Source organism: Nicotiana tomentosiformis, chromosome 5 (assembly GCF_000390325.3).
Source record: "Nicotiana tomentosiformis chromosome 5, ASM39032v3, whole genome shotgun sequence".
NCBI classification, from domain to species: Eukaryota; Viridiplantae; Streptophyta; class Magnoliopsida; order Solanales; family Solanaceae; genus Nicotiana; species Nicotiana tomentosiformis.
The window spans coordinates 116,913,928-116,986,016 of NC_090816.1; the positions used below are offsets into that span (position 1 = coordinate 116,913,928).

Genomic DNA, 72,089 nt, shown 5'->3' on the forward strand with positions numbered 1-72,089 from the left:
CTGGAACTCCAGTATATTATGCTGGAAATTCACATGTAAAAAATTCAAACTCCAGCATATTATGCTGGAATATTTTTTGGATTTTGAACAGTATTTTTGTTCAAATTTATCTTTACGTAAAAATTGGTTAAATTTGAATTATTTTTGAAATTATGGTTATTTTTCAATTAACACTTGTAAATCTGATTATTTTTGAATTTCGTCCACAATTCTCCTGTATCATTAAATGCAATCTATTTTGAGATTAAGCGAAAGTGGAATGAATAAGCACAAAAGAAAAAAAGTTTATGGGAAACAAAATTCAAACGGTAATTGGAGAAAATTTTATGCATTATCCGGAAATTATTTTTTACAAAGTTTTTAAAGTTTGGTCTTCACACGGTCTTCACCCGGTAAACTTTGAGCCCGTTTGGACATAATGTTTTTTTTTCAAAAAAGTTCCACCGGAAAATCAGGATTTGTTTGTAAAATTTTCAATTTTCGAAGATCCATTTTAAAAAATTTCGAAAAATTGAAAAACTTCAAAAAACTGTTTTTTAAAATTTTCACTTAAATCACTCTCAAAACTTCAAAAACAATCAAAACTAAATTTTATGTCCAAACACAACTCTAAATTTCAAATATAAAGTTGAACAAACTAGAAACTAATGTTTGAACTTTGAATAGTGATGAATTTGAATTTCTAAAGTCAGCAATTAGCAAAAGTTGTATAGAACTGAAATATGGAAAAAGAGAATTTATTTTGTGCCTCACACAATCGGCATTAATTCAATTTATACCTTCGGCGAGGAGATCGTGAATAATCACTTGCAAAAAAAAAAAAAATTCACCACTTTTTTGAATTTTACCATTCTTATGTCCAAACGCCTACTTTGTATTCCACATTTCCCCGGTAAAAGGAAAGCTGAAAATTTTACTCACCACCGGTTGAAAGACTGGTAACAGAATTGACAAGAGTCTCTGCCCGCAAAAGAAGCTCCACCGTCACGTACTCCGTTAATTCCTTCCCACTCCTACCCATCCAACTGAACTAATTCTCGCGTTTTAAATCCTTCCCTTCATTCCCTCCTCTCCCCCTATCCCGACACTTCTCTCTCTTTCTTTTTCTTTTGGCCTCCGTTTGGTACGTTTTTCCTTAACATTCATTTCATCTCTCCTTTTCCCCACCTTTAATTTCATCTCTCTCTCTAGAAATTTCATATGTGCGTACATTATAATAAGCTCAGATTTATTAAGCTAAAACTAATAATTCCATTTTTATTTTTCTCCTCGTGCATGTGGTGATTAATTTTCAGCCAGAGGCTGCTTCTTATCTTCATTGTCAAGCTTCGTAAGTTTCCTTAGTCGTTTCGGTCTTCACGAATTGTATAAACGTATGCGTTTTTGTGTATTTAGTTGATTGATAATATACGGAAATACTTTTGTGAATATATTATGGTGGAATTTGTGTTAATTAGTGTGTGTTTGTGTCAACGATTGTGTCCATGTGTGTGTTCATGAATATAGATGTATATGTACGTTAATTAATTTCGGAAACGAGAGCCTGTTTATGCGTCGTATTATGATTACGGATTTACGAAAAATATTATGCATATATTTGACTATCATGATCAAAGCTGATCTTCATTTTTATACTGGTTTAATTGTAAATTCAGTTGGTTAAGACTAGTAAATCAGTATATATACCTGAATATACATGTGTGTGTGTCCAATGCATATGCATAATGCATGATTGTGAATGTACGTACTATAACGTGTATGTATGTGTTTATTGATGAATTAACTGGATCTGTGTTCAATAATGACTGTGAATGTATGATAATATGTGTGTATGTATTTAATCATATATATGGATGTATAAGCGTTAATTTTCGTGAATTTTGATCGTGAATATTGATAAATATATGAGTGAATATGTATATATTTTGAACAGAAATTGAACGGAAGAGAGGGAGAAAGGAAAAGCGGAGCTGGAGGAGCTGGAAGGGAGCGGTGGTGTCGAAGCCTAAGCTACATTCAGTTAGCTAAGCTACCGACAACACTGACTTAGGAGAGAAAAAAAAATCAAAAGATGACGAATCCGGCGAGACCGGCGGAGGGAATGGATCCCCAAACACCGGTAGCGGGTGGAGCGGGGCCGTCGTCACTGACTCGGCGGCCGTCACGCAGCGCCGCCACCACTACCTTCTCTATGGAGGTGTTTGACAACGAGGTTGTTCCCTCTTCTCTCCAGTCCATTGCCCCAATCCTTCGCGTCGCTAGAGAGATCCAAAATGAACGCCCTCGTGTCGCCTATCTATGTATGTCTCTCTTCACCTGCTATATTACATTCAACCTATATACCACTCCTATCAAATACACGAATCTCTGCAATTAATTTCTCTATTTTTTTCTGTTGTTATAGGTCGGTTCTATGCGTTTGAGAAGGCGCATAGATTAGACCCCACCTCAAGTGGACGTGGTGTTCGGCAGTTCAAAACCAATCTCTTCCAACGTTTAGAGCGTGTACGTATGATTCCATTTATTTATTTTAAGAGTTTAACTAGTATTGAATTTTAAAAAAATTATTTCTTTACATACGTGTATATAAGATAAACTCTTATTTTAATACCCTCTTTATTGTTTTTTTTCTTACTTGAGGGAGAAAATCAAGTGGTTATACATTGGAAAATGTTACTTTCTCTGTTATATAGGGGCAAAGAGAGGCATTTTACCGGTTCGGTTCTGTTGTTTAACAAGTTCCTCAGTTTAATGGGGGGATAATATATACAGGCAGCTATTTTTTTATGGAAATTTTCAGAATGTAAAGACGGGTTCATGCAAAGTCGTCTCCAAATGCTTGGACAATGTGCATAAATTTTCATATTGTACTCTGGGTATTTTAATTTTTAGGGGGTTATAAGGATTAATTACCGGTAGGGCATTGTTGCGTCAATTGTCTAGGTCCTCAATATTCCCAGCAAATTCCTTTTGTTTCCAATTGTTAAGTATAGGGTTTAGCTAAAGGAATTTCTTTCATTCAGGACAATGCGTCGAGTCTTGCTTCTCGGGTGAAAAAGACTGATGCACGGGAGATTGAGAGCTTTTACAAGCAATACTATGAGCAATATGTCGTGTCTCTTAACAAGGGAGAACAAGCAGACAGGTAACTGTAACTATCTTTGTTTCGTAAACATCCTTTTTATAGATTTGTTGCGAGGCCTGGCACTAATTTGTTTTGGTTTTATAATCTTTTGAAAACAGAGCTCAGCTTGGCAAAGCATATCAGACTGCTGGAGTGCTTTTTGAAGTTCTTTGTGCTGTTAATAAGTCTGAAAAAGTTGAAGAAGTTGCTCCTGAGGTCAGTACTAATATTAAAAAAATTATTTGTGCAATTATGAAGGTTCCACTTAAATGTTCACAACTTTTCTGGCATTCACTGGAGGATTCTATGCAAGAGCTGAATGACATGAATTATTGAACAGATCATTGCCGCAGCAAATGATGTTCAGGCCAAAAAGGAAATATATGCCCCCTATAATATTCTTCCCCTGGATTCAGCTGGAGCGTCCCAGTCCATTATGCAACTTGAAGAGGTACTACAGAAACACATACAGACAGAAAAAATAGGCACATATAGTTTGGAATAGTATGTAAAGATTCTTAGCTTTCTCTTTAAAACTCCTCACCAGGTTAAAGCGGCAGTTTCTGCTCTCTCGAATACACGTGGCTTGAATTGGCCAGCTTCATTTGAACAACAAAGGCAAAAAGCAGGGGAACTGGATGTTCTAGATTGGCTAAGGGCCATGTTCGGGTTTCAGGTAATAGTTTCTAATTCGAAGAATAAGATTAGAATTGCTTGAAATTCTACTCAGGTCTTTGGTCAGAATGAAAAATTGTTAACACGTTTGTGTTGTCTGCAGAGGGATAACGTAAGAAACCAGCGGGAGAATTTGATTTTGCTTCTTGCAAATATTCATATAAGGCTAATTCCCAAGGCTGAGCCACTTAACAAGGCATGTATCACATATAGCTAAATAATGGTGTTTTCTGTTCACCATTATATTCAATATCTTGAATCGGTGCTCTTAAGATTTCTTATTCATTTTACCTTGGATATAAACTAGACCTTTTAGTCTAGCTCTTAAGCACGTGCTTCGTATTAGTTAATCTTCTTATCAGTCTCGTCTGATTGATTAGTATAAACTCTAGAGTAAATGCATTTCTTTATCTGTCTGGATTTGTTATAGCAATAAAGGTATACAAGAAAGTAACAAAATCATAATCTATTCTTATAAACTATTGTTTCCTATGTAGCTTGACGATCGAGCTGTGGACGCACTAATGAACAAGTTGTTCAAAAACTACAAAACATGGTGTAAATACTTGGGAAAAAAACACAGTTTACGGTAAGATATTGGAAATACATATACTTTCTTTCAAGTGGACTCTCTCATATGCTTATGCTGTTTTAGGATTTTAGAAGTGTATAAACCATAAATAATGAGTACCATTTCATGCAACAAATCTGATTTCTTTTAGGCTTCCTCAAGCCCCACAAGAAGCGCAACAGAGAAAAATACTTTACATGGGCCTTTACCTTCTAATCTGGGGTGAAGCAGCTAATATTCGCTTTATGCCGGAGTGTCTATGTTACATCTTCCATAATGTGAGTGGTTCATTAATCTCCTTTTATACCACCACTTTGAGTCTATAGATGTCAAAATACACTATACACCTACAGTCACACACATCTGCAGTGGAAGCTTTCCTTAAATGCGAAAATAACTTCTGAAAATTATTGATTTAGATGGCATACGAACTCCATGGCCTCTTAGCTGGAAATGTCAGCATTGTCACTGGAGAAAATATCAAGCCTTCTTACGGTGGAGATGATGAATCTTTTCTACGAAAGGTCATTACTCCCATTTATCGAGTGATTGATAAGGTAATGTGTCTCAAATATCTGCATTTTCTTACACTTCAAGTTTCCTTTTCAAGATGATCTAACGACGATTTTCCCTTCCAGGAAGCCAAGAAAAGCAAAAATGGAAAAGCACCATACTCAACTTGGTGCAATTATGATGACCTCAATGAATTTTTCTGGTACTTGAAGTTTAATTAGAACAATAAATTCTACTGTGATAATGGGAGTAACAAAATGACAAATGGTTTCTTATGTAAGCATTGGATTTGATATACGTTGTTCAGGTCGCAAGATTGCTTTTCTTTAGGTTGGCCTATGCGTGATGACGGTGATTTCTTCAAATCAACACGTGACACCACACAAGTATGCCTTGTACTTTCATCAGAAGTTTCCTCTTCTATCCGCAGAAGAGTTGTTTACCTAATGACTGCTACTACAGGGAAAAGGAGCTTCTGCTAAAAAGCCTGGAAAAATGGGAAAGTCCTATTTTGTTGAGACCCGATCATTTTGGCATATCTTCCGAAGCTTTGACCGTTTTTGGACCTTCTTTGTCCTGGCTTTGCAGGTGGAAAATTCAAACTGTTAAGATTATTAAATACTGTTTCTTTTCTTCTTACTATATACTTACTTGTTCCATTTTTGGGACATTTTGGTAATGTACTCTTGCAGGCCATGGTCATATTTGCGTGGAGTGATATCTCTGTGTTGGATATATTTCGGAAGGATTCTTTATACAACTTGTCCAGTATTTTCATCACAGCAGCGTTTCTTCGCTTTCTCCAAAGTATGTAATTAATTATGAATTTCTTTGAAATAGCATTTTTATCTTGTGTAATTTTCTGCTCTTATTATTTCCAATTTTACATGTTAATTTGTAGCGGTTTAGTAGAAAAATAACCATCCCTTGTGTTTTATGCTAGGCATCCTGGACCTTGTTCTGAACTTTCCGGGCTATCATAGATGGAAGTTCACAGATGTACTGAGGAATGTTCTGAAGATAATCGTCAGCCTTGCATGGTCTGTCATCCTACCACTGTTTTATGTCCAAGAAAGCAACTCAGAGCTATTTACGAAGATTCGAAATTCCCTGACATTTCTGGACAAGATGAAGGGCATTCCTCCTTTGTACCTAATGGCTGTGGCTGTATACCTACTACCCAATTTACTCACTGCAGTTTTGTTTATATTCCCAATGCTCCGTCGATGGATTGAGAACTCGGATTGGCTTGTTGTAAGGTTTCTACTGTGGTGGTCACAGGTAATAACAAAAAACCTTCTGACCAATAAAAGTGCATATTTAATTTCTTAAGAACAGTTTATTCTCCTCTGTAGTCAGTCACGAAAGCTTACGTGCTATCTGCAGTTAATCAATCTTTTGAGCTGAAACCAAATTCTTTACTAATACTATCTATTCTTCTGCTTCTTCTTTCACCACGTCTGAACATTATTGTATTTTCCTTTAGTTAACCACCAATATCACTTTTTGGTCTGAGTCCCTATACGAAGCGTGAAGATCTTCTACAGATGAAATAATAGACAGTGTTTTACCAGAATTTTAAATTGAAATACTGCCGGCTCCCATGCCTTTTCAAAATGATGGCTGAAAGAACTTAAATCCTGGGGAAAAGGGAAAAAATTTAGATATCAATGGTGCAACTTGAATGAATCTATGTGAAACTTAATATGTTTCAAATTTTAGTTGAATTTGTTTGATGTGAATTTCCTTGCACTCTGATCATATGGTTTAGCGTTTGCAAAAATAGGATATATCTATTTCCATAAGACACAATAGCTCATACATTCTGTCCGCTCATCTCACTACTTTGTAGTTTGTATGTATATGTCAATATTTTATTTTCTAAAGCTAACATTATTTAACTGTCTTCCTTCTTGTTTTTCTGCAGCCAAGAATTTATGTTGGGAGGGGAATGCATGAAAGTCAATTTGCACTAATAAAGTATGCTAACAAGTCTTTTACTTCCATCTTCCTCTGATTTATGTTTACACTTGCTCTATTGTTGCTTCACTTCTTGCATCAGGTATACTCTTTTCTGGGTGCTACTTCTTTGTGCAAAATTTGCCTTCAGCTATTTTATTCAGGTAATTGGATGCCTATTCAGTTGCTCTTATTTGGAATAGGACTGGTAGATGTGTTTGCCTTCTAATTGTGGTATATATGTGACTCCAGATAAAACCTCTTATAAAACCCACGAAAATGATAATGGACATCAATCGCGTTCAGTATGCTTGGCATGAGTTCTTCCCTGATGGTATATATTCCAAAATTCACTTCCTTTTTTTCACATTCAGTATCTTCAAATTGATGCTTATGAATATATCCTATCCGTACAGCTAGGAGCAACTATGGGGCTGTGCTTTCCCTGTGGGCACCAGTTATCTTGGTATGTCTTGCTTTTGTTTTCATTTTTACATGTTTCATGTTTATTTCTTACTAGTAAATATTGTATCCAAATTTATACAGGTTTACTTTATGGATGCTCAAATTTGGTATGCTATTTTCTCAACTTTGTGTGGTGGTGTTATAGGGGCCTTTGATCGTCTTGGTGAGGTAATGACTTTCAGAATGTATCTTGATTGACATTTATTTTTCTGTCTATTTTGTATGGTTAATGTCTGGTCACTTTCAATGGATCTTAGTGGAATTTAGTTTAGAGATAACTTGATTATTGCTGCTCATTAATCATTATGATATCTGGGGTAGAGCACTGCATAGTGGTGATGGTCCTTGGCAAATATTAGAAGTTGGAAACCTATGTGTGCTGCAGAAATTCAATCTCCTTATTGCAATCCAACATCAGGTTTGGGGTAACAGAAGTGAGCATTGTTGAAACTGGGACAACCTTAGATTATTTGTTAACCTATTTATTCAATGTGCTTCTTTTCATTCGGGAAATATTCCAAGATTAAGAAGGTTGTTATAGAGCATTCGGATGAGTGATCATCAGTAGATTGCAGAAGGCATATCTGAAGTGTATCTTCTTTTATGTACAGCAACGAGATTTAGGCCAAACTTAAATGTTTGTGGACAGTGATAAAGGCTGTATTGACAAAAAAAGATGAAGGCTGGTTAGGAAGTCAGTGGACTGCATTGCTATAATGATTGTTGCAACTAATTATCCATCTATAATAAAAATAAATTGAAAGTAGTAGTTCCTTTTCTGGTTGAAAAACTGTGGTTATATCTCTCAAATTGTCACTACTGGGTTCTGCTGCATCAAATATCAGGGGTGGGTTGAGTTATTTTAGGCCTGAAGCAACTTTTATGCTTTCCTGAAAAGCTAGACTTTCATCGTATAAAATTGTCATTTTTACTTTGTTGAGGTTGCTGATCTTTATTAATATATGGTTCTGCTCTTGTTGTTGCTTTTCCTTTACACAGATACGAACTCTAGACATGTTAAGGTCAAGATTTCAGTCTCTGCCTGGTGCATTCAACTCTTACTTGGTGCCTTCTGACAAAACTGACAAAAAGGGATTTTCCCTCTCCAAGAGTTTTAATGAGGTTTCTCTTTCCTCACCTTTAACGTGTGTTATGCTTTTAATTCTTCTTCCATGAAGATTAATAGATTGCCCAAAGACTTGGAAAATATGAAAGTCTTATTAAACACATTCTTTTTGGATGTCTAGGTTTCACCCAGTAAGAGAAGTGAAGCTGCAAAATTCGCTCAGCTATGGAATGAATTTATATGCAGTTTCCGTGAAGAAGATCTTATAAGTGATAGGAAAAGTCCCTTAACTCATCTTTTCGTTTTCTAGTTGGTTGTTCTTCTTACATTGAGAATTGAATTGTGTGCACATTATTTCAGGGAGATGGACCTATTACTTGTTCCTTATTCCTCGGACCCCAGTCTGAAAGTTATTCAATGGCCACCCTTTTTGCTTGCTAGCAAGGTAAAGACTGTCGGCTGGTGCACCTCTGTTTAAATTTCTTCTACATGGATTGACTGTATTCCTTTGCAGATCCCAATTGCATTGGACATGGCTTCACAATTTCGTTCTAGAGATGCTGACCTTTGGAAGCGCATATGTGCGGATGAATACATGAAGTGTGCTGTCATTGAATGTTATGAATCTTTTAAACTTGTTCTTAATGCCCTGGTTGTTGGAGAAACTGAGAAAAGGTTGCTTTTTCAGCTGATTCATAGATCTGAGAATCATTATTTTAGCTTTGTCATCATTCAACTTCACGACAGCATGCATCTTAGTTCAAGTATATTCCTGAATATCCATCAGGATCATTTGGAATTGTTTCTTTCCTCTCTCCTAACTCCTTCTTTTGTTCATTAAGCCAAACAACACTTTCTCTAGCTGTAGTATGTCGTAATGCTTGGTTTTCAGATACAGTGATAGCACTGTTGTATTAAAAGCTCGCTAGGTACTTTTGTTTCATAACACTAGTCCCTTTTCTTTTACATTTATCGCTTCATTTAGGTCCTAATGTGAGTTCTAATTCTTCTGTCATTTATTGAATTTTTCTTTTTATCCTGTAAACTGTCCGGTTTAACTTGTGTTTTATGTCTTTGAAAGATCAGTTGCATTCTCTCCAACTAAATTTTCTTCCATTCAACTTTTTTTATCTGACCATTGTTTTGTTACCTCTGTGAATGCTCATATCTGCGACATTATATAATGTGGTGATGCAACATATCTAAATGTACTTTGCAACCTTCATGCATTATTTCTGCTATTTTCTGTGATCCTTCCAATTTTTGCATCAATTGACACTTAATACTTCTTCATTAGATGCATATCTTCTTAATCTGTCTAATTTGTGTGTCTAGGATCATAGGAATCATCATAAAAGAAGTTGAAAACAGCATTTCAAAGAGCACATTCCTTGCGAATTTCAGAACAGGTCCTTTGCAAAACCTTTGCAAGAAATTTGTTGACCTACTTGAGATACTGGTAAGTAATTCGCTGACTGGTGTCTCTGTAGCAGTGGAACTTCATATGCTAGATATTTCACTTTCTTTCTTGTTGCAGAGAGATGGAGATCCATCTAAAAGGAACAACGTTGTCATAGCGCTGCAGGATATGTTAGAAATAGTGACCCGAGACATGATGGTGAATGAAATCGGGTTGGTGAATTCTGCTCATTTTAGGATGAATATTTTTGATAAATAGATGCATATCAATAGTGTTATTTAAGATACTCAATTTGATATTTTTTTAATGGTCTGTAAATTATTTCAGGGAACTAGTAGAACTTGGTCATAATGGAAGGGATTCAGGGAAACAACTCTTTGCTAATACTGACTCGAGAACAGCTATTGCATTCCCTCCTCCAGTGACAGCACAGTGGGAAGAACAGGTCTTTTGATATGTGTATGATCAGATGAATTGTCTTCAATTAATGGATACATGGAAACAGAAACATCATCTTGATTTATTTCTCAGATTCGGCGTCTTTATCTTCTCTTAACTGTAAGAGAATCAGCAGTTGAAGTTCCAACAAACCTTGAGGCACGCAGAAGGGTTCACTTTTTCACAAATTCATTGTTCATGGAAATGCCACGTGCACCTCGAGTGCGCAAAATGCTTTCATTCAGGTGGTGCTCATAATCCACGAAGGCATACATCCTTATGTTTATAGATCGATTGTCCGATAATTTTGAGGTTCTCCTTTGAGAATTTGACTATCCTATGACATGCATTTAATATTTGGAGTGAGCATAAGGTTTCTATTCAGTCTACATTCAATGATATGAAGTTAGCAAGCAACATTGCATTATTATAGTCATGAAAATACGCTATTAATATGTGGATAGTGGAAAAAATACCAACGGATTTGTTGATGATTAATATTCAAAAGATTAAAAATATCTCATTTGTCAAATGTGGAAGCGCATCGATCCATTGTACTATCATCCAAAATTCAGAAGTTCAATTATATGCTTTAATGTGCAGTGTCATGACGCCATACTACAGTGAGGAAACTGTCTACTCAAAGGGTGATCTTGAGATGGAAAATGAAGACGGTGTATCAATCATTTACTACCTCCAAAAGATTTATCCAGGTTTCATTCTATTATCAACTACTTGAAGACGAACTTTCTTTCAATATGATGTTCCTCTTCCTACTTCATTGGTATATTTTCTTGTCTATTTGACATCGCTTTATTTCCTTCTAGATGAATGGAATAACTTCATGGAACGTCTTGGGTGTAAAAAGGAATCAGAGGTCTGGGAAAATGATGAAAACATCTTGCAGCTACGTCATTGGGCCTCCTTAAGGGGACAGACACTTTGCAGAACAGGCACCTTCAAAGACTTTTTCTTATCACATACTTTTTGACTTAACAGTTTCCTATTGATTGTTTATCGTTACTGTATATTCTATCCAGTTAGAGGAATGATGTACTACAGGAGAGCTTTGAAGCTTCAAGCATTTCTCGACATGGCTTCAGAAGGAGGTAAACCATAATATTCTTAAAGCCACTTTCCTGTAAAGAGATTTTATCTTTGGGCTAAGAACCTCGACTGTTCTTGTTAATAAAAGAAATAATGAGCTAGATTTGCAAAAATCTCTTTAGTAAGAAATAGTTGTTATCTGCTCTAAATATTTTCCTTTCCAAATGATATGTGCTCGATATAATTGGTAGTTTCAGGCGAGCTATGTTCTACAAGTAGCCATTTGAATCAACAGTAGGACCCGCGAAAATCACCCCTACATGTATACCACAACAACAACAACAACCCAGTATAATCCCACTAGTGGGGTCTCGGGAGGGTAGTGTGTATGCAGACCTTACCCCTACCTGGGGTAGAGAGGCTGTTTCCGATAGACCCTCGGTTCCCTCCCTCCGAGAACTCCCCACCTTGCTCTTGGGGTGACTCGAACTCACAACCTCTTGGTTGGAAGTGGAGGGTGCTCACCCTACATGTATATACCTTCTAATACATGTGTGGTCTCAGAGCTCGGAGTTCTTAAGGATTTAAGGTTCCTTTGAGGTGGAAAAGCTCTGTATACTTTTCATGCAAACACTAATAAATTCCCTGTTCTGTACTAGTCTTACATGTCAAGTATCCCTTAATTTTTCATAATCAGAATTTCTTCTGGCTGCTCGTTCTGTTACATGGTAACAGGAGCTATAAATGAAGGAATGCAAAAGAACTTTTTCATTCTAAGACTCTCACTCTGTTATATCTAAGATTGTAGCGAGTGCTTATATGATGCAACAAGAAGAGAAAATATACTGTTGAATAGCTAACAGTTTTTTATGCTTAGTCTGTTTTACCAATACTTTGCCTAGGTGCTTGAAATAGGGCACCAAGTTCTAAATTTCTTTCTGGAAACTCACTGCATTTTGACTATTTATTTGCAGAGATTCTTGAAGGATACAAAGCTGTTACAGTACCATCTGAGGAGGATAAGAAAAGTCAAAGATCATTGTATGCTCAATTAGAAGCTGTAGCTGACATGAAATTCACTTATGTCGCTACCTGCCAGAATTATGGAAATCAGAAGCGAAATGGAGACCGGCGTGCAACTGATATTCTGAACTTGATGGTCAAGTAAGTTTTTATTCTTCCAAATAAACAAGAAAAACTACAAAGAGTTGAATTCACCTATACTCAACTGTATTTACTGTTGAAAACTGCTTTCTCCTTTACCTTTGCAGTAACCCCTCTCTCCGTGTAGCATATATTGATGAAGTCGAAGAACGGGAAGGTGGAAAAGCTCAGAAAGTTTACTATTCAGTGTTGGTGAAAGCAGTTGATAATCTCGATCAGGTTATCATTGTTTTTTATCTTAAATATTGATTGTAATTTATTCTGTGCACTACAAGGCCTGATTTCTTCTATTATCTCTGTTTGAAGGAAATATACCGTATAAAGTTGCCTGGTGCAGCAAAGATAGGAGAAGGAAAGCCTGAAAATCAGAATCATGCAATTATCTTCTCTCGTGGGGAAGCTCTTCAAACAATTGACATGAATCAGGTGAAGTTAGACTGAGTTGAAATACTTGCTGGTAAGTAATCAGAAAATAGTCGCTTAATGCTTTCTCTTGCAGGACAATTACTTGGAGGAAGCTTTAAAGATGCGTAACCTTCTTGAGGAGTTTAATGAAGATCACGGAGTGCGTCCACCTACAATATTGGGTGTTCGTGAGCATATCTTCACTGGAAGGTTGCATAATAATTTCTTATAGAGCCTGCTTAGTTTCTTTAAATCCAGGTTTTGACATGTCTAATAAGGCATCGCATCTTCCAAATTGCAGTGTTTCTTCTTTGGCTTGGTTTATGTCTAATCAAGAGACAAGTTTTGTCACCATTGGTCAGAGAGTTCTCGCAAGGCCCTTGAAGTATGTTCTTCGATTCCTTGATGAATTAAATTACTCAACAGACAGTCCTATATTTCCATATCAATGCATCAACTTTTGGCAAAAACATTTGCTGTAGTGCTGTTCAACTTTTATTCTTCTTTTGCTGAAGACTGCCATTATGTCACGACTTGAATAACTAAAGCTATGTGTCGTTGGGTGAAAAGAGGAGGAGTTGGACGATTAGATGTAAAGGTGTAGGGATATAGATCATTTCCCTTATTTGGCAGAGAAGTAAATAAATATGTCAAATAAAAATGGACGAATTGGATAACTCTCCAGGTCAGCTTTCTCAATCTATCCAAACTGGACAGAAAGAGGGAGTATATCTGTTTTACTTCTTTTCTAATTGTAACAAACAACTGGAAGTAATTCACCAATATCTAAGGGCAAGGAAACCAGTTAGTTTCTCATTATTTTCCCCTTCCCTTAACCTTCTAAGAACTAAACATATTGTAAGTAGCTTTTTCTCTTTCTCCAAATGGAGAGGAAGAAACTTAGTATACTGGATTGTTTATGTGAAGTAGAGCAAGATCCTTTCCTGGACAAATGCACAGTTTTCTTCTGTTAGAAACTAAATCAGGAGCAGTGGGGATTTTCTTTCGCTGGTTTGCTTGCGGTTAAGAGTTCACTTGGTTTATATCCAAATAATTTACATTTATGCTATTTTCTGACTTCTGACAAGGCCATGAGATTTTTATATTCTACTTTGATGATTTTAGGGTCCGCTTCCACTATGGACATCCAGATGTATTTGACAGAATTTTCCACATCACTCGCGGTGGCATTAGCAAAGCTTCAAGGGGTATCAATCTTAGTGAGGACATATTTGCAGGTAATTTTCAGAAATATGTTTATTGATGCATAAAAAGATCACCTTATTGTCTCACAAAGTTTGGCTCTGTAGGCTTCAACTCAACATTGCGACGTGGAAATGTTACTCACCATGAATACATTCAAGTTGGAAAGGGACGAGATGTTGGTCTTAACCAAATCTCTCTCTTTGAGGCAAAAGTGGCATGTGGTAATGGAGAGCAGACCCTTAGCCGTGATCTGTACAGATTAGGGCATCGCTTTGACTTTTTCCGTATGCTGTCCTGTTATTTCACAACTACTGGATTTTATATCAGCTCAATGGTAAGTCCTGTAACATTTGATGTCATTAATCTACAAAGTTTTATCTCAGCTGGTATGGGCTACATGACTTCAAAATCATAATACATTGCAATTACTTCCATTTTGAAGCATGTGCGGCAATCACTTTTGTTTCCGCGAGATGATGTAAAGGAAGATATACTTATGATATCATTTTGTTTATTCCTTGCAGCTGGTAGTCCTCACAGTTTATGCATTTTTATATGGTAAACTCTACCTTGCATTGAGTGGACTGGAACAGTCCATTGTCAAAGTTGCAAGATCCAAGGGTGATGATGCTCTCAAAGCTGCAATGGCCTCACAATCTGTTGTTCAACTTGGTTTATTAATGGCCCTGCCAATGGTTATGGAGATTGGGCTGGAAAGAGGCTTCAGAACTGCTGCAGGTGATATCATCATCATGAACCTGCAGTTGGCTGCTGTCTTCTTTACATTCTCTCTTGGAACAAAGCTCCATTACTTTGGCCGCACAATTTTACATGGTGGAGCGAAATACAGAGCAACTGGGCGTGGTTTTGTCGTGAGACACGAAAAGTTTGCTGAGAACTACAGAATGTACTCAAGGAGCCATTTCACCAAAGCACTGGAAATTTTGATTTTGCTCGTAGCTTATCAAATTTATGGCACAGCTGTTACTGATTCTGTAGCTTTCTTGCTTCTCAGTGGCTCAATGTGGTTCCTTGTGGTTTCATGGCTGTTTGCTCCTTTCCTCTTTAATCCTTCAGGCTTTGAATGGCAAAAGATAGTGGATGATTGGGAGGATTGGGCCAAGTGGATCAGCAATCATGGAGGTATTGGTGTTCCGGCAACCAAGAGTTGGGAGTCTTGGTGGGATGAGGAACAAGAGCATCTGCAGTATTCTGGTTTGATTGGCCGCTTCTGTGAAATTCTTCTTGCTCTGCGCTTCTTACTTTTCCAATATGGAATTGTTTATGAGCTAAATGTGGCCAATAATGATAAGGGTATCATTGTAAGTACATCTCGAACTCTCTTGAGAATAGAACTCCCTTGAATTTTCAGCTTTCAATACAATATCTGGAGTGAATTGGCATCCCACCTATATGATAATCCTCATCTCGACGATTGCAGGTTTATGGTTTGTCGTGGTTGGTCATTGTGTTCGTCATGGTCGTCTTGAAGGTCAGCATTCAGACCTTTCTTGCATTGTAAACCATTCTTTAGAAAGACACTCTAAATTCTCGTCACATAAAGGTTGTCTTTCTGTAGCAAGTTCTGAAACTGTACTTTCACTCTGCAGATCGTGTCCATGGGTAGGAAGAAGTTCAGTGCTGATTTCCAGCTGATGTTCAGGCTTCTGAAATTGTTCCTGTTCATTGGCTTCATAGTCACACTTGTCGTGCTATTCAAATTCCTAAGTCTTACTGTTGGAGACATTTTTGCCAGCTTATTGGCCTTCTTGCCAACTGGATGGGCTCTTCTTCAGGTGACTATTTCTTATCTTCAATGTTATTCACTGAGAGGTTTTTGTCTCAGCGTTATTGCTACTAATAGCAGTGGAATTGAGGCTGTGTCAGTGAAAGGGATTCTTTACAATTTTGACAACTTCATCGCATTTAAAAAACACAATTACCTGCCTTTGATATATAGAACACTAAAGAAGAGTGTGTGTGTGTGTGTGTATCTGAAGTCTTATCGTGTGCCCTGCAGATAGCACAGGCATGTAGGCCAGTAGTGAAGGGCATAGGAATGTGGGGATCTGTGAAGGCTCTAGCCAGAGGATACGAGTACCTAATGGGGCTCGTGATCTTTGCACCTGTGGCTGTTCTAGCTTGGTTCCCATTTGTCTCCGAGTTCCAGACAAGGCTGCTTTTCAACCAGGCTTTCAGCAGAGGGCTTCAGATTCAACGTATTCTTGCTGGTGGGAAGAAGCACAAATGAGCTTAATTATCAATCACACACCAAACGTTCTGTATCTTTGGTAAAGCAGAAGTATGACTTCCACACCATTGTTCAAAATTCCACATCAAGCCTTCTGCTCCCTGGTCCAGGACACATTGTAGAGCATAAAAATTCTTAGCATATTATAGTTTCAGAATACTACAGCACAAGATGTGTACTCCTTTGTTATAAATGCAAATAATTGCTCATATATGCAATATATTTTTGGTTTATATTGAAGATAAATGAGAATTCAAGAGTTTTAAGTTCTATCTTTTGATGCTCTAAATAATTTCTGTGTATTCAGTCAGTTAGACAAATGTTACACTAAAAGTTGGTAATCTGAGAAACATGGTGCATGAGCAGTTGTAAGTTGTAACATGTCAAATTACACCGACTGTTCATTCGTCGGTGGATAATAACATATTGAAGGTGAAGGTAAGAAGTCCTAGTTTGGGTAGTTTGTTGGTTTGGTTGAGGTGTTTGATAATTGAAAGTGAAGATATCCTAAATGTCAATAATGGTCGTGGTCTTAGTTTAGGAAAACGACTAAAAATAGTTTATGTTAAAATTTTAAGTTTCTCATTTATAATCGCATAAAAAAATAATAATATGAACTTAAAGATGAAGTTTTTGTGGTCAGTTAATACGCTCCTCAAGTGGGATTGGGCGAGGAGGTCAAAAGATGTTTCTGGGATGAGTTGGACGAGGTTGTACGTGGTATCCCGCTTAACGAGAAGTTGTTTATAGGAGGGGACTTCAATGGCCACATCAGGTTGACTTCCGAGTGTTATGATGGTGTGCATGGCGGCTTCGGTTTTGGGGTTAGAAACGGAGGTGATACTTCGTTATTGGATTTTGCAAAGACTTTTGATTTGGTGATAGCTAACTCGGTTTTTTGGAAGGAGGAGTACTTGGTGACATTTCAGAGCACGGTGGCCAAGACCCAAATTGACTACCTACTCCTTCGGAAGTGCGATAGAGGTCTTTGCACGGATTGCAAGGTTATTCCAAACGGGAATCTCTCGACCCAACATAAACTCTTGGTGATGGATTTGGAGATCAGGAGGAAGAGGAAGAAGAGGGTTGTGTTCGGTCTACCCAAGATTAAGTGGGGAGCCTTGACTAAGGACAAAGCTTGAGAGATAGGGGAGAAGCCGGAGACTATGGGGTATGGAGGAGTATTGGGGACGTAAATGGTATGTGGACCTTGGTAGCGAACTGTATTAGGGAAGCTGCTAGAGTGGTGCTAGGGGTCTCGAAAGGTTATTTTGGAGGTCACAAGGGAGATTGGTGGAGGAATGGAGAGGTCCAAGGAAAGGTAAAAGCCAAGAAAACGGCATACTTGAAGCTGGTGGAGAGTAAGGACGAAGAGGAGAAGAGTACGAATAGGGAGTGGTACAAGAGGGCCAAGAAAGAGACGAAGTTAGCTGTCACGGCGGCTAAAACGACAACATTTGGACGTTTGTACGAAGAACTTAGTGACAAGAGTGGAGACAAGAAGCTATACAAGCTAGCCAAGGTGAGAGAAATGAAGGCCCGTAATCTGGATCAGGTGAAGTGCATCAAAGATGAGGATGACAAATTATTAATGGATGAGGCACATATTAGACGTAGATGGCAGACATACTTCCATAAACTTCTAAATAAATAAAGGGATATAGGTATTGTGTTGGATGATTTGGAGCACTCCGAGAGTCATCGTGACTTTGGTTTTTGTAGGCGGACTAAAATGGGGGAGGTCGAGGGGGCTATGCATAAGATGTGCAGGGAAAAAGCAACTGGGCCAGATAAGATTCCGATAGAATTTTGGAAAAGCGTGGATAGAGCTGGCTTGGAATGGATCACTGGATTATTTAACATCATCGTTAGGACAAAGAAAATGCCTGGAATGGATGTGGAATACGATGATTCCGATATATAAGAATAAGGGAAATATCCAAAATTTTAACAATTATAGGGGTATCAAGCTGCTGAGCCACACTATGAAAGTTTGGGAAAGAGTGGTGGAAACGAGGGTGAGGAAGAGCGTGTCTATTTCTGAAAATCAATTCGGATTTATACCGGTACGTTCGACTACGGAAGCAATTCACCTTGTAAGGAGGTTGGTAGAGCAGTATAGGGAGAGGAAGAATGATTTAGATATGGTATTCATTGATCTAGAGAAAGCATATGACAAAGTTCCGAGTTCTATGGAGGTGTTTGGAGGCTAGGGATGTTCTGGTGGCTTACACTAGGGTGATTAAGGACATGTATGATGGAGCTAAAACACGAGTGAAGACCGTGGGGGAGAGGAATTTGGACCACTTTTCAATTGTGATAAGGTTGCATCAGGGGTCGGCTCTTAGCCTATTCTTATTTGCCTTGGCGTTGGACACGCTGACGCGCCACATTCAAGAGGAGGTGCCATGGTGTATGTTATTTACAGATGATATTATTCTGATTGACGAGACACGAGGCGGTGTTGGTAGTAAAAATAGGGGCCTGCGCACCGATTATAGCATGATGGTGGTGAAAATACTGTAATACTGTATATATATATAGACCCTCTGCTCTCTTGACTGGAAGAAGACAATACTCAATTGAATATAAAATCCTGATAAGGAAGAATACTATAACTTATGAGAATAGGATAATGTATATAAATTCGAGAGTGTGAACTTCTCTTTATGCCTCGTTATCAAACATATGTAGTTACGAGATCATGCCAAAATGAAGGAAGGGCTTAGCCTTAACATACCTTATCACAATCTTTTTAATCACCAAGTTGAACTCACCTCTTCGCAACCTTAATCTACAATAACGATAATAATACTATCATTAAGTTACGAAAGGTACAACTATCGCACAATGAACGACAAGCTTATTTTGTATTAAAACGGGCAGCATCTCCCCTATAATTTTTAATTCCTCCAAATTTAAGATAACACCAACAACACAAGAACGCAACAATAACAACATATATACATTATTTTCCAACTTTATATACACCACAAAATACTATAAAATAGCCCAATACACCCCAATCTCTTCATACACAAAATGACTACCGTAGTAGTGTCAAACAACCCGAAAATATTACGACGAACGACCAGCCCACCATCCTGCATTTATGTGGTATTTCTCCACACACTTTCTCCTCCAACACTCTACAAAATAGTAGTAAAACACGCAGCCCAACAGCAACACAAAACAGCACAAAATATTCCGCTACAAGTGAATAACTCGAACTCACGGCTTTCGATCACCGTCTCGTGAGTTTATTCAAATATAGAATGACTTACCATGCATTTACAACAGAACAAAATGGATGAAAGAGAGCAATAAACTTACCTTATTTGTTGGATAACTCAACTCATATCTTGGTTCTTCAAACTCTAGGTTTTACCTCCAATTAGAACTTGAAAGGGAGAGAAAACCAATTAGGGTTTGTGGGCAATTGTTGGGAGAATTTTTTCAGAGTTTATATCTGGTTATTATACCCTATTATCAGTCTAATATGTGAAGGAAATAGGCCTTTAAAAGGCCTATTTGGACGACCCGAACTGGACAATATTTGGACTCTCATTTAAGCAAGTAGGTGACACACCTACTTGTCACCTAGTAGTCTGCGCAGTCTCGCATAAACGCTCATATCTCTCTACTTCGATATCGTATTGATAAACGGTTTAATGCATTACAAAATAGACACATAGATATTCAATTTGATTGGTGGAACACCCCATAAATCTAAGTATATTGAGAGAAAATTGCAGTTACATTTGACCCAAAGTTTCAGTAAAACTTATGAGCATAACTTGTGATGACTTTCATCGACTTTTGTTCCACAACTCGCTTGACTTCAAAACATAACATACGACTATCATACGACTAACGTAACTCATAACATAACCTCCTTATCATGTTAAGAACCCCAGTCTCACCCCAAAAGTATATGTTATAACATTCCCAACTTGTCGACTTTCGACGAAATATTATTTTCTTCAATTCCTTTAGCTTCTGAACCTTCCAACCCTCTTTGTACTTGTTGTTCATGATCTTAAATATTTGTAACCTCCGAGGTAACATGATTATCTTACTTTATATATTTTCAAAGATGATCTCATTTTTGGTCCTATATTAGTTTGCTCACGACACACTTTTACGTAAGAAAATATAGGGTGTAACACAAAGAGACATTCAGTTGATCAAGATAAACAATTACATATTTTGTGGACGAATTGGTACGCTTTCATTTTATTTTATTGTAAGTTGGAAGGGGTGTGATTCCCCTACTATATTATGAATTTTCAAGTATTCGTGATTCGTGATTCTCTTATATTTGAATGCAAAAGGGGTTGAATGTGTGATTCCCTTATTGAATAATGAATTCTAAAGGGGTGTGATTCCCCTTTTCGTGAATTCTTTGTTATTAAGATTGATTTAAATTTATAAAATGGATATGGTATAAGATTGAATAAATGCGAGTATTTGATTTTGTAGGAATAATTTTTCCGAACATCAAAATGGATAGATACCTGATCAAGTTAAACAATGGCCAACCAAGTTCTAGTTCAACCATCTGCTAATTCACATATAGTTGCAGAAGTTCAAAGAGAAGCAATTTCTTCCCCTCCTTCAAATGTTAATAGTGTTCTTAGGTTGGGATCTCTTGAAACAGATCATAATGAAGCTCATAAAGAATGATCTACGTAATAGCATTTAGTTTGCAATATAGAGCATAAGGTATTTGCAATTGTAAGTAATGATGCTATTATGGATCGCTTTCAAAATATGAAAGCTCGTCGAGTACAAATGTAAATTGATGATGTATTTTTGAGATAATGGAATTGGATAAATTTTGCTAGCCAAGTTATTGTTTTTGTAAAATTTTATATCATGAAACTGAATGTTTATCTTTAAAGCATATTTGTCTTTGAAGTAATGGTGTACCCATCTTCTCGAATTCCTGGATTCACCTTGACAAGGCTACTTTTCAACCAGTCCTTCAACAGAGGGTTTCAGATTCAACGCATTCTTGCAGGTGGGAAGAAAGCACAACTGAGTTTAGTTATAATCACACAACAAACGTACTGTACCTTTGGCAAAGCTGAAGCATGACTTCTACAGACTACAGCAGTGCTCAAAATTCCACATCCAGTTGATGTGTATCTAGCAGAAGTAAAATTATGAATGTTTATTATGTCGAAGAACAAATAGGTTTTGCAGCAGTGACCCACAAAAAAGTTTTAGACAAGTGATTTGAATGAGACAGTTTTATACCTCGAATGTTTCGTGAAAAACGTTTCATTTAAACCACTTCATTGTTTAAAACTCTTTAACTTAAAATATTTAAGATAATGAGAATTCAAGAGTTTTAAGGTTGTACATAATTTGGTAAATACTAAATTACCGTATCGAAATCGAAAATTTTGGTATTCGGTATTCGATATTTTAGTATTCGGTATGATATTTGGTTTAAGTTTTTTTTAAAATTGGTATTAGGTATGGTATTAAGTATTTTAAAATGAAATATCGAAATATTGATACCGTACCGAAATATATATTATATTACACAATACATATTTTATTAATTATAACATAAGTATAAAAAATCTAAAATTTTACTTTCATTTATTCTCTAAGTTCATCAATTAACTCTAAACAAGCAACAAGATATTTCTCTAAGTTTTCTCTCTATATGTTGGTATATGCTGGTTTTGGACAAAATTTTTGTCAACAAACGTTTTTAGTTTTGTACTTTTGAGTACTTTAATTAAGAATATTACCGTCTATGACTCTATGCACCAGTTAGTATTCAAACCGAATAAACCGAAGTTACCGAACCGAATAAACCGAAACCGAAAGCAGAAAAATCGAACCATACCGAATTTAATTAGGTACAGTATTAATATAGCATTTTATGAAACCAAATACCGAATCGAAATATCTAAATACCGTACCGTAACCGGCTACGAACACCCCCGGTTTTAAGTTCTTTCTTTTGACTAATGGAAAGATTTTTGCGCAATCATGTTACTTGGACAAATGTTTACATTAAAATTACATTCTTTGGATGATTTTGCCATGTCACTGCGCGTGAAGTTCATATTTTTTATTTGTTTTATTGGTTAGAGAGCAGGTGTTTACTAGGCACATTCGGATATATCCTGGGGTGTATAATTGGAACAACCCCTAATAAAAGTGTTAAAATAAAAATTCACGACAACTTTAAAGGGCCGGTTATATATTTGAAGAATGCTTAAAAGTGTAAAAAAGAAATAAGTCTCACCATATATCATGATCAACAAGTCTCATATTATTGAAGACGGGAACCTTTTCTCGATAACTCAAAATCCTAATACTTTATTTGTGATCTTTTACCATTCTATAGGTCACTCAACCCTAATAAAATCTTCACAATAAATTCCAATCTAAGTTGGAATTTTTTTTAATAAAAAAATAGGATTGACTCATTCAGCATCGTATACACTATAGATATTTTAGTTTTAAGAAGAATTTACCACTTCATTTGAATTTTACTTTATGTTAGGTATTTTGGGTTGTTCAGATGTTTTAGGAAGGACCTCGTATGGTTAATAAAATTTCCAAATTCCAATTGAAATTTCTCAATCATACTTTCAACCTCTTTGCTATTTAAATCTAGGATTAATGAAAATTTTCAATTATACTTTCAAACTCCTTGTTACTTCATCTTATAAAAAAAACTAACAGTTGTCAGATCATTATATATTGTAAATAGAACTATATAAAAACCAACTTCTTAGTGCTTGGTACAAAGATAACCATGACATCTCACACACTCACATATTTATATATATATATATATATATATTAAAAGAACAGATGAAACTAGTGCTTGGTAAAAGTTCCTATTTGCAGTCTGTTTCAAGCACAAGCAGTTATAGTATAGAAACAAGGGAAGAAAAAAGATCTCCTTTTAACACAAAACCAGTAAAATTTATAGGAAAAAAGGAAACTTGCTTGATTAAAGTATCTAAACATGCAACTGCTACTGATCAGAAAAACAATGTTATCTTGAAATAATATTTCAGTCGAACTGAATATCATCGATAGGGTCCATTTCTCCGTTCCAATAAAGCAATTTGTCATTGGATTGCTGGTTGTTGCTATGAGTATCATTCACCATTAACGTGCCGTTCAAATGAGATCCAATGTGAATTCCAGAGAAAAGACTTACACCATTCAAGTTGTCTGATTCTAACTGATCCATGTAATAGCTTTTCTCAACCATTCCATCAGTTTCAAAGCCATAGCAGTACTTACCTTTATCATCAGCCTTCTTCTCCTTCTGTTTCAGAACGTCGTTATCATCAATCGCATCTTCAGCAGCAGCAGCAGCTATGTTTTGAGAAGTGACAACATCTTCTTTAACCTTCACTCTATCAGCTGACGCAGCATTTGAGATGACGACTCTATCAGTAGAAGATGGTTGAACTAGAAATGACCTAATGGAAGAAAAAGGAGGAGTTGTGGTGATTGGCTGATTCATCACAGGCTCAGTCGAACCAAGCAGAAGAGATGTCTCCCCTGAGTTTGTCATTTGTTTCTTTCTTTTAGGTTCGACAATGTCTACTAAGTGAACCGGCCTTTTGGATGTAGCAGTAGAGGCAGTTGGCGATGTAGCACGATGGGATAAACTCGAACTTTCTGTTTCTTCATTAGATGACAAAGGAGTATAACTTATTACAGAAGAGTCCTCATCTTTTGCGTCGTCATATAAGTATGATTGCTCTTGCACTGGATGTTGTTGAGGTTCTTCTTTTACACCTGAATTATTATGTGTCACACATGATGCAAGAGATTGACGATATAACCTGGCCATAGCTTCTGAAAAATTATAAAAGAGTTAGTTGCAATTATCTCTCAACAAATGAGTTTATATTCATTTTACCTCTCCTTCTAAAATTTAAAACATGATATGCAAAGAGTGCCTTGGCACAATAAGGTTAAGTTATTTCATTACCTGCAGGTCCGATCCCATATTTCTTGCTGTAGTCCATTAGATCTTTCATGCTGTTGACTATTTCTGCTGTCTACAACTCATCAAAAAAGAGTAAATATGTAATTCGGCACGGTCAAGAAGTTCACAGATTAGGATGTCTAACCTATTGATAACAAACATTCACAAAAGAGTGAGTCCCCCAAGCATGTCAAAGACAAACACAAACGGTAGCCAGGCAAAAGGTTAAAAAAGCCCCTTCTCTAATTTAATGAGACCTTTCCTATTTCTCACTTGTGGTTTCTTCTCGAAATTCTTTTAACGTGTCAATAGAATCTTGAGATCTTTTTCGTTTTCCCTTTCTTAAAGTTCATCGAAAGGGAGCCTTGAAGCAACGGTCAAGTTGTCTCCGTGTGACCTATAGGTCACGGGTTTGTAGGCTGTCTATACCACACCCCCTTAGAGTCCGGCCCTTCCCGGACGCATGACCGCGGGATGCTTTGTGCACCGGGCTACCGTGTCATAATGTTAGTTTACATGTTAAAACAACTATCAGCTTACAGCAGAGATTTTTTCAATTGAATGTCAGTACTTTAAAACAATAGAATTCCCTTAAACATCTTGTTAACGAACTGTTACATTTTGCATCTGCAATCTCAAGTAATTGAAATGACAGCAGAGATGAAACTATCGTGCCTGCTTTTATTATTGAATCACAATAAACAAGTCTTTTCTATTGAGAATTTTAATATAAAATCCTCGTCGCCTTTTTTTTAATCCAAAATTTCAATTCCACATAGCATTCTGATATGCACATAATCCAATGACAGGATGATTAGACTGCATAAATGCCTAATACCTGGAGGCAACGGACATAGCGCTTGTTATAACCAAGGTCATTGATCAAAGACTTGTCCAAAACTCTTGCTAATTGTCTTATTGATAAAGTAAACCTGCAGCCGTCCGACAGATACAGTTCACAAAGGGTCAAAACTAGAACAACATGGTTTCACTAAAGTGTGAAGAATAACCTAAATGCATATAACGATCACCACAAATATGAAATATTATACAGGACCGGTGTCCGAATAATGTCATCAAAGACAAGTATAAAAGAAAAGATACGTGGGGTTTATCACCTAAATGTGAACATGAAACAGTTGGATAGACAACTTACTTGTTGGAGTTTCTTTTAAATTCTTCTGAAGCAATCCCTGAGCAACTCTTAACAAAAGCTTGGTATTTCTGGATTGCTTCCCTGAGTTGATGAACCTGGATAAATTATGTTTTACAATTTTCAATGAAGTCTGTTCTTTTCAAACTCACAAAAAAGCAACCTTAATAAGGACAACAACAAGAATGATGATCTAATACCATATATATCAAACGTTCAAGCATTCAAGTATTTAGAACTAGTTAAAAATCTTATTCCGATAAGAGATTTTTAAAAAAGAAGGGACAATTACCTCACTGGGCTGCCTCCAAAATAAAAGCCGGTAAATATATATGTTTTGTATATATATAGTATACGTACTATATACAAAATCAGTGTATATGTTGGCTAGTTCATGTAAATTAATTTGGCCGACGAGCCAAAAAGGATAAAAGTCCTTTAAAGAATCTTCCTTATAACCATCAGTCGTAACCATCAACTTCGAGGTGATGAGTTGCATGAAGTTTAAGGTTAGAAAGTAGTCAAGATCACGAGCTCATACGAAGGAAAAACTGGCGTAATGCTATGTAAGACTCGTTAAGCACTCAAGTACCTAAGACTAATTAAAATCAAATTATTCCAATAAGATATTTAAAAAAGAAGGGATAATTATCTTACTGGGCAGCCCTCCAAAATAATAGCCAGTAAATGTATATGTTTTGTATATTGAGTATAAATATACATATAATATAGTTACTATATACATAATCAATGTGTATGTTTTGTATATGTTGCTAGCGCCAGCAATTAGAGGCGATGAGTTGCAAGAAGTTTAAGCTTAGAAAGTAGTCAAGATCACTAGCTCCTACGAAGGAAAAGCTGGTGTAGTGTTATGTACCTGGGGAGTAACTGATCTTCGATTAATAAGCACCTCGTGAGATGAACAGCAGAATTCCCAGATACAAACCTATCACAGTAAAACAGAAGAAAGGATGTTCTTTCATCAATCATTTTGGAACAAGTTCAAGTACTTTACAAAAGATAAACTAAGGACTATATCTTATCAACATTTAACCTTTAGATCTGAAGAAAACACAATCTTGAGCCGGCCTTCACGGACCACTCGTGCTGCCTCATATACACTTTCTTCTATTACTTTTGTGTAGTTCAAAACAATGTGACCAGACGGCGTATAATACTCTTCAGGAATATCAACATAAAGAAGCTCGTCCAGTATACCTGTATCATACTTAATTTTGCATACCCTAGGTTGAACTTCTGCACTGAGCTCTAAAATTCACAAAAACAAATCAGTATTTCAGACAGTGAGCAGCAAATTTTCAACGTAATCATCTTGACCCAGCGTAGCTAGGATTTGAAGCTTGTGGGTTCGGAATTCTAGTCCTTTTAAGCTAATAAGTTCTAAATGAATAATTTTTATATATAGTTCGCTAGATTTCTTAAGACAAATACAGGGCTTGGACCAAACCTACTGGATTCGGATGAATCCACAACCGAAAGGCTATGTCCGCCCCTGCCTTGTATATATAGCATTTTCCATCTACTTTATGACAATTCTCACTACTTAATAGTTAATACTATGATATAAACTCCCAAGTCAAAACTTCCATAACTAGTGCTGCCACCTTAAATAAGGCAGCCCGGTGTACAAGGCAGCCTGAATTCACGCAAGATTCGGGGAAGGGCCGTATCGCAAGGGATGTAACGTAGACAGCCTACTCTAATGCAAGAGTTAGTAGTTGCTTACACGGCTCGAACCCGTGGCCTATTGGTCACGGAGACAACTTTATCGTTGCTCCAAGGCTTCCCTTCTGCTGCCTTCTTAAATATTTATTATAAAAGTAAATACAGATCTACCATAGTAAGAAACCAAAAGGAGCCTATGTTAGCTAACAACTTGTAGGACTCAAAATTATCCAACCATCACCAATTTAATAAAGAGTACATACCAAAACCAGCAGTAGGCCTCACTTTGCAGATCTCACAGTACCATGCCTCCTGCAGTTAATCTAATTAGAATCTGAAAGGAAAACCAGCATTCCAAAGACGATATTCATGCTAGATAGGATACTTAAATACTTTATAAACCATATAGAAAATGATGTCAAATCTTGAGATCACATATGTCGGTGTAAAAACTCTTTAGTCATTTTTGAATATTCCAAATACCAGATGGTTAAATAAAGGGACAACAATTTCTCACAAGGACAAAATACTCCTATGGAAGAAAACTTGATAATGATTGAATCACAGTGTTTGCCACTAGGCGTAGGCGGAATCCAGGCCCCAAAAAATTGACTAGAAGATTAGGCTACAAACCTGAGGGAAAAGACAACTTATCCGTTGCCTATTTTTATTCAATGAAAAGCACGTTCTTATCTTGGCATTGGGAGCAAAAAATTCTGCAACTAAATTCCTCCAAAACTCGATATCATTGTCCTGCATTTTCAGGTACCATAAGATCATATAATGAATTAGCAAAACAACAGTCTATATAAAAAGAACTCATGTTTCTTTTACTTGGAATATCTTACTCTTGGTCTTTGATTCTGAAGGTACATGTATTGTTTCAAACGTTGAGCACACATTCCTGGCTTATATACTGATCTTCCATCAGCGACAATTTCTGAACGTTTCTCATGAGCTGTCCTCTCTAGTTGCATTTGCTGCTGTAAAAGCCACATCAATGCTTTTGGAGGCTGAGATGCTAAGTTCATTTGAGGAAAAGTAGGCGGAAATGCGTCTTGGATGAGCGGCTGTTTGTCCTTCCTCAAAGAATGTTCTGGAATCATCGGTGGAACTGAACATTCACGTTTTATTATGACCGTAGTTTTTTGTTGCTTTGGTGACTGAAGCACACTCGTACTTGGACGAGACTTGCTCGTCACCTTATCCAAGTCCTCCAATAATTTTGGATTCTCCTCATGAAATGGTTTTGCACTCATTGAGCTGTCCTGAATCTGTTGGAATTTCTGCGATCTGCGCCGTGACTTTGGCTCATGCTGCTGCCGAGCTACCAGTTTCTGCTCGTCGAACAACGGGGTGGAAGGAGCAAGTTTGCTGTTATCAGAGCTCATTTTGATTCCTTCCAATTACCACAAACTTCATGAATCAGACAAACATCATTTAGTCAATCATTTAAGAATAATAATTTAACCATAAATGGTATGATTAGATGAATATTAATCGACAAGCAACTTCTAACCTCTATTTTAAAGTTCAGGTGAGTAAAGTGTAACTTGTTGGATTGATATGAGAACTTCTAGTTGATGAAATGATGTACATTTTTTTGCATAAGATAGTGTCCTAAAGCAAATAAAGCTTACTCTAGGTGTGCGGAACAAAGTCCCACACTAGACGTTAATAAGAAAAAGAAGCTACTTATAAGGTGGCGTGAGGCCTTTTGGGAAAACCCCTGCGAGCTTGGCCCAAGACAGAGAATATCATGTCATGTTATAAGTATTTTTAAGCTGGCTTAGCCCAAACCCAAAATTAACATGTATACTCATTGATTTTAGTATTTAGCTAAACTCTTGCTTCGTAAACATGAAACAATTTATTCTACTCTTCCACCTAAAAGTTTTTAACGCTTCAGTGACTTATTCACAAATCTAGACCTAGCAGATTTTTCCACTCTCCTTTTTGAGAGAATGTATCTTAGTTAAACTCTCCCCTCGATCTTCTTCAAATGAAATGCGAATTGTCATAAGAATTATTTTTCATGTAAGTCTAATGAATTAAGCAATGTACTAGCATTAACACCAAAACCTTTTTCAATGAACTAATGATCTACTCATCTGAAATAACATTAATAAAGAAGTTGGCGGTCTAAAATGTATGAATATCAAACTATGGAATTTAGATGGTATCATCACAAAGTTAGCGAGTTAGCAAAATTTCATTAATTCCATTTAATTTTTTAAGATTACTTACCACTATCAAACGAAGTTTAGGCATCAACGCCATGAAATAAGAAGTCAACATTGATATAAACACCTTACACTTAGCTTATATGCCAAATTTGGGAAATCTACACTTGGATTTAGAGCGAACAAACTTAATCTAGTTCGGTAATCCTACTTTGCCAAAAGTTCAAAGTCTATTTTTAAAGATGAATGTCGATCTATAATGACCAAAAATCTAGAATTAATTCTAGATTAAGTTTGTTCGACAACTATACATGCCTATATTAAATATAGGCATGTATTTTGCCAAACAAGGATTCATCATAATCATAATTAACTCCCAACGTTTTAGCAAACAAAAAATCAAACTTACATTGAATCGAACTAGATGTAGCCCCGTTAATCTTCAAACGTGGATTTTAATCCCATAAATGCTAGGTGAGTGCAGTAGTTCACTAACTATCACTAGATTGTTAAAACAAGGTAAAAATAAAAATCAAAAGACAAAAGAAAGGAATAAAAGGACAAAACTCCACAACTTTTTTTTCCTTTTCTGCCTTAGGGTATCTGAAGCCCACTGGGCCGACTAATTCAGACTCGCGTCTTCCTACCAAAAAGTTATCGAACTGAGAGCACTAGTGATAAACATCATTACGATTGAGTTTAATAACAGGGTTAGAGCTGAGCATTCAAAACCCCGACCTTCCCTCTCCAAACAAGATTTCACGGTCCGCTAATCAGCGACTTGACTAATATAGATTTAATAAGGATAACATGGAATAAACTCTCATTTTCAACTCTCTATACCATTAACAATAAATAAATTTAAAAAAAAAAAAAAACAAGTGCTAAGTTTCAAAAGCTCCAGATTTCATCACAAAGATTAATTAGAAAATATGAAAAGAAAACAATGTACCTTTAAAATGCAGAGTTCACCACCTTCAAATGCTGCAGAATTCAAGTAACACCAAAATCATTCATCTTACTAAAACAAAACAGAAACTGATTTATTTTTCTTTTTTCCTGAACGAGCTATTAACAACTAATTACTACTACACCACAATCCCAAACTTAAGTTGGGGTACACTATGATATAAATTGGCTAGTTTTACGCTGGCTGTCTTACCACAACCCTCCTCTTTTAAACGAGCTATTAAACAACACATAAAAGAATTTCAACCAGATTTAATCAATTTTTTTAAAACGAATGTGTATAAACACAGAATTCACCACCTCAACTGTTGCAAAAATTTCAAGAAGCAGCAAAATCATGCATTAAACTTAAACAAAGCACAAACTAAAAAAAATTTCACGAACATTCAAAATAAACAGAAAGAAAACTTTACCAGGAAATTAAATAAAACTCGCTAATGGATTTGCATGTAACAACAACTCTTTCTTCCTTCGATCATTACTAGGAATAAAGAAAAAGGAGCAGTGAAATGCTTTAAAAAGAAGTTTGCTGTGTGTTGTTCTCTTTTTGTACGTAGTATTTTGCAACGTGGACTAAGTGAAGCATCCATTTGAGCGTTACGTTTCACACTCATAATTTTGACTTATAGAGAGTAATGCCAAATTAGTGAAAAGTTTGCTTTACTGGTTTCGGTTAGCATTTATAAACTGTGGTGGATTTATTATCATAATTCACAATATAGATGTATTTAATAATTTTAACTCGAATTATCTATATGAGAAAATGTTCAAATTTAGCCATCGACTATTGAATATGTTTTATATATACTCTCTATTACACTACTAAAAAAACAAGAGTTAACGACCGACAAGTCTAATCTTATTAGCGACTATCAAAAATTATGTTAGCTATGAGCGATTTAGCGATAAATTAGCGACGAAGTTCGCAGCTAATTCTAGTTATTTTTGTTGTGTTATACTTTATGGTATTATAAGACTATTGTCGTTAACAAATTATCTATATTTGATTTTGACTTTGAACATGAAATATATAGTCAAATATTTTTTTAAACCTCTCTGCCAGATATACCTAATTAATGTATAGTCAAATACAATATCAAAGTACAATATAAGAATATATAAACTTCTCATTCGGAGTATTTAATATCTTTAACCTGAAGTTATATATTATATTTATAGTCACATATTTTCAGAGATAATTTTGAAAACCTCCATCTAGATTTGTCTTTGTAACACTTACTTTTCTTGTAATTTGAGATATTACACTTACCGACTCATAATTTTTTATTTTTCTTCTGTGGATAATGAAACTGATTTTAAATTGACAAATGTTGTATGTATTCAAATGCTCCCATTTGTAACTTTATGTTGTTTTGTAGCTCTTATTTTCCTTAAAAAATAAAAAAAATAAAAAAATGTTGCTATATGTTAAGAAATATAGTTCAAAGTAACAATATAAAACAAGAAGATGAGTAATAAAATAAGAGAAGAAGAGATAACTTTTTTATTTTAAGTGTTCAAGTGTATCTCACATCACATTTCATGACTCTATTTATACTATTACATAGAAGGTTACAAAAGGGTTGTCTTAAACATGGCATTAATAATTGGGATCATGGGGAGAGGCTATGGAGGTGTGGGGGTTACAACTGTAACAGTGATGAGTAGTGGGAGTAGTGGGAGGTTATTTACATCATGGGTAAAAATAATGGGAGTAGTAGACATTCACATTTATTAATAGTTTTATAATTGTAATGACCCGATTGATCATTTTGTGTAATTGCGCCCTATTTTCCCTTGTGGTTACTACTTACTCTTCGGAGCAGCTAGCTTAGGTTTACATTCGCGAGATTGTTATGTTTCATGGCGTGCCAGTATCTATCATCTCTGACCAGGGCACGCAGTTCACATCGCGATTCTAGAGAGCCGTACAGCATGAGTTGGGTACTCGGGTGGAGTTGAGCACAACATTTTACCCTAAGACAGACGGACAGTCCGAGCGCACTATGCAGACGTTGGAGGATATGCTTTTTGTGTATGTGTGTGTGATGGATTTTAGAAGTGTTTGGGATCAGTTCTTGCCACTTGCGGAGTTTGCATACAATAAGAGTTATCAGTCGAGCATTTAGATGGCACCGTATGAGGCTTTGTATGGTAGGCGGTGCCAGTCTCTAGTGGGTTGGTTCGAGCCGGGCGAGGCTAGGCTATTGGGTACAGCCTTGGTTTAGGATGCTTTGGAAAATGTTAAATTGATTTAGGATCTACTTCTTACAGCCCAGTCCAGGCAAAAGAGTTGCGTGGATTGGAAGGTTCGCAATGTTGCATTCATAGTTGGGGAGCGGGTCTTGCTTCGGATTTCGCCCATGAAAGGTGTTATGAGGTTCAGGAGGAAGGTCAAGTTGAATCCTAGGTATATCGGGCCTTTTGAGATTCTTGAGAGGGTTGGAGAGGTGGCTTACAAACTTGCACTACCACCTAGTCTTACTGCATTTCATCTAGTGTTCCATGCTTCCATGCTCCGGAAGTATCATGGCGATCCGTCCCATGTGTTAGACTTCAGCTCAGTCCAGTTGGACAAGGATTTATCTTATGTTGAGCAGTCGGTGGCCATTTTGGACAGGCAGGTCCGAAGGTCCGAAAGTTGAAGCAAAGATCATCGCTTCAGTGAAAGTTTAGTTGAGGGGTCATCCGGTCGAGGAGGCAACTTGGGAGACCGAGAATGATATGCGCAGCCGTTATCCTCATATTTTTACCACTTCTGGTATGTCTCTATACTCGTTCGAGGACGAATGTTTGTGTTAAGAGGGGGAGGATGTAACGACCCTGCCGATTGTTTGAGAGTATTAGCCCTGAACCTCTATTTATTGATCCATCTATTTCATTTTTGAGTTTTGTGACTTGTCGGGGTGCTTGGTATCGGATTCGGGAGAGTTTCGGAGTGGAATAGGACACACAGTCTCTAAATTGGGAGTTTAAGTTCTAGGAATTTATCATAGTTTGAATTGTGTGAAGACGACTCCGAAATGGAGTTTCGACAGTTACAATAGCTCCATAGAGTGATTTTGGTCTTAGGAGCATGCTCGGATGTTGATTTGGAGGTCTATAGGTCATTTCAGCGTTAATTGGCGAAAGTTAGAAAATTGGATAATTTTTTGAAAGTTTGACCGAGAGTGAACTTTTTGATATCGGGGTTGGATTCCAATTCCGGAAGTTAGAATAGGTAAGTAATGTCAATTATGACTTGTGTGCAAAATTTGAGGTCAATCGGACTTGATTTGATAGGTTTCGGTGTCGAATGTAGAAGTTCAAAGTTTTATAGTTCATTAGGCTTGAATCGATGTACAATTCATATTTTTAGCGTTGTTTGATGTGATTTAAAGGCTCGACTAAGTCAGTATGATATTTTAGGACTTGTTTGTATATTCGGACGAGGTCCCGGGGGCCTCAGATTGGTTTCAGATGGTTAACGGATCGAGTTGAGGCTTATAGAATGGCTGAAGTGCACCAGTTCTGGTGCAATCGCACCTGTGCAAGTTTGACCGCAGGTGCGAGCTCACAGAAGAGAGCGGGTGGGCATAGATGCGTGGCTGGAGAAGGTGGCCAGTGGTCAGAGGTGTGACGAGGTGGTCGCAAAAGCGGTGTCGCTTCTGCGGAGGATGAGCTCAAAAGCGAACTTGGTCCGCAAGAGCGCATGCGCATAAGCGCTCCTTGGCCGTAGGAGCGGAAGCGTAGATACGCATTTGGGTCCACAGAAGCGGACGTGTATGGACTAAGTGAGAACCACACATGCGATGGAAATTCTATAGGTGCATAGCCGCAGAAGCGGCTGTGGGTTTGCAGGTGCGAATTCACTGGGCAGAAAAGGCCCAAGTCTGAGGGTTTGATTTCATTCTTCATTTCTAAACTAAGAGAGCTCGGATTGAGGCGAAATTTCGAGGGATTTTCAGAGAAAATATTTGGGTAAGGATTCTTGACTTGTTTTTGATTAATCTCTACTAAGATATCATTTATTCTTCATTTAATTAAGAATTTGGGTTGAGAAACGTGTGAAAAAGGTGGGAAAATCCTTAGGCCGAATTTTGAGGTTTTGATTAAAACTTTTGTATCGGATTTTAGTAATTTTGGTATGGGTGAATTCTATATCGAATGAGTGTTCGTATTTTGTAACTTTTACCCGATTCGAGACGTGGGTCCGGGTCGACTTTTTGAAATTTTTTTTGATTCTTTGCTTAAGTCATAGATTTATTATTTAAATTAGTTTCCTGTAGATGTATTCATAGTATGTAATTACTTTTTGCTAGATTTGGGCCGTTCGGAGTTAAAAAATTGAGGGAAAGGCATTCTTATTGACTGATTGAGCCTGGTTTGAGATAAGTGACTTGTCTAACCTATGTGGGGGAAACTGCCCTTAGGTTTTGGTACTGTTATGGTATTTGCAATACGTGAAGGCTGTGTTCGTGAGGTGATGAGTGCGTACTCGGGTTAAATGTTGAAAAATCCGGTTCTTGCTGAGTAGTTTTCTTTTAATTCCTTAACTGAGTTGCTCTAGCATGTGTAGTCATCGTGTTTAGCCTAATGAAGCATGTCTATGTATCTTAACTCTTACGTGCAATTTCTGCAACATGCTTAGTTGAATTACCTGCTTCCTTGATTTTGTATTCAGTCTTTAGTTGTAGGAGGATTCTTTGCTGTAAATTCATTGTTCTATAGGTTATGAGTGTGTATTTACTTTGGGACTATGAGGCGGTACCTCGGGAGCTCCCCTGTTGTATATTTACTTTTGGGACTACGGGAAAGTACCTCGGGAACTCCCCTTGTTGTGAATATACTTTCGGACTATGTGGCGGAACCCCGGGAGCGCCCAGGTTGCTTATTTACTTTTGGGGCTACGAGGCGGTACCTCGGGATTTCCCCATGTTTTGTATTTATATTTGGGACTACGAGACGGTACCTTGGGAGCGCCCATGTTGTTTACCTTTATTTGTTGTGTTGTTACCCTGCTGTAATTTCTCACTGTTTAAATTCGCAGTCATTTCATTATATTGTTATATATTCTGCTTTGTTTCCTTTTTATTCCAGTAGGGCCCTAACCTGACCTCGTCACTACTCTACCTAAATTAGGCTTGACACTTACTAGGTACCGTTGTGGCATACACATACTACACTTCTGCACATCGTTTTGTGCAGATCTAGGTTCTTCCTACCATGCCAGATACCAGTGAGATAGCCATGCGTGGAGACTTCAAGGTACTTCTGCCAGCGTCCGCAGACCTCGGAGCCCCCCTCTATCCTTATTATGTTGTTTTCTTCCTTTATTTACTTAGACTCTGATGTATAGAGACACTTAGTATTTCTCTTTAGAGCTTGTGACTTATTTCTACCGGGATTTGGGAGTTGTAATTATTTTGAATCGTAATTTTCTTTATATATATTTCATATGTTGGGGTTTGAGTTCAGTATTATATTTTGTTATTCCGCACAATTGCTAGGCTTACCTAGTCATAGAGACTAGGTGCCGTCACGACATCCTACAGAGAAAATTTTGGGTCGGGACAAGAATGCATCTGCATTATAAGATCATAAAGTTAGATTTTGCATATGATATCTATCTATGTATAATGAACTTGATTTAGGCTAAGTATCATATTCTAATATGGCAGATAATTTTGATGATATACATATCTCAGTCAAATTATTGTAAATATAAATCTGGACATGGTTGTAGTAACACAACTTGGTACAGTCGCTACTCATAGGGTTGCGGTAGAAAATCTTGAAGTACTACCTGTAGGATCTTACTATAATTTGTCACATCGTTTAATGAACAAGATAGCTATATGAGGTGTTCTTTACTGTTTTCTAGCCTCTTGTTTTCTCCTTTTTGAATATGCTAGTATCTAATGTATAAGTTCATGTTATATGCAATGGTAAAGCTATAATGCGTAATCAGAGTTTCCAGATCTCATAGATATTGAAGGTAAGACATGCTTCAAGATTTCCTCTACTTATTTTCAATTTTAGTCATTTCTTAAAATCCCATCTTTATGATACAGTTCCACTTTTTTACTACTTTAGAATCTCCTTAAGAAGTACAATAATAATACAACATATATCTAGAATGTAAATAAGACATGATAAAGTAAATAGTACGATGGAGACTCTGTGGGGGTGCGGTACATAGACTGGAATGCAGCTCACCATAAAGTCTCCTCATCAACTGCGCCTACGTGCCAAGATGACCACCAATTGAACCTGTGAGATCTTGCACATTTAGTGCAAAAGTGCAGCATGAGTACGTAAATCAACGCACACCCAATAAGTATCTAGCCTAACCCCGGAGAAGTAGTGACGAGGGGTCGATATCGACACTTACTAGAAGTCCAATAAAGCAATATGATAAATCATAAGCAGATATGAAGTACAACCGTGATAATGGGGTAAAATTATATGTTACATAACCTTCAAAATATTCTTTTAAAGATATAAATTTCTCAGTCTCGTATTCTATCTCAATAGCTCAGATGTATCAAGTGCCAGTATTAAACGGAAAAGGAATACCATATAAAATTGCAAGCATCAGTGGAAGGATAATCTCATGAATATTCGGACGGATAGCTATATAACGCACGATTATGCCGAAGTCATACGACGTGATCCAGAATAATGTGTATACTGCCGAAGGTCGAGTGGCACGAACCATAGATGCATTTATTATATTGTCGAGGCGTTTGGACCGCTCCACAAGAAAGGAAGAAACTTATCGAATTACGAGTCACACACTTACAATACAGATACAAGTGCATGGTAGTGAATACACCCCTTTACGTTTATCAAATATCTTGGCAACCACTCAAGGTGATAGCTCGACCTAATATAAATATGTTTCTAAATCAATTTCAATTAATTCCAATTAATTAAACTAGCAAAATGAGTCCAAATAATTCAAATATTACATGATAAAGTCCTAAGTCTACCTGAACATAAACATGCTTCAGCTACGTACGGATTCTCGTCAACTCGTGCGTACGTAGCACCCACAACTAGTAGCACACAACAATTACATTACCTAGAGGGTAGTTTCCCCCTCACAAAGTTAGACATGAGACTTACATCGCTCCGAAGTTCCATAACCGGCTCCAACGCCTCTCTAACTCCTCGACTCAAAGCCAAATGTTCTGAAACTAATCAAACAATGTGCAAATCAATCAAAATATACTCCAATGCGTATAATTTAACAATTTATAATAATTCCCAACTCCGCTCGAAAAGTCAATGAAGTTAACCCTCGAGCCCACGTGCCCGGATTCTAAAAAATTTCAAAGATGAACATACATATGACACCACGAACTCAAATATGGAATTTATTCCTAATTCCACTTTCAAAATTGTGGTCAAAATCCAAATTACCAATTCCTAGATTTTCTTCCAAATCTCATAATTTCTACAAAATTTCATGAATTTACAAGCCTAAATTCGTATATTTGACTCACAACTTGTAGAAATCACTTACCTCATGATTGACGATGAAAATGACGCTCTAAAATCGCTCCAAGGTCGGTCCCATGGAAGAAATGAAATGAAAATGAGCCAAACCCCCGTACTTAACATAGCATTCTACCCAGCGATTTTCCACACCTATGGAACAGTAGCCACACCTGAGGTGTCGCTTTTGCGGAGAAGCACTGGAGGCCAGCCTTCGCACCTGCGGAAAATATTTTGCTTCTGCGCAAACGCAGGTGCGATCCAAGCTTCTGTGTCTGTGCTGCCTTCTGCTTCTGCGATCAAGGATTCCGCTTCTGCGGACTTGCAGATGCGCCCAGCATTCAGCTTCTGCAGCTCCCCCCTCCCCTTCCAGTCCAAATTTCGCTTCTACGACCAAAGTGTCGCATCTGCAACCAGCCCTCCGCAGATGCGGACAGACCATAACCTATGCCATCAGCCTTAACCAAAAATGATCTGAAGCTCGTCCAAAACTCATCTGAGCCACTCGGGACCCCGTCCGAATATACCAACAAGTCCTATAACATAACACGGACCTACTCGAGGCCTCAAATCACATCAAACAATGTCGAAATTGCGAATATGAATTTTCAAGTCTTCCAATTTCTAAAATTCGTGCCGAAACATATCAAATCAACCCGGAATGAATCCAAATTTTGCACATAAGTCCCAACTGACATAACGAAGTTATTCCAAGGCTCCCAAACGGACATCGATAACACCAAGGTCCACTTCAAGTCAAACTTAGAAATTTCTAAAACTTTCAAAATGTCCAATTTCCATAATAAGCGTTGAAATGCTCTCGGACCACCAGATACTCAACGCGAACATACACCCAAGTACGAAATCATCATACAAACCTATTGAAATCTTCAAATCCTGATTCTGAGGTCGTTTACTCAATTCAAACCTTAGTCAACTCTTTCAATTTAAAGCTTCCGAATTTAGAATTTTGATTCCGAAACAACTCCGAACTTCCCAAAATTCAATTCCGACCACACGTACAAGTCATGATACATGAAGTGAAGCTACTCAAGGCCTCAAACCGCTGAACGATGCGCTAGAGCTCAAAATGACTGGTCGGGTCGTTACATTCTCTCCCACTTAAACATGCATTTTCGAACGTGCCAAGAACCGTTCTAGGGTTCACCAAAAATCATTGTTTAACACCTCGGGCGCCTGCTCGTGCCACCACAACCCATATGAGCATATTAGCTCGAGCCAGACTGAAGATTCTCCCATTTATTTTAGCCAACAAGCCTTAGGACAAAATTCCAATATCCGAATTGCTCTTCAAGACCGGATTCTAACATACGACCACCGTATTAATCTCCACACGTTGAACCAATACATGATCAAGCACCCATACTGATACCACACAATGCGCCGCATAACTTATTTGCCCATGGTAACCTCCTCCAAGCACAACAACTGCAAATTCACTAACCCAATGTCCGTAGTATACCTCATAATGCGTATAAGCCATGTTCCAAATCTCACAATACTTCCACGACGAAAGAAATGTGTAGAAACTCATAATCACATAACCAAATCAATAAATCATGGAGTCCCTTCACCTGGCAAGAACTATTACTTCATTCTGAACTGAATAACGATATTTTTCTCTAATATACCCTACATAAATTCGATCGCACTAATTCCAGGTCCAATAACTTCATCTCACCCAATATAAGTTGCTCATTCAATAATCCATCTCAAATACTAACTAAAATCTCGCATGACGCCATCATTGTGCCAACAAGAAACAGCTCGAATATGACACATAAGGAAGAACGAACTCTGGAAAAGAACTACCGAGCCCGCGAAACGAATAAAATGGCCAACAGATGCTATAAACCTTTCTCAGAGACAAGAAACAAGACACACAAAAATAAGTATAGGTAACTGTACTCAATATCTCATTGTTACGGCGTGCAACCTGATCCAAATATGACACTATTGCGGCGTGCAACCCGATCCAACCATGTCATCGCGACATGCAACCCAATCCATACATGACATTGTTGCGGTGCAAACATGATCCACATAACATACCTGTGGTGGTGTGCCACCCGATACAAACAATATACCCGTGGCGGCGTGCCACCCAATCCACACAATAATCAACAAGGAAACACTCATCAAGCCGTAATGCTTATACTTAATAAATGCCTGAATATTGACCACAAGCATGCCAAGTACATAATACAACCCTGGGGTGATGGATAGCGCCATACGCTACAAAAACCCAGGCACGACTAAGGTGCAATAAATGACTTGCTTCTCGAGATCCATCCTGTTCATATAACACAACAAGCTGCGTGCCACCCAATCCACACAATAATCAACAAGGAAACACCCATCAAGCCGTAATGCTTATACTTAATAAATGCTCGAATATCGACCACAAGCATGCCAAGTGCATAATACAACCCTAGGGTGACGGATAGCGCCATACGCTACAAAAACCCAGGCACGACTAAGGTGAAATAAATGACCTGCTTCTCGAGATCCATCCTGTTCATATAACACAACAAGCTACATGGGATTACAATACAAGTGCGAATAATCAAGTCGTCTCACAACCCACATGGCACAATAGAGTATTACATGGAATAACTAACGACGGGAATAACATCTAACACCCGAAGACTCCTCCGTAAGCAATGTTATGCCGAATAAACACGTCTAACTTGACGTAGAGCACACATTCACATTAGACCCACCAACGGACCTCAAGCCTATTCTGATCATACCATACTAGGCCAACAACTTTTAAATGATCAACAATGGCCATATTCATAACACACACGTGAAGCCGTCCAATCCAGAACAAACTCCCACATTCCACAACCAAATAAATAGAGTGCCCTTAAGGCATAAACTCTTACATTAGCGATAGTACCAGAATCTCCATACTTGGTTTCAATCATTAACAATCAAGTGACTAACATGTCACACTTATACAATTTTCTCGTGGGATACACTCCCACGACCTTCCGCACCAAGTAGAAAAATCTGCACCTCCATACCACCAACCGTACTAACTCTGTAAAGAAAATCAAGAATCCGCAAATCAACACACAATGCCTCTTCCACAGAACACCATTCTCAAGCAACCCTAAGATAATGCCAGCATACTCTGAACATCTGAATTCTTCCCTACTCATCCGAGCTCGTGACATTCTTATCAACTCTGAGCCGCAACCTTGATCCTCAACTTCCAATTCCCATGTCGCTCACTGCACCTATCATGCCACTACGCGAGAGTACAAGAATTCATCATAACCCCTGAACTACTAGAATAATGAACACTTTATTGGCTAGAAACCTTTCACTTAACTCATTTCAGAAGAACCATAGCAACACGCAATTGAATTGCCATAACCGTAGAAAATCCAAACCTCAAGTCGTGGTTTAAACTGCCATAACTCTTCCGGGATCCATTTACACATAACAAGACCATTTGAATCAAATACCTCCCAAATCAATCAAATTATAGTTGTTGTCAAGCCCGCACGTACAACCAAAAACCACATGTATAACTTAACACGCTGAGGGAACTGGGCATTACCACAATCATGCTAATTCAAACCATTACTAACCAACCCAACTTCTTCCAATTTACTCTTGACTTGCCTTAGAAATAATAATAGCTCCATCCAAAAATGTAACGAAACTCAACAACACTCATTCTGAGTGACTCAATTCACGAGATCACATCGCCTCAATACCCATGGACCATCCCATACCCTCATCATACGTCCAATAGCATCTCCAACTGGTACACATATTCTGAAGATCCTCTACGAATTAGAAAATGTTTTCTTCCATCTCTCTAACATCGCACCGCAGACCATCGGTGCAAACATAAAAACACTCCAAGTCCCTTTTATAACCCACTACAAAACTCAATCCTTAACCACACAACGGACCCAAAATCCTTAGACGTCACGCTTGCGTTCTTGAACCCATCAGAAGCACTGTTGAGAGTCACCCACTCTGACTTGGTCCCAAATATATAACCCAACTCCAGTGTGCTGATAGCACATGAACACTCCCAAAGAAGCAACCGGATGAATTCTTTTCCTCGTACAAAACATCCACAATAAGCACAAACTCTGAGTCTTCCCAAAACCTACACAAGTAGACAACCACGTGACCTAATCGTAGAGAGTAGGCTCCCTCACTTAGCTTTAAGCTACAATCACATAAATGTAAAACCCACAAAGATTCCTCCTACTCAATTACCATGATCTCGCGCTGCCATATTCAATCTTCCTCAGTACAGTAGCCACCATCCCAAATAAAATTCGTAGACCTAGTCACTTTCCACCATGAGTCCCAAATCACTCTAAACTTCCTCAAGGCATGTGGCTATCCTACCACAAAATCCATACGCTACTCTGCCACTCCCACTTAGATTAAACCATCTCCTTAAGCAACTTCTCGAACTTTGATGCTCATACTTGACCTGCTAGCAATTAAACCACCACGAGACACCTCCCACCATGCCTTTCCTCATCCTTCGCTACCCAAATACTGCCTCAAATCAAACTTTATCTCCATAGCACATGAACTAATAAATTACTACTAACTCTAATCGTGCTCGAAGATCATCTTTCTCGTGCCATCAACATTAGAACACCGATTAGACTCTGGAGCAAACATACACCGCCATCTCTGACAACCACTTCTCAAGCACCATTTCCCAATACCCTACCCCAGAGGCAGATCAAAGAAGATCATAACACCGATGGGCCTTAATGCATTCAAACAAGGATGACGACACCATATCACAAATGAGAATTTCTACCAAGTTCAAAAATATCCGACCTTTCTACTCCGTCAACCGAGGCCTGAATCATCCATAGTCCAATTGTTTTTTCTCCTCTAGAGTTAAATGCCGAACCTCTAAACAATGAAATGAGAAATCCTCTTCTTGAGTCACTCATTGCCGCGACACATAGATAAGCACCCTACCATTTATACCAACACTACGCGATCTCCACTCATGAACATCATAATACACTGTGTATAGCCACGAAATTGTAGGCAACACTAACATTGCGCTGAAATGACAGAATATCCTTCCACGAGGCGACGAAAATAGCCCAATCGAATACGTAGGGAGAAATATTATGCACCACATCTGCTATACCATTACAACTCCTCGATGCCCAATTAATAACAAGCGCTCTATGTCGCATAAGATTGAGTAGGAAGGAAATGAAGGCACGAGCTTCAATGGAATCAAATCGCACGACGAGGAATCAAGAAGGAAAGTACTTCTAACATCCATGTAGCCTATCGAAGATAAATACAGATGTCTATGTACCGATCTACCAGACTCTACGAGACTTGCTCATGACTCGTGAGACCCAAATTAACCTAGAACTCTGATACCAAGCTGTCACGGCCCAAAACCCACTATAGGTCGTGATGGCACCCAATGTCACTGTTTGACAAGCCAACGGTGAACTAACAACTTAATTATTTATTTTATTTTTGAAATCATGAATCTTGATAGGTGGAGACACAAATGCGTTAAAGTCGTAGATTAATACAATTTAAATATTATACGAGTAAAGTGTATCGAGGTTAAACAAACCATAAACAAATTCTAGAATCATCCCAAAACCCGGTGTCACAAGTGCATGAGCATTTACTAAGGAGTAAAATAATAATACAACATATGTCTGGAATGTAAATAAGACAAGATCAAGTAAATAGTAAGATGGAGACTCTGTGGGATGGGGTACGTAGCCTAGAATACAGCTCACCATAAATTCTTCTCAGCAGATGTGCCAACGCGCCAAGATGACCACCAATTGAACCTGTCAGATCTTGCACATTTAGTGCAGAAGTGTAGCATGAGTACGTAAATCAATGCGTATCCAATAAGTATCTAGTCCAACCCCGGAGAAGTAGTGACGAGGGGTCGACATCGACACTTACTAGAGGTCCAATAAAGCAATATGATATATCATAAGCAGATATGAAGCACAACAACAATAATCGGGTAAAACTGTAAGTTACATAACCTTCCAAAAATTTCTTTTAAAGATATAAATTTCTCAGTCTCATATTCTATCTCAATAGCTCAGATGTATCAAGTGATAGTATTAAACGAATAAGGAATACCATATAAAATGCCAAGCATCGGTGAAATGATAATCTCATGGATATTCGGACGGCTAGAGATATACAACAACAACAACAACAATAACCCAGTAAAATCTCATTAATGGGGTCTGGGGAGGGCAGTGTGTACGCAGACCTTACCCCTACCCCAAAGGAGTAGAGAGGTTATTTCCGAAAGACCCTCTGCTCAAAAAATAAAAAGACAAAAGGACAAAAAGGAGACAATATTAGTATCACAACAGCAATCATAGGAAAAATAGGAACGTCATGAAATCCAGAATAAATATGCAAAACAAAGGGAGACAATATTAGTATCACCACAACAATCATAAGAAAAATAAGAACACCATGAAATCTAGAAGAAAGATGCAAAGCAAAAGCGATAGCTAGTAAATAGGACCTGCACTGAAAAGCGAAATAGTAAGACACAACATTATCACTAGCTATCTTAGACAAAAACCCTACATGGCTAGTCCCACAATAGTACGAAGTAAGGCACTACTCAACTATCTCCTAACCTATATCCCTAATACTCGACCTCCATATCTTCCTATCAAGTGTCATGTCCTTGGAAATTTGGAGCCTCGCCATATCCTGCCTGATCACCTCTGCCCAATACTTCTTAGGCCGCCCTCTACCTCTTCTTGTGCCCACCACAACCAACCGCTCACACCTCCATACCGGAGCATCTAGGCTTCTCCTCTGAACATGTCTGAACCATCTAAGCCTCGCTTCCCGTATATTGTCATCAATGGGAGCCACGTGCACCTTCTCCCGAATATCATCATTTATAATCTTACTTATCATAGTGTGCCCGCACATCCACCGTAACATCCTCATTTCTACTACTTTCATCTTCTGGATATGTGAGTTTTTAACGGGCCAACACTCAGCCCCATACATCATGGTTGGTCTAACCACCGCTTTATAGAACTTACCTTTGAGTATCAGTGGCACTCTCTTGTCACACAGCTAGCGATATAACGCACGATTATGCCAAGGTCGTATGGTCCGATCCAGAATAATGTGTACACTACCGAGGGTCGAGCGACATAAACCATACATGCATCTATTAGTTTTATGAGGCATTCGTCCCACTCCACAAGAAAGAAAGAAACTTATCGAATTACGATTAACATGCTTACAACACAGATACAGGTGCATAGTGGTGAATACACCCCTTTACGTTTGTCAAATATCTTGGAAACCACTCGAGGTGATAAAGCTCGGCCTAATATAAATATGTTTCTAAATCAATTTCAATTAATTAATCTTGAAAAATGAGTCCAAACAATTCAAATATTACATGATAAAGTTCTAAGTCTACCCTGACATATACATACTCCACCTACTTACGGACTCTCGTCTGAAAGAAAATACAATAGGAACTAAGGATAGGGAATGCGACTCTGAGGCCTACGGACGTAGAGAAGGTATACCTTCAAGTCTCCAAAAGCAGCTACTCAAATCAGCTCTAGCATCCGGCATGGGCAGTCGTACCTGGATCCGCACAAAAATATATGCAGAAACGTAGTATGAGTATACCACAACGGTACCTAGTAAATATCAAACCTAACCTCGATAGAGTAGTGACGAGGCTAGTTCAAGATATCAATAAAATGAAAACATAATAACAAGAAGTAATGGAAAGCATAGCAGTAAGTAATACTCCCTCCGTTTCAATTTATGCGAACTCATTTGACTGGGCACAAAGTTTAAGAAAAAAGAGAACACTTTTAAACTTTTGGTATAAAATAAGGCACATATATTTTGTATGGCTATAAATTATTGCATAAAGGTAAATTATTTCCAAATAGATTAATGAAAGGATAGTAAGCATAGAGGTAACATAAGGGAAGCAAATGAAAAAAACCACAATGCTCATATTGTAACGACCCAACCGGTTGTTTTGAGCATTAGTATTATGTACATTTATTTGGAGTCTTGATTAGCTTCGTATGATGTATTATGACTTATGTGTATCGTCGGTTTTGGTTTTCAGGTGTTTCGGAATTTGTTTGGAAAAATGAATTTCATGTTTGAAGCTTTAAGTTGGAAGAGTTGACGAATTTTGACTTTTGAGTATTTGACCCTGGATTAGAGTTTTTATGGTTCTGTTAGGTCCGGATGGTGATTTTGGACTTGGGTGTATGCCCAAAATTTCATTTGCATATTTCTAAAAGATTTCGGCACTAATTGGCGAAAGTTAGAAATTTGAAGGTTTGGAATATTCATAAGTTTGATCGGGAGTTGATATTGATGATATCGGGTTTGGATTATCATTCCGGTAATTGGAATAGCTTTGTTATTTTATTTGGGACTTGTGTGCAAAATTTGAGTTATTCCGAATTGATTTGATATAGTTCGGCACGAGTTCTGGAAGTTGAAAGTTCATTAAGTTCGATTTGAGGTGCAGTTCGTCATTTCGATGTTGTTATGTATGATTTGAGGCCTAGAGTAGGTCCGTGTTAGGTTATGGGACTTGTTGGTATGTTCGTACGGGGTCCCGAGGGTCTCGAGTGTGTTTCGAATTGATTTCAAACTATTTTTCTTCATGTTTTCATTGCTAGTTATTGCTAGTTTCTGATGCCTCGGTTGTCCTTTGCGATCGCGAAGTTGTGTACGCGATCGCGTAGAGGAATCTGGGGCTGGGCACTTTCTTCATCGCGGTCGGGATTGAAAGACCACGTTCGCGTAGTTTTGTGTTGGTTGTAGTATGTGTTCGCATAGGAGTTATCGTGTTCGCATAAAGTTGAGCTGAGAGCTGGGAGCTGGAAGTTTCTTCAATACGTTCGGATAAGACGGGACACGTTCACAAAGTTTGGATGCATGTTTGCTTTGCGTTTGTATTGCCAGTGTCCCGAACACGTAGAGCTTTTTGGTGGCAGTGGCTTCTGTTCTTCGCGATCGCGATGTTTGTTCCATGATCGCATATAGTATTTCTCGGGCAATGCTTTTTCTTCTCCGCGATCGCGATGGTATTTCCTCAATCGTGATTCATTAATTTGTCCACTGATTATAAGTACTCTATATTCGGGGGTTTCAGCCATTTTTGCATATTTGGAGCTGTGGAGCTCGGATTTACGTAATTGTTTAGGCGATATTTACCATATGGATTGGGTTAAGTGTTCTCTACTCAGTTTTGATTATATTTCATGAACCTATCCACATTTTTGGCATTTAGTTGATGATTTCAAAAGAGAAATTGGGATTTTTTTGTCTAAAATTTCATAAAGTGAATTTTCAAGTTTTGAGCATCGATTCAGAATCTGATTTGAGAGAAACTAGTAGGGTTGGACTCGTAATTGAATGGGTTATCGGATTTTGTGAGTTCTGTCAGGTTTCGAGGTGCGGGCCCGGGATTGAATATTTGGTTGACTTTGAGTAAAAGTGTAATGATTCGACCTTTGTCGATTGGGTTTATTTCCTTTTGCATTATTTGATGTTCTTGAGTTGCTTTTTCCAAGTTTTGAGCCGTTCGGAGGTCGGTACACGCGGGATGGTGTTTCTAGAGTATTGTTTGGCTTGCTCGGTATTGGATCTGACTTGTTCGGGGAAAGTAACAGTTCTAAAATTGGTGTTGAGGGTATGAACTCCCGAATATATGTGTTATGTGTTTGGTGTTGAGGTGACGAGCATGTGGGTGTCCACCATGTAAATTATGACTCAGTTGACTCTGTGATGCTGTGTAGTTAACTAATATTGTCTTTATCCATGAAATTTCTACATGCTAGAGTAATTGAGTTGTGATTCATGTTAGAAACCATGTTTAAACTATATGTTTATCCTATTAGGACCCACTGAGATCATTTATGTTGTTGAGTTATTTGCTTAAATTGCAATTACATACTCAATCATACTCATTCATTGCATATCATATCTCAATCTCTGTTATAATTTGTCTCACATCATATTATCATTGTTTGGGCCGATTGGCATGAGATTTGTGAGGTCGAGAGACTAGAGAGATTGATGAATGAGTGAGGCCGAGGGCCTGATTGTGAGGATGTTTATGGGATCGGGTTGCACGCCGCAGCAGGCTTTATTGATTCATGCCATGATTGGCTTATATTAACGCTTGGGAAGGATCCACCCCTCCGGAGTCTGACAGACCAGTGAGCACATGTATCTGCTGAGTGCGAGTGGAGAGAACGAGTGCCGAGTGATTGGGAGGACTGGGTAACTGGGAGAACTGAGCGAATTGATACTCCGAGAGTATGCATATGGTTTTATCACTACGTTGCATTATAGTTGGCATGCATACTTGGCATGTAGACATTGAGATGTATTTCCTCATGTTGTATAGCATTGTGACATTCATGAATTCACATTCACATTGACATATAGGCATAGAGATGCACTTTCCTCATGCCATCTGATAATGAAACATTTTATCTGTTGTTGCAAGTTTTTGGAAAAAATCACAGTTTTCATATTTAATCATATTTTGGTGATTATGCCAAAGATTTGGGTTATATTGTTATACTTGAAAAACATGCCTATTTTCCGAAACTGTGAACGAGCTGAGCATCACTTCTTTGAGTTATTACTTGTACTGCTTTATTTATATTATCACGAGTTGTTCCTACATGTTGGTGTTAGACTCTGACCGTTATCCAAATTCGTCACTACTTTCAACTTAAGGTTAGGTTTGTTACTTATTGAGTGCATAGGGTCGGTTGTACTCATACTACACTTCTGCACCTTGCGTGCAGATTTTGGATGTTGATGTTGTTGTGTATAGCGGGAGATAGCATTGAAGATATACATGTGTTCCGGTCACAGCTGCTTCTTGTTCTTGGTAGCTTTAGAATTATTAATTTGTTCATGTATATTTCAAATAGATGATGTATTTATTTCATACCAGCTTTGTAAACTCTAAATCTTCAAAATCCATGATTTGTACTATCAGTCCTTGAGAAGTGTATAAAAGTTCAGTTATTTCATCATTTATTATCTCTGAAATTCTCATTTGAATTGTATTGTTGTTAATTGGCTTACCTGGCGGTTTGGGTTAGGTGCCATCATGACTAGTTGGATTTTGGGTTGTGACACATATACGGACATTAACTGATAGAACAATGAAGAACAAAACAACAAGAAGTGTTCCCACTAAATAACTCTTTACAACACGAGATAAACAACAAGAATCAAAACTATGTACCACCTCATGTACAAAAGAATCACAACCGAGATACCACCTCTTGTATATATCAAAATCGCAATCAAGGTACCGCCTCGTATTCACAATTCATAATCTCAATCATAATCCTTCAATGATGAAAATAGCAATTGATTCATGATATATAAAAAGATTCGGGTAGAGAACACTTACCCCAATGAGTTGCTTGAATAACCCACAAAAAATCTCCCAAAACTGAGGTCTACAACTCAAAATATGAAGAAAATGGCCAAACTCTCGACTTATATGATTCTTCCCAAAACTTCCGCATTTGCGGACAAAGAAGCGCATATGTGCTCTTGCATTTGCGAATAAAAGTTCGCATATGCGAACTCAAATTACCATGCCAGGATTCGCATCTGCGGCAAATACAGTCGCGCCAGCGACATCGCAGAAGCGCCAAAATAACCACAGGAGCGAACAACTTCACATATGCGATCGATGGGCCGCAAAAGCGACCATCGCATGCCAATCTCTGCAGAAGCTCCCTCCCTCCCATGCCACTATGATTGCAGAAGCGGCCAGGTTCACAGAGAAGCGGAGCCGCACCTGCGCTCCAAAATGTCGCAGGTGTGAAGCACCAGAACCAGACATGTCCCAAAATATGAAAATTATCCGAAGCTCGTCTGAAACACACCCGGGGCCCCGGGGACACCGTCCAACCATACCAACAAGTTAGATAACATAACGCAAACCTGATCGAGGCCTCAAATCACATCAAACAATATCGAAACTATGAATCACACCGCGAATCGAATTTATGAACTTTCAAATCTTCCAACTTCTACAACTCGTGCCGAAACATGTCAAATCAACCCGGAATGACGTCAAATTTTGCATGCTAGTCCCAAATGACATAACGGAAATAATATAATTCGCATCCCAACCTCTAGTCAAACCTTCCAAAACTTCAATATTTCCAATTTTTGCCGAAATGCTTCAAATTACCCTACGGACCTCCAAATCCAAATACGGACACACGCCTAAGTCCAAAATTATCATAAGAAGCTATTAAAATAATAAAAATTCGATTCCAGAGTCATTTGCTCAAAGTTCAAATTCCGGTCAACTCTTTTCATTTAAGCTTTAAAAATAAAAATTGTTCTTTCAATTAAATCCTGAATCATCTGAAAACGAATATCGACCACACACGCAAGTCATAATATACATTACGAAGCTTCTTGAGACCTTAAGCCTCTAAACGGGGCGCTACTTCCCAAAATGACCGGTCGGGTCGTTACAGTGATTCTTTAAAACAATATCAATTTAAAGCCTTCAATTATCACAAACCAATTTCAACAATTAAGAGTCGTAAAGTAACTATCAATTCTCAAGTCATGAAGGAAACATCAAGTGCGCACGAGTTATGCCGAGGTCATACGGCCCGATCCATGATAATCGTGTACATACACTACCGAGGTCGTACGGCCTGATCCATGAATGCAACTCATTTTAAATATATTGCCGAGTCATTTGGACAAACCCACGGGAATAGGGAAATTCTTCGAACTACGGGACATACGTTTACAACACCATGATGGGCACACAAAGGAGCATAAATTTTCTATCAACAATCAAATATTCCGCTAAAACTCAAAGTAACGAAACTCGGTCTAACATAATCCCTAATTAAATTTCAATTATAAATTCAAATAATTAAACTAATATATTGGGATCAAATAATACAAGTATTGTATGACAAAGTCCTAAGTCTACCCGGACATAAAAATAATTTTTAGCTATGTGCGGACTCTCGTCACTTCATGCGTATGTAGCACCCACAATTAGTAGCAAATAATAATTGAAACACCTACGGGGATAATTCTCTCTTACAAGGTTAGGCAAGAGACGTACCTCGCTTTCAAGTTTACTACTCGGCTCTTCAATCACACTAATTGCTTCAAATCGATGCCGGGCAATCCGAAACTGGCCAAAGGCCGTGCAAACTAATCAATATATGCTTAAAAATTCATACTTTAACTATTATAGTAATTATCCAACTAAATTTGGAAAAGTTCTAAAAGTCACTCCTGGGCCCATGTGCCCGGATTCCGGAATTTTCGTAGAATAATGTTACCCATGACCTTACGAACTCAAATATATAATTTCTACTCAATACCATAGTCAATTTCGCGGTCTAATCTTATTTTTACCAAAACCTAGGTTTTTCAACAAAAATCAATAATTTCTACAATTTCTATGTTAAAATCTACCCAAAATCTATGTATTAAATTCACATTATGTAGAAATTACCAACCTCAAGATGCTAGGTGAAAAATCTCTCTCAAAGAGCTCCAAAATCGGCCAAGAGATATGAGAAAAGAACAAAATGGCCTAAGTCCCATTTCTAAATCAAGATACTGCGTAGGTGTCCCTCCTTCGTGATCGCGAAGGCAAAAATTTGACACGCCCAGAAAAAGACTCTTCGTGAACCGTCCCTGCCTTGCGATCGCGAAGGCTAACCCAGCCTAAGCTTCACGAACGTGTTCCTCCCTTCGCGAATGTGAAGGGCAATGACCAGTTGATCCCCCAAACCCAGTTCTTTCTACATCAACGCGGGACTGCCATCGCGAACGCGAAGGCCACTGGTCCCAAACCTTCGCGAACGCGACCTAATCTTAGTGAACGCGAAGAACAAGATGACCCAGCTCCCAATCCTTCAACGCGAACGCGAGACAACCTCTGGGTGGTCCGAAAGACACCTGAGCCACTCAAGACCCGTCCAAATGCACCAATAAGTTCAGAAATATGATATAAATCGCTCAAAGCCTTGGAACACATAAAACAACATCGAAACTAAGAATCTCACCCTAAAACCAAATTAATCAGCTTATGAACTCCAAACTTCTTCAACTACCTCCGAACGCGACGAATCATACTTAAACAACTCAGAGTGACGACAAACTTACGCACAAGTCACAAATTATCATACGAACCTATTCACAGGCTCGGAATCCCAAACGGTCATCGATAACACCAAAGTCTACTTCAAACTAAATTTAAGAAATTCTAAAACCTTCAAGGCGCCAACTTTCAACATTAAGCGCCGAAACGCTCACGGATCACCCGAAACTCGATCCGAACACAGGTTCAAATCCAAAATTATCATATATACTTATTGGAACCATCAAATCCCGGTTCTGAGTTCGTTTACTTAAAATGCTGATTCAAGTCAAACTTGGCCACCTTAGGCCACTGTTAAGGAACTAAGTATTTCGAATTCAACTTGAATCCTTCCAAAATCAAACCAATCATCCCTGCAAGTCATAAAATAGTAAAAGCAAATACGGGAAGTCTTAAATAGGGAAAAGAAAATCTAGAAAGCAAAACGACCGGTCGGGTCGTTACAATAAGAATTTCAAAATAGAAGATCAATGATTTTCGATCTCAATTAGGTATCAGTTTTAATGGGTGAAAATCATTTACATCCCCCAAGTTTGCTTTGAAAATCACACATCCTCCAACTTTGAACAATAATCATTCTCATCCTCATATTAAAGTTTATATTTTAATATGCATATTTTACCCTCTATAACATTTATCTCTTTTTTGATACTTTTTAATTTTTATATATGTTATGAACTTACCTATAAACAATAAATATTATTTTTGAAATAAAAATGAGAAGTAGTAATCAAGTATAATGACATTCAATAATAAGAAAATGACAAAAATAAAAAGATTACAATAAATAATTTACCTGTATGAATAATTTAATTAATAACAATCAAAACGCAATCTATTTATAAAATTGAGAATTAAAAAAATCGAAATTTTAGTAAATTAGTCCATGCATGTAATAAAAAAAGGATGAAAATATAGGTAAATTTTATAACAAGTTCCTAAAAGCTATCTATTTATACTTTACATGAATTTTATTTTGCAATTTAGAAATATTTTTATTAATAACAATTAAAACTCAAAAATCTATATACACAGTAGAGAATAAGAGGGGAAAAAAAGAACTTAAAGTCTCACAGACACACACAGACATACATTATATGCATACTTAATACACGTAATATTAAAACAATAATCCTAACAAAGAAGTAATAGATTTTATAATAAATTTATATAGTTATTCTATTTATAATGTCAATGAACTAAAACTATCATATATATTTATAAGTTATTAAATGATCAATTGACATCATGGTTCATCTTCTCAAACCGATATGAGTGATTAATTACGTGTATACTTGTGTAAGTGTTCTATCACTCGAGACAACATGTAAGAGTAAAGACAACAAATGGCACATAGGAAACAACACAACAAGACGTAAAATGCATGACTCACACCAGGTAGGCACACTACTACACAAATATCAGCAACAACAATGCCCCCAGAACATCACAAGTCATCACAAATTATCCCTGATATAGCTCGCCTTATCTCACCACGTGCGCAACAATAAAGTAAATGCGTGCCTTGTTTCGCCACACGCACATAATAATATTCTCAACTTGTCTTGCCACATGCGCAACCCACATATATAGCCCTCCTTGTCACGCGGCATGTGCAAATATCAATAATAACAATAGCACGAATAACTCACATGCAAACACCCCAACAATCCTCTCAACAATATCACGTGTGCCAAAATATAACAACATAATATAAGGTCTTTCACCACATGTGCCCATATGCCATAACTTTTTCTCAAAATAATTTCAATACTACAACCACGCATAGCCCTTGGCTCAACAACACTGAGTACAAAAGGGAATAATGGTCTCAACAAGAATAGCTCAACAAGGAAAGAGATAATGTGCAATATTGATTCCACGTAGGTACAACTCGACGATAAGAGAGATAGCATGAAGCAATGATTCCAAATAAGGATAGGTCAACAGCGAAAGGAATAAAAAAAATCAATTAAGGTTAAGCAAATTACATAAAGACAACATAACTTTAATTAAGGTTAAGCAATTATAGAAAATACAACATAGCTTCAATTAAGGTTAAGCAATTATAGAAAAGACAACATAACTTCAGTTAAGGTTAAGCAATTACGGAAAAAGACAACATGGCCGTAAAAGAGGCAACAACTTCAATGAAGGCACATAAGAGTTTAATTGGCAACAAGGGTAGAACATGAATCAATTAATTCCAAGTAAGACATGTAAGGGTGAATTTAGTAAATGAAAATTTTAACATGATAAAACAACTTCATATCTAATGAACATAAGAACCTAAGAGCCCTAAACGGTCAAGTTTTCCACAAATAAGCGCGAGTACGTACTCGTCACCTCGCGTACACGGCATTCACATGACCCGATTAGCACAAATAACTCAATCTTAAGGGGTATTTCCTCCACACAAGGTTAGGCAAGTCACTTACCTCAAAATCACACTAAATCAATCCACTAATAGGCCGTTCCCTCGATTATCCAATTATGAACGGCTCGAATCTAGCCAAAACGACTCCATACCATAAACATAAACTATAGGAAACTAATTCGAATAATAAAATTACGATCTTTATAAAGAAATAAAAAGTCAACTCAAAAGGTCAAACCAGGCCCGTGCCTCGGAACCCAACCAAAATAACAAAACCCGGACACACATTCGATACCGAGTCCAACCATACCAAAATTACTAAATTCCGACTCCGATTCGGCCTTCAAGTTTGGGAAAATTCTATTCTAATCCCCAAATCACAAAAATAGGTGCTGGAAATAGTGTTAGATTCATGAATAACAAACCAAATCAAGTTAAGACTACTTACCCCAGTCCAATTTGTGAAGTTTGCCTCTGAAAATCGCCCAAATCGAGCTCCCCAACTCTAATTATGTTAAAAATGGTGAAACTCCCATTTTTAGAAACCTCTCTAGGGAAGTCGTACTTGACACATGAGATTTATAAATCGCATTTGACACCTGCAATTTGCCTCTATTCCCTCAAACACCAGAAAAATAGCGGTCTTTTCAAAACTAATGTCGATTCACACCAGACCAACTCTGATTGACTTTAAATTTTGCACACAAGTCATAAATGACAGTACGGACCTATTCCAACTTTCGGAACCAGGATCCGGCCCTGACATGAACAAAGTCAAATCCCGGTCAAACTTTCCAAAATCTTCTACTTTTTCCAACTTTCGCCAATTTATGCCGAAACGACCTACAAACCTCCAAATCAACATCCTGACACGCTAATAAGACCAAAATCATCATACGAAACTATTGGAACCATTAAAATGGCATTTCAAAGTCGTCTACACAAAAGTCAAATTCTGGTCAACTCTTACCGCTTAAGCTTCTAAAACAAGAATACTTCTTCCAAATCAATCTTGAATCATCCGAAATCCAAACTAGACCACACACGCACGTCATAACACATTATATGAAGCCGCTCGAGACCTTAAGCCACCGAACAGGGCACTAATCCTCAAAGCGACCGGTCGGGTCGTTACATTCTCCCCTTCTTAAACAAACGTTCGTCCTCGAACGTGCCAAGAACCCTTTCGAAGTCCTCAAATCACTGAATGAACTTACCATACATATATTCCCGGGTGATCCCACGTCACCCCAATCCACATAGGCTCGACGACACTATCCCAACTGAAAACTATTCCTTCCACCCACATTGATAACCTTAGAACCAAATTTCTCACCTTCCGATCATTTCCAAAATACCCGATTCCCACACCGACACACGGTATCAGCCTCAACCAGCTACAAAAACTCATGCCTACACCCACCAGGTACAACCACACGACATAACATATCACACATATGCTCATAACAACATCTATGATCACAATAGCTCCCCATAATCAAATCCAGCATCGGCAATTAACCTCATATCCGCTAGAACCATGTTCCAAACCTTCACAACATTGACAACGGTGCAAGAAACATGAAGACCTCATAACTATTCACCCAAATCAATACGTCACATCTAACGCCAATTGGGCACATACCTCATAAGCTAAAACTCAATAAGTATATCACGAATATGACTGAATATACAATGAAACATATGAAAGAACAATCAAACAAGCCCGACAAGAACACCTTCCTATCAGTAGCATATTATAAATTAATTCCACAAGGGATAATCAAAGTATATGAATAAATCACAAGGATATCATCCTAATATAACTTCATCGCGGCACGCAGCCTGGTCCAAACCTCATGGAAATCTTCAGCTCTAAATCACAAGTAGAATACACATCATACCAACTGAAACCTTCCACTAATTTAATTTCCTCTAGCAAGGTCACAACACATGCTGAACTCCCACACCGGTAGAGCATCTAATTCACAAATCGTAACCAACCACCAAGAAATCACATAAAAACCTACTGTAGTGGGTAATAGAAAGTCACTTATAGTCTCATAGCTCTCAAGAGTGAACAAAACAAAATGACACACACGGGCTACCATTATAGAATCTTCCAAAAGGGGTAAACACATAAGCAGAGTACAAAATCAAGAAACTCACACATATGTGAAGCAAGATAAGAGGACTCACCCCGATAAGCAGAACTAAATCAAAACAAGAATGATGCCCCTCTATAACAATCGAAACCATATCTCTAACAACATCATCAGGTGCAGCGTCCTCAACCCTACCATAGAAAGCATATCAACTGGTCGGGCCTCCCCCTATTGGACGCCCTCTACTCGCCTGACCTGCACCCCAAGCTGGCGGTGTAGGGATATCAGCAACTGGAGCAAAACTCATAGCCTGAATACCTTGTCGTGACACCTCTGTCCAGAGTCTGGGACAATCTCTCACCATTTGGCTGGTATCTCCACACTCAAAGCAACCCATCTGCTGGCATGGCTGCGAAAATTGTCTGGTATGGTCACTCTAAGACCCATGGATATTTGAAGCACCGCGCGAAGCCTAATGTGCAAACTGAACTGGCTGACCCACAAAACCTTTACCATAGCGTACCCTGCCTCCAAAATAGGTACTAGTAGATCCTCTCAGTCCATGCAGCTTCTTAGCCTCCCTGTCCTCTCTCTCCTCAACCCGCATGTCCCTTTTCTCCTAGTCCCGCATACCCTCTAATCGACGAGCGATCTCTACCACCTGTTGAAATGGAACATCGATCTCTAACTCCCAAGCCATGTTGAACCGGATATCATGACTGAGTCATTCAATGAACTTGCGTACTCGCTCTCTAACTGTAGAAACCAAAGCAGGTGCATGTCTGGATAAATCACTGAATCTAATGGCATACTCTCACACCGATATAGTGACCTGGCGCAGCTTCTCAAACTCCACACGCCATGCATACCGAAGAGTCTAGGGAACAAACTCTCTCAAGAATATCTCTGAGAATTGAGTCCATGAAAGTGAAGTTGCATCGGCCGGGCTACCCAACTCGTACGTTCGCCACCACTGATATGCCACTCCCTTAAGTTGAAACGTAGTAAAAGCAACCTCACTCATCTTCACAATACCCATAGTGCGGAGAATATGGTAGCACTCCTCTAGGAAACCATGTGCATTCTCTGAAGCCAAACCACTAAAGGTAGGACGGTAATACTTCTTGAACCTCGTAAGTGTAAGTTGTTCCTCCTCAGATGTTGCTTCCCTAACCACTGGCTGAATTGGAACAGCAGGCTGTGTCGGCATGACACCTGGAACCTGACCAACATGGACTCTCTACTCTGGAGTACAGGCGGCAGGAGTCTGAGCTCCTCCCCCGGTCTGTGAAGTAGCTGGTGTAACCAGAATCAACCTCGCCCGAGCCAATGTACCAAACACGCTCAGGAACTGTGCTAAGGTCTCCTGAAGTCCGAGATCAATAAATCCGCACAATAGAAATGAAAGAAGTGAAATTGCCTTAATAGTTCTGTAACCTCTCGAATATAAGTACAGACGTCTTTATACCAATCCGCAAGACTCTACTAAACTCGCTTATGACTTGTAACACCTATGAACCTAGATCTCTGATGCCAACTTGTCACGACTCCAATTTTCCTCTGTAGGATGTCGTGACGACACATAGTCTCTAAGACTAGGTAAGCCTAACACTTACTGAATTAATAGCAAAATTCAACCAATAACTGTTAAATATGAAATAGAAATCTCTATACAAAACTTACAATCCCAAAACTGGCAGTACAAGTCATAAGCTCTACTCAATTTACTAGAAGATCTCTATGTACAATTGTTCCAGAATAGAAATAAACAGTACAAAGTAAAATTTTAGAAGTTGACTCTAAGGCATGCGAACACAACAACATGTATACCTTGAGTCTCCACAGCAATGTCCGACCAGCTAGCTAATGATCAAAAAACTCCGAGTACCTGGATCTGCACAAAAATATGCAGAAAGTGTAGCATGAGTACACCACGATGGTACCTAGTAAGTATCGAGACTAACTTCGGTAGAGTAGTGACAAGGGACAGTCAAGACACCTACTAGACTTAATAACCTGTACAAGTATGAATGTGAAACTAACAGGGAACAATATCAATCTGAAGCTAAGCATGATAACAATAATGAAACAGTATTAATAGGAAACTAAAAGCAGCAATTAGCACGAGACACAACAGGTAATAACATCGTGGAGTAAGCTAAATACAGTTAAAGTCTGATGAAACCAAGTAAGGAAAAACAAGTAAGACTCAATAAGAGCAACCACTTTCTCACAAGATTTGTTCAAGGACTTTCCCGAAGTACTTCACCTCATAGTCACATTTCATGGGTCCCAACTCATGAACCCTAATCATTTGGAATCTTGTGCCCACATTAAAATTCATAACTACACGGACGACTCACATGCCAAGGGAGTGATAATATCTCATACTCGCATGCATAACCCGAAAGATCCAGTGAAGCTGATCTATGAAATCTTGTGGGTCCTCCCTCTGATCTGACCCCGTAAACTCTGGGAGACTCAAAGCAATAAACTCTCGAACCGTTGAACTCCCAGACCCCTAAGAAAATCCTCCACTAGCTGATGCCCCTAGCTTGTTACTGGGTAGCTACCAATTGTGTCAACAAATGCACTGCACTCCTCAAGTCTTTATCTGGTGGAAGTGGAGGGGGAACTGGACGTGCGGTATCCCTAGGAATCTCCTCAGGTGGTGGATGAGCTGGTAATGGCTGAGTAGGGGTCTCGCCTTGGGCCTCAGACTGGGACCCATCTACTGGGGGTACCCTGCTAGTCCCCTCACCTGTTGTTGTATCTCCCATCTGGCTAGTTGTAGTCTTCCTAGTCACCGTCATCTGTGTATGAAAACACCAACACGTAAGTTTAACTCAAATTTCCTATAACTAAGTTCTACAACACGATTTAGATTTGAAAGAAGGGTAACCAACTCCTAAATTCCTTATAGCTCCCTCCTTATATAATGTGGTGCACAACACATCTATAAACAAGATCCTACTAGACATGACTTGTAGACTCCCTAGGACAGAACTTCTCTGATACCAAGTTTGTCACGCCCCGACCTGGGAGCGAGACTGGCACCCGATGCCTCAACTAACCTGGTGTACCAAATTGCGACTAAGGGACTCTGAACATATAATGTCATAATTTGGCCATGGGGCCACCTTGCAAGATAATTTGCGAAGCAAAATATATAACTGAATGGAAACTAGCACTGACTAAACATCAATATAAAGTTGGGCCGACAAGGCCGTCATAACTACTACAACTGACAAACCACCAAAATATACATACCAGGCCTACAAGCCCAATATAGTGCACTAACTGACAGGATATATCTACAAGCCTCTACTGAAGGATATATTGTGATCGGAACAGGGCCCCGACCTACCCATAACATATATACATACATACAGAAAATGTACACGAAAACCTACACCCGATAACTCTGAAGGACGTAGAGCTTACCGATCAGGCTGAACTCTAGAAACACCTACTGAGGAGGTCTACCCGTCTGTCTATCTGAACCTGCATGCATGAAATGCAACGTCCCCAGAAAAGGGACGTCAGTACAAAATAATGTACCGAGTATATAAGGCAATAACATAACTGAAAGTTGAAACTGAACTGATAATATAATAACTGAAAGTAATTGGGAGTCAAAGATGATCCGGAGATATACTTATCTGTTGATACTGGCTCAACTCCTTCAATATAGTAAGTAAAATAATTGTCCGACCTTATAAGACTCGGTATATATAACTGCTCTACCGTAGTAGGCTCGCTCATAGGCGCTCGACCATACTAGGCTATGTATCTCGACCATGCTGGGCTCGGTCATAGGAGCTCGGCCACAGTAGGCTCGGTATATAACTTTCCATCTAATCAGAGGTTGCCCAATAGAGGCCTACCCATCGATTATAGCTCGTTGGTAATGAAAATAATGTAATACTGTATATATAGGCTTGCTGCTCTCTTGACTGGAAGAAAAGAATACTAAATTGAATATAGAGTCTCGATAAGGAATAATATTATAACTTATGAGACTAGAATAATGTGAATAAATTCATGAATACGAACTTCTCTTTATGTCTCATTACTAACACATGTAGCTACGAGATCATGCCAAAATGAAGGAAGGCTTAGACTTAACATACCTTATCACACTCTTTCCAATCACCAAGTTGAACTCGGCTCTTCTCACCTTAATCTACAACAACGATAATAATACTATCATTAAGTTATGAAACGTATAACTATCGCACAACGAACGACATGCTTATTTTGTATTAAAACGGACAGCATCTCCCCTATAATCCTTACTCCCTCCAAATTCAAGATAACACCAACAACACCAAAAACAACAATAACAACATATATACATTATTTTCCAAACTTATGTACACCATACAATACTACAAAATAGCCCAACACACCCCAATCTCTTCAGACACAAAACGACCACCGTAGTAGTGTCAACAACCCCAAAAATGTTACGACGAACGACCAGCCCAACATCCTGCATTTATTTGGTTTTTATCCACAACTTTCTCCTCCAAAACTCCACAAAATAGTAGTAAATCACGCAGCCCAATAGCAACACCAAACAGTCCACAAAACAATCCATAAAATAGTCCGCTACAAGTGAATAACTCGAACTCACGGTTTCCGATCACCGTCCCGTGAGTTCTTACAAATATAGAACAACTTACCATGCATCTACAACTGTAAAAAATGGATTAAAGAGAGTAGTAAACTTACCTTATTTGTGGGATAACTTAACTCCTATCTTGGTTCTTCAAACTCTAGGCTTTACCTCCAATTAGAACTTGAAAGGGAGAGAAATTAAATTAGGGTTTGTGGGAAATTTTTGGGAGAATTTTTGCAGAGATTAAATCTGGTTATTTTTCCCTATTATCATCCTAATATATGAAGGGTATAGGCCTTTAAAAAGGCCTCTTTGAACGACCCGAACTGACCCAATTTTGGACGACCCGAATTGGCCCAGTTTTGGATTCTCTTTTAAGCAAGTAGGTGACAGTCTGCGCAGTCTCGCAAAAATGCCCATATCTCTGTACTCTATTACCGTATTGACAAATTTTTTAATGAGTTGGAAAATAGACTCATAGATCTTTAATTTGATGGGTGGAACACCCCATAAATCTAAGTAAATTGGGAGAAAATTGCAGTTACATTTGACCCAAAGTTTCAGTAAAACGTATGAACGTAACTTGTGATGACTTTCATCGACTTTTGTTCCACCGCTCGCTTGACTTCAAAATATAACACACGACTATCATACGAATAACATAACCTCCTTATCATGTTAAACACCCTGGTCTCACCCTAAAAGTACATGTTATAACATTCCCAACTTGTCAGCTTTCGACGAAATATTATTTTCTTCAATTCCTTTAGCTTCTGAACCTTCCAACTCTCTTTGTACTTGTTGTTCATGATCTTCAATATTTGTAACTTCCAAGGTAACATGATTAACTTGCTTTATATATTTTCAAAGATGATCTCATTTTTTTTTGGGTCCTACATTAGTTTGCTCACGACGCAATTTTATGTACGAAAATATAGGGTGTATCATTCCCTCCTTGAGAACATTCGTCCTCGAATGCTTACTTTTAGAGACTTTGGAAAACTTTTTCCAGAGTTTCCTCTATACACTAGACTATAACCTACTTGCATGCAGCCAGAAAACATACTATGCATGCCACACACGGCCAATGTCTATAAATAACAACACTTTGCCTCAAAGAGTCGTAAATTATAAATACTGAAAGTCAGAAAATAAGAGCTTACCTGATGACCTACTAGCCTGAATAGAGTTGTGTTGTAGCATCCCATCTCGAGCCATATCTTCAGTTTGAAATAGGTGGGGGTATTTATACTTCATTTCTTCCTCCGCTTCCCATGTCATCTTTTCCACATTATTGCTTCTCCTTAAAACCTTCACGGAGGCTACCTCCTTATTTCGTAGCTTGCGAATTTGTCGGTGTAAGATGGCAACTGGAATTTCCTTGTATGACAAGTCCTCCGTAATCTGTACATCATTTGTGGACACCACTCTGGTAGGATCGCCAATGCACTTTCATAGCATAGATACGTGAAAAACCGGATGGACTGAATCCAATTCTGAGGGCAATTCTAACTCATAAGCTACTTGGCCCACTCTCCGAATAATCCTGTAAGGCCCAATATACCGTGGGCTAAGCTTGCCTTTATTGCCAAACCTCATCACGCCCTTCATAAGGGATACCTTTAAGAATACCCAGTCATTAACCTCGAACTCTAAGTCTTGTCGCCGCACGTGAGAATATGACTTCTGGCGACTCTGAGCTGTCAACAGTCACTCCCGGATAAGCTTTACTTTCTCTACGGCCTGCTGAACTAGGCCTGGACCATGTGACCCAAATTCTCCAACATCAAACCACCCTATAGGAGATCTGCACTTACGCCCATACAAAGCCTCGTACAGAGCCATCTAGATACTGGAGTGGTAACTGTTATTATATGCAAACTCAACAAGAGGTAGATGTTCATCCCAACTTCTTTTAAAATCCAACACACATGCTCGTAACATATCCTCGAGCGTCTGAATTGTGCGCTCGGCTTGTCCATCAGTCTGTGGATGAAAAGTTGTGCTGAGATTCACCTGAGTCCCTAGACCTCTCTGAAATGACCTCCAAAAATGTGTTGTAAACTGAGCCTCACGGTCAGATATAATAGATACTGGTATTCCATGTAGCCGCACTATCTCCTTAATATATAACTTTGCATAATCTTTTGTTGTATATGTAGATATGACCGGTAGAAAATGAGCTGATTTAGTGAGCCTATCGACTATCACCCATATAGAATCAAACTTACGATGAGAACGAGGTAAACCCGTAACAAAGTCCATATTTATCGCCTCCCATTTTCATATCGGGATCTCTATAGTCTGCATTATCCCTCCGGGCTTCTGATGCTCTATTTTCACTTGCTGGCAACTAGGACACTAGGCGACAAACTCAACAATGTTCTTCTTCATATCATTCCACCAGTACACATCCTTAATGTCATGATACATCTTCGTCGACCCAGGATGAATGGAGTACCACGAATAATGTGCCTCTGACATAATCATGTCTCGTAGCCCTACTATATCTGGAACACACAAACTACCCCTGTATCTGATAACCCAATCTCCCTTTAGCTCTAACAATGGATTCTTTTGCTGCGGAACTCGCTCTCTCAACTCGACCAACTCTGGGTCCTCGTACTGCCTTTCCTTGACTTCAGCTATGAGAGATGATTTTGCAGTGTTTTGGAGTACAACTCCACCATCGTCGGAATCTACTAACTAAACCCCCAAATAAGCCAATTGATGAATCTCTCTAGTTAATTGTTTTTTCTCGGTCTTTACATGTGCTAAGCTACCCATAGATCGGCGGCTCAAGGCGTCTGCTACAACATTAACTTTCCCTGGATGCTAGAGAATGTTAACATCATAATCTTTCAATAACTCAAGCCATCGCCTCTGTCGCAAATTCAACTCTTTTTGCTTGAATAAATATTGTAGATTTTTATGATCTGTAAATACATCAACATGAACACTATATAAATAATGCCTCCATATCTTAAGTGCATGGACAACCGCAGCTAACTCGAGATAGTGGATTGGATAATTCTTCTCGTGCTTCCTTAACTGCCTTGAAGCATACGCAATTACCTTCCCATGCTGTATCAGGACACATCCTAACCCGACACCTGAGGCATTACAATACACGGCATAACCCTTTGGACCCTCTGGAATTGTTAGAACTGGCACTGAGGTCAACCTGTTCTTAAGCTCTTGGAAACTCTGCTCGCAAGCCTCCGTCCACTGAAGCTTAGTTGATTTCTGCGTCAACTTCTTCAATGGTGCCGAAAGGGAAGAAAATTCCTCTACGAACCTCCGGTAGTATCCTGCTAAGCCTAGAAAGCTACGAACCTCTGTCGGAGTAGTAGGTCTAGGCCAAGATTTCATGGCCTCAATCTTCTAAGTGTCTACCTTTATACCTTTATCGGATACAATATGCCCCAAGAATGCTACAGACTTCAACCAGAACTCACATTTAGAAAACTTAGCATACAACTTACGATCACGGAGGGTTTAGAGTACCGCACGCAAGTGGTCCACATGCTCATCCTCTGAACTTGAATAGACCAGAATATCATCAATAAATACTATCACGAACAGATCTAAAAATGGCCGGAATAGGCTATTCATCAAGTCCATAAATACGGCAGGTGCATTCGTCAACCCAAAGGACATGACAAGGAACTCGAAGTGGCCATATCGGGTCCTGAAGGCTATCTTCAGAATATCTTTCTCCTGAACTCTGACCTGGTGGTATCCCGTTCTCAAATCTATCTTTGAAAAGAATCTAGCCCCCTGCAACTGATAAAACAATACATCGATCCTTGGAAGTGGATACTTATTCTTAATAGTTACCTTGTTCAGCTGCCTATAATCGATACACATCCTCAACGAGCCGTCTTTCTTCCACACAAAGAGTACCGGTGCACCCCAAGGTGAGGTACTAGGCCTGATGAAACCTTTCTCCAACAAATCTTTTAACTGCTCCTTCAACTCCTTTAATTCGGCAGGTGCCATTCTATACGGAGGGATGGATATTGGTTGAGTTCCTGGAAGCAAATCGATGCTAAAATCAATCTCTCGCCCTGGAGGAATACCTGGAAGCTCATCTGGAAACACATCTGCATACTCATTGACTACAGGAATAGACGGAAATATAGATATCTCAGCATTTGCATCTCTAACTCGCACAATATGATAAATGCACCCTTTTGCAATCATTTTCCTCGCCTTCAGATAGGAAATAAACCTACCTCTGGGTGTCGTTGTATGACCTACCCATTCAAGGACTGCCTCACCTGGAAAATGAAATCTGGCTGCCTTTGCTCGGCAATCAACTGTGGCATAGCAAGCTGACAACCAGTCCATGCCTATGATAGTATCAAAATCCATCATCTCTAGCTCAACTAGGTCGGCTGAGGTTTGACGAATACAAACTGTCACCGTACAACCTCGGCAAACCCATCTAGTAATAATCGATTCTCCGATCGGTGTAGATACCGTAAAAGGATCACTTAGTATTTTAGGCACTATACCATATTTCCCCGCGACAAATGGGGTAATATATGATAAAGTAGATCATGGGTCTATCAAGGCATAAGCATCGTGAGAGCAAATGGTCAATATACCTGTCACAACGTCTGGTGAAGACTCCTGGTCCTGTCGACCCACTAAAGCATAAATACGGTTCTGATTAACACCTGAACTGGAACCTCTACCTCTGCTTCAACCTCTACCAGCTGAAGATTGAGACTCGCCCCTAGAAAGATGCAGAGACATAGATAATCTTGTTGCTGAACTTGCTGGTTGTGCCATAACCCCAAAATCTCTATTTTGGGCAATCTCGCATCATATGCCTTGGACGCCCATATGTATAACAAGCATCAGAACTTGCTCGGCATTAGCCCAAGTGTCCTCTACCACAGATTGTCACACCGCGGAGGGAATGACCATGTCTGCCTTGAACCTCATTGTTATTGCAAAACCGACGCCCATGAGCTCTCACCTGGTCCTAACTGAGTATAGCGGTCATACCTGTAACCCTGTAACTGAGGTGGCGGAGGCCTAGGTGGTCGTCCGAAGTACTGGGGCCTATAACTACCCTGAGACTGCTCCTAAGACCTAGGAAATCTTATCCTCTTACGTTGCCCTTGCTCATTCCTCTCTGTACCCTGCTGTTGACGTCTACCCTTTTCTATATTCTGAGCGAATGCCTGAAACCGGGAGATATCCATATTATCATGCAATGCAGCGGTGGCACATGCCACGGTCAACTCTGGGGCTAACCCTGATATAAACTTGTGGATCCTGTCACGCATAGTGGCAACTATGGATGGTGCATATCTGTCTAATGAGTTAAAACGGAGACTATACTCGAACACTCATATTGCTCTAAGGGCTAGAAACTGATCGACCCGAGCCTGTCGGATCTCCCGCGGTAAGTACTGGTCAAGGAAAGCATCTGAAAAATTCTCCCAACTAGCTGGAGGTGCATCACGTGCCGTGGACCTCTCCCATCCCTCGTACCAAAGGATGGCTATATCTCAGAGTCGAAAAGCTGCTAGCTCAACTGCTTCTTTCTCTGTGGCATACATAACCCGAAAGATCCTGTGAAGCTGATCTATGAAATCCGGTGGGTCCTCCCTCTAATTTGACCCCGTAAACTCTGGGGGACTCATAGCAATAAACTCTCGAACCCTTGAACTCCCAGACCCCTAAGAAAATCCTTCACTAGCTGATGCCCTAGCTTGTTGCTGGGTAGCTACCAATTGTGTCAACAAATGCACCGCACTCCTCAAGTCTTGATCTGGTGGAAGTGGAGGGGGAACTGGATGTGCGGTATCCCTAGGAATCTCCTCAGGCGGTGGAGGAGCCGGTAATGGCTGAGTAGGGGTCTCGCCTTGAGCCTCAAACCGGGACCCATCTACTGGGGGTACCCTGCTGGTCCCCTCACATGTTGTTGTATCTCCCCTCTGGCTATCCGTAGTCTTCCTAGTCACCGTCATCTGTGTATGAAAACACTAACACGTAAGTTTAACTCAAATTTCCTATAACTCAGTTCTACAACACGATTTAGATTTGAAAGAAGGGTAACCAACTCCTAAATGCCTTGTAGCTCCCTGCTTATATAATGTGGTGCACAACACATCTATAAACAAGATCCTACTAGACACGGCTTGAAGACTCCCTAGGACAGAACTTCTCTGATACCAAGTTTGTCACGCCCCGACCTAGGAGCGAGACTGGCACCCGGTGCCTCAACTAACCTGGTGTACCAAATTGCGACTAAGGGACTCTGAACATATAATGTCATAATTTGGCCATGGGGCCACCTTGCAAGACAATTTGCGAAGCAAAATATAAAATTGAATGGAAACTAGCACTGACTAAACATCAATATAAAGTTGGGCCGACAAGGCCGTCATAACTACTACAACTGACAAACCACCAAAATATACATGCCTGGCCTACAAGCCCAACATAGTGCACTAACTGACAGGATATGTCTACAAGCCTCTACTGATGGATATATTGTGATCGGAACAGGGTCCCGACTTACCCATAACATATATACATACATACAGAAGATGTACACGAAAACCTAGACCCGATAACTTCGAAGGACGTGGAGCTTACCGATCAGGCTGAACTCTGGAAATACCTACTGAGGAGGTCTACCCGTCTGTCTATCTGAACCTGCATGCATGAAATGCAGCATCCCAGAAAAGGGACGTCAGTACAAAATAATGTACCGAGTATATAAGTCAATAACATAACTGAAAGTTGAAAATTAACTGATAATATAATAACTGAAAGTAATTGGGAGTCAAAGATGATCTAGAGATATACTTACATGTTGATACTGGCTCAACTCCTTCAATATAGTAAGTAAAATAATTGTCCGGCCTTATAAGGCTCGGTATATATAACTGCTCTACCGTAGTAGGCTCGCTCATAGGCGCTCGGCCATACTAGGCTATATATCTCAACCATGCTGGTCTTGCTCATAGGCGCTCGGCCACAGTAAGCTCGGTATATAACTTTCCATCTGATCAGAGGTTGCCCAATAGGAGCCTGCCCATCGATTATAGCTCGATGGTAATGAAAATACTGTAATAATGTATATATAGGCTTGCTGCTCTCTTGACTGGAAGAAGACAATAGTAAATTGAATATAGAGTCTCTATAAGGAATAATATTATAACTTATGAGACTAGAATAATGTGAATAAATTCATGAATACGAACTTCTCTTTATGTCTCATTACTAACACATGTAGCCACGAGATCATGCCAAAATGAAGGAAGGCCTAGCCTTAACATACCTTATCACACTCTTTTTAATCACCAAGTTGGACTCGGCTCTTCTCACCTTAATCTACAACAACGATAATAATACTATCATTAAGTTATGAAACGTATAACTATCGCACAACGAACAGCATGCTTATTTTGTATTAAAACGGACAACATCTCCCCTATAATCCTTACTTCCTCCAAATTCAAGATAATACCAACAATACCAAAAAAAAATAATAACAACATATATACATTATTTTTCCAAACTTATGTACACCACACAGTACTACAAAACAGCCCAACACACCCCAATCTCTTCATACACAAAACGACCATTGTAGTAGTGTCAACAACCCCGAAAATGTTACGACGAACGACCAGCCCAACATCCTGCATTTATGTGGTGTTTATCCACACCCTTCCTCCTCCAAAACTCCACAAAATAGTAGTAAATCACGCAGCCCAACAGCAACACCAAACAGTCCACAAAACAATCCATAAAATAGTCCGCTATAAGTGAATAACTCAAACTCACGGCTTCCGATCACTGTCCCGTGAGTTCTTACAAATATAGAACAACTTACCATGCATCTACAACTGTAAAGAATGGATTAAAGAGAGCAATAAACTTACCTTATTTGTGGGATAACTCAGCTCTTATATTGGTTCTTCAAACTCTAGGCTTTACCTCCAATTAGAACTTGAAAGGGAGAGAAAATCAATTGGGGTTTGTGGGAAATTTTTGGGAGGATTTTTGCAGAGATTAAGTCTGATTATTTTGCCCTATTATCATCCTAACATATGAAGGGTATAGGCCTTTAAAAAGTCCTCTTTGAATGACCCGAACTGACCCAATTTTGGACGACCCGAATTGGCCCAGTTTTGGATTCTCTTTTAAGCAAGTAGATGACAGTCTACGCAGTCTCGCAAAAATGCCCATATCTCTGTACTCCAATACCGTATTGACAAATTGTTTAATGAGTTGGAAAATAGACTCATAGATCTTTAATTTTATGGGTGGAACACCCCATAAATCTAAGTAAATCGGGAGAAAATTGCAGTTATATTTGACCCAAAGTTTCAATAAAACGTATGAACGTAACTTGTGATGACTTTCATCGACTTTTGTTCCACCACTCGCTTGACTTCAAAATATAACACACGACTATCATACGAATAACATAACTCATAACATAACCTCCTTATAATGTTAAACACCCTGGTCTCACCCCAAAAGTATATGCTATAACATTCCCAACTTGTCGGCGTTCGACGAAATATTATTTTCTTCAATTTCTTTAGCTTCTGAACCTTCCAACCCTCTTTGTACTTGTTGTTCATGATCTTCAATATTTGTAACTTCCAAGGTAACATGATTAACTTGCTTTATATATTTTCAAAGATGATCTTTTTTTTTTGGGGTCCTACATTAGTTTGCTCACGACGCAGTTTTATGCACGAAAATATAGGGTGTAACAACATAACTTCAATTAAGGTTAAGCAATTACAGAAAAGATAACATAACTTCAATTAAGGTTAAGCAATTACGAAAAAGACAACATGGCCGTAAAAGAGGCAAAAACTTCAATGAAGGCACATAAGAGTTTAATTGGCAACACGGGTAGAACATGAATCAATTAATTCCAAATAAGACATGTAAGGGTGAATTTAGTAAATAGAGGATTTGACATGATAAAACAACTTCATATTTAATGAACATAAGAACCTAAGAGCACTAAACGGTCAAGTTTTCCATAAATAAGCCTGAGTACGTACTCGTCCCCTCGCGTACACGGCCTTCACATGACCCAATTAGCACAAATGACTCAATCCTAAGGGGTAGTTCCCCCCCCCCCCCAAGGTTAGGCAAGTCATTTAACGAAAATCAGGCAAAATTAATCCACTAGTAGGTGTTTCCCTTGATTATCCAACTCCGAACGGCTCGAATATAGCCAAATCAACTTCATAGCATAAATATAAATTATAGGAAACTAATTCGAACAATAAAATTACGATCTTTGCAAAGAAAGAAAAAGTCAACTCAAAAGGTCCACCCGGGCTCGCACCTCGGAACCCGACCAAAATTATAAAATCAGAACACCCATTCGATAACGAGTCCAATCATACCAAAATTACTAAATTCCGAGTCCGATTCGGCCTTCAAACCCTCAAATTAAGTTTAGAAAAATTTCTATTCTAATCCCCCAAATTACAAAAATAGGTGTTGGAAATAGTGTTAGATTCATGAATAACGGACCAAATCAAGTTAAGATTACTTACCCCTAGTCCAATTTGTGAAGTTTGCCTCTGAAAATCGCCTAAATTGAGATCCCCAACTCTAATTATGTTAAAAATGGTGAAACCCCCAATTTTAGAGACCTCTCCATGCAAGTCGCACTTGATACCTGAGATTTATAAATCGCATTTGACACCTACGATTTGCCTCTGTTCCCTCAAACACCAGAAAAACATTAGTCTTTCCCCGACACAGAAATGCGCATAACTCTCTCATACGACCTCGGAATGCGACGATTCTTATTGTTATGGTTCTGAAATTACGATACAGATCTGATGGTTCAATTGAATCACAAATCAAAGGTCGTTTGCACAATGTGGTACCCTTTATGCCAAAAGAAACGACGCTGAAATATCAAATAAGAGCGCGGCACAATCCAAACCCATCTGAAACTCACTCGAGCCCCATAAGACCACAACCAAGTATATTAACATGTCCCAAAACATGATACGAATTTGGTTGAAGCCTCAAACTGCCTCTAACGTCAATAGAATCACGAATCGCGCATCGATTCAAGCCTAAGAAACTTATAACCTTCCGAATTCCAAAACTAATGTTGATTCATACCAAACCAACTTCAATTGACTTCAAATTTTGCACACAAATCATAAATGACAGTACGGGCCTATTCCAACTTCCGAAATCGGGATCCGACCCCAACATCAATAAAGTCAACTCTCAGTCAAACTGTCCAAAATCTTCCATTTTTTTCAACTTTCGCCAACTCATGCCGAAACGACCTACGAACCTCCAAATCAACATCCGGACACGCTCCTAAGACCAAAATTACCATACAGAGCTATTGGAACCATCAAAATTCCATTTCAGAGAACTCTATATAAAAGTCAAACTCCGGTCAACTCTTACCGCTTAAGCTTCTAAAATAAGAATCTTTCTTCCAAATCAATCCCGAATCATCTGAAATCCGAACTCAACCACGCACGCACATCATAACACATAATACGAAATTGCTTGAACGTTATGTCACCAAACGAGACGCTAATCCTCAAAACGACCGGTCGGGTCGTTACACTTTTGTTTTTAGTGTGTTTTGTATGACATAAATTGTTTCCTTAGAAAAACATATTCTTCAAAAAGAAATATTTACTATTATATGGCTACTTCAAATTGCCAAAAAAACTTGATTCAAAATGAAATATATAATTTTCATCACTATAATATTATTGTTTTTGAATATCTAAATTTTTATTTCGCGTCACCTGCTTCATCTGTTTTGAACTTTTATAAAGTTAATATCACGTCATTATTCTCATATTTTTTCTTACATCGTATACATTATTAGTATTTATGTGGTGTGTTTGCAGGGGCGGTTCAAACACAAGGGCGGCCCGTCCATAAAGCAAGTAAAGCAATTGCTTTAGTCCCCACATTTAT

The 72,089-nt window shown here is 38.5% G+C and overlaps 3 protein-coding genes across 3 annotated transcripts; 2 read left to right on the forward strand and 1 right to left on the reverse strand.

Moving 5' to 3' along the window:
- Positions 1–1,013: 1,013 nt before the first annotated feature.
- LOC104112717 (callose synthase 5) lies at positions 1,014–16,574 on the forward strand. The gene is made up of 44 exons (XM_070175246.1): positions 1,014–1,123; positions 1,296–1,330; positions 1,934–2,300; positions 2,405–2,505; positions 3,024–3,145; positions 3,244–3,340; positions 3,465–3,575; positions 3,672–3,800; positions 3,903–3,995; positions 4,297–4,388; positions 4,522–4,648; positions 4,790–4,927; positions 5,009–5,085; positions 5,191–5,269; positions 5,346–5,471; positions 5,576–5,690; positions 5,827–6,164; positions 6,811–6,863; positions 6,946–7,006; positions 7,095–7,176; positions 7,259–7,308; positions 7,389–7,475; positions 8,307–8,429; positions 8,555–8,647; positions 8,732–8,818; positions 8,888–9,048; positions 9,709–9,832; positions 9,911–10,005; positions 10,121–10,238; positions 10,325–10,476; positions 10,835–10,944; positions 11,059–11,184; positions 11,272–11,340; positions 12,253–12,442; positions 12,550–12,661; positions 12,749–12,868; positions 12,942–13,057; positions 13,149–13,232; positions 13,973–14,085; positions 14,158–14,387; positions 14,578–15,375; positions 15,495–15,545; positions 15,664–15,849; positions 16,074–16,574. Exons 3-44 carry the CDS (start codon positions 2,072–2,074, stop codon positions 16,302–16,304), a joined length of 5,796 nt encoding a protein of 1,931 aa, XP_070031347.1. The 5' UTR covers positions 1,014–1,123; positions 1,296–1,330; positions 1,934–2,071; the 3' UTR covers positions 16,305–16,574.
- Positions 16,575–17,505: 931 nt separating this feature from the next.
- On the forward strand, positions 17,506–17,958 carry LOC104112722 (uncharacterized). Its single transcript, XM_009622727.2, has one exon. It carries the CDS (start codon positions 17,506–17,508, stop codon positions 17,956–17,958), a length of 453 nt encoding a protein of 150 aa, XP_009621022.2.
- A 5,218-nt stretch (positions 17,959–23,176) lies between these two features.
- LOC104112716 (transcriptional corepressor SEUSS-like) lies at positions 23,177–30,848 on the reverse strand. Its single transcript, XM_070175247.1, has 11 exons — positions 30,693–30,848; positions 30,263–30,294; positions 27,976–28,543; positions 27,761–27,880; positions 27,391–27,439; positions 26,496–26,710; positions 26,319–26,387; positions 25,445–25,539; positions 25,127–25,220; positions 24,292–24,361; positions 23,177–24,155 (listed from the first exon to the last, which is right to left on the reverse strand). Exons 3-11 carry the CDS (start codon positions 28,516–28,518, stop codon positions 23,356–23,358), a joined length of 2,055 nt encoding a protein of 684 aa, XP_070031348.1. The 5' UTR covers positions 28,519–28,543; positions 30,263–30,294; positions 30,693–30,848; the 3' UTR covers positions 23,177–23,355.
- Positions 30,849–72,089: the final 41,241 nt, after the last annotated feature.

Bases quoted from the DNA above. Each gene is read 5' to 3' on its own strand.
- LOC104112717 (XM_070175246.1), top strand. From the start codon at position 2,072: ATGACGAATCCGGCGAGACCGGCGGAGGGAATGGATCCCCAAACACCG. The intron at 4,928-5,008 runs GTAATGTGTCTC...TTTCCCTTCCAG, and splicing joins TTTATCGAGTGATTGATAAG to GAAGCCAAGAAAAGCAAAAA. The intron at 11,341-12,252 runs GTAAACCATAAT...ATTTATTTGCAG, and splicing joins CGACATGGCTTCAGAAGGAG to AGATTCTTGAAGGATACAAA.
- LOC104112722 (XM_009622727.2), top strand. From the start codon at position 17,506: ATGTGGACCTTGGTAGCGAACTGTATTAGGGAAGCTGCTAGAGTGGTG.
- LOC104112716 (XM_070175247.1), bottom strand. From the start codon at position 28,518: ATGAGCTCTGATAACAGCAAACTTGCTCCTTCCACCCCGTTGTTCGAC. The intron at 27,440-27,760 runs GTTTGTAGCCTA...GATTAACTGCAG, and splicing joins TAAGTTGTCTTTTCCCTCAG to GAGGCATGGTACTGTGAGAT. The intron at 24,156-24,291 runs GTAATGAAATAA...ATAATTTTTCAG, and splicing joins ATATGGGATCGGACCTGCAG to AAGCTATGGCCAGGTTATAT.